The 72,089-nt window shown below is 41.1% G+C and overlaps 2 protein-coding genes across 2 annotated transcripts; both read right to left on the bottom strand.

The window, feature by feature from the left end:
* Window positions 1-7,683: 7,683 nt before the first annotated feature.
* LOC135702456 (xanthine dehydrogenase/oxidase-like) lies at window positions 7,684-11,977 on the bottom strand. Its single transcript, XM_065223530.1, has 7 exons — window positions 11,810-11,977; window positions 11,582-11,754; window positions 10,984-11,515; window positions 10,598-10,924; window positions 10,288-10,538; window positions 8,417-10,231; window positions 7,684-8,346 (listed from the first exon to the last, which is right to left on the bottom strand). Exons 1-7 carry the CDS (start codon window positions 11,847-11,849, stop codon window positions 7,684-7,686), a joined length of 3,801 nt encoding a protein of 1,266 aa, XP_065079602.1. The 5' UTR covers window positions 11,850-11,977.
* A 12,650-nt stretch (window positions 11,978-24,627) lies between these two features.
* On the bottom strand, window positions 24,628-53,725 carry LOC135702267 (uncharacterized). Its single transcript, XM_065223330.1, has 9 exons — window positions 53,456-53,725; window positions 29,820-29,866; window positions 29,445-29,617; window positions 28,851-29,385; window positions 28,470-28,796; window positions 28,155-28,405; window positions 27,633-28,094; window positions 26,214-27,578; window positions 24,628-26,156 (listed from the first exon to the last, which is right to left on the bottom strand). Exons 1-9 carry the CDS (start codon window positions 53,503-53,505, stop codon window positions 25,497-25,499), a joined length of 3,870 nt encoding a protein of 1,289 aa, XP_065079402.1. The 5' UTR covers window positions 53,506-53,725; the 3' UTR covers window positions 24,628-25,496.
* Between the last annotated feature and the right edge of the window lie 18,364 nt (window positions 53,726-72,089).

Genomic DNA, 72,089 nt, shown 5'->3' with positions numbered 1-72,089 from the left:
TATATTTTTATAGAGTATATTTTTTTTCTTGAAAGGCACAATACTTGTCCGCCACTTCGCCGAAGACAAGTGTTAAGGGGTAACGCCTACCTGCAAACTTTCAAAAAATCAATTTTTTTATTGTCCTAATCGAAAGTATATAAAGTCAAGAATATTTCCTCAAAAGATCAAGTTGATGCGATGAAAATTGTGAAAGTTATGCGACGTACAAAAATATTCACTTATAGTGGACTAAACCCAACTTGAAACTTTAAACGCGATTATCTCGGAATCATATTTTCAAAACCAGTGCCTTTTGGTTTGTTTTTCCGTCGATCTTGTTTTCCGTGCTGAGCACCAATGCTACCGACGTGCCAGAAAGGCAGCTCCCACACCTGGACCCTACCTATCGACCCATCAACTCATGAACCGGGGACCAACAGCTTTACTTCCCATCCGAAGGAAGGCGTGATCAGAGATGTTATGCCTCAGAACATCCCGGCGGCGCCGACTGGGATTGAACCCAGGCCTGCTGGGGTGAGAGGTAATCACGCTTACCACTACACCACCGGCGCCGTTCAAAACCAGTGCCGTCCGATTCGTTTTGATTTCTGTTCAGTACTATTTTGTGCAGTCCACGATCGTTCGGATTTCGTCTATCATTTAATTTCGATTTTTTACAGCCGGTCCAAGACGAATTTTAAGGATCAAAAATCGGCACTTCAACTTTGCAAGGCCGCCATTTTGTCAAAAAAATTAAAAAAAAACGAACGATCAAAGACTAGTTTAACACATGCTTAACGATTTGGCATGGTTTTTTTTTATTTCAGGTGATTACATCACAAACCGCAGTTGGCACCGCAAAAAGCGTTTTTTAGAACATCGTCCACGGGGAGTAGCCGTGCGGGGCACCAGGACCTCGTTTTTACAGCATCGACTGATAAATGTACCATTTAATGTGTGTTCAATATACGGCGGAAAACCGATTTTCAATATGTTGCGTCGTTTTCGAGAAAAAAAAAATCCAAACTTTCGCTTTTTTTCGGTCTTGCAGGTAGGCGAACCAAATATGTAAAATGGCATGTTGAACAATAACAAACAACAAAGTTTCAACATAATCGGAGAAGGTCGATCGAAATATTAAAAAAAAAAAAAAAAATCGTCATTTGAAATGGAACTGCTGATATGATGATACCAAATATATTATATTAACAATATGATCCACTCTTCCGCTTAGCTGGCGAACCAAATTTTTAGTGATGAAAGCACCTCTGTGGCCAAAAAGGCTACCAATGTATTTGTTTATCGTCACGAGGGAAAAACCAAATGAAAATTTGTTTAATATTTCAAATGAATGTATTTCAGCATATTATTTTATTTGATGACAAAAGTAACATGTTGGACAAATTTTAAAGTAATATACACAATGTAATTATTAAAAATAATTTGACTCTTACTTTTGTAATAAGTGCTATATTCGCACCCCTCGATTGTAATTGCTGGCCTTTTTCAACGCTAGATGGTGCGTGAAGCATTATTTTGCGGGTCGCCATTGCAATATTTGGAAAATGCATGAATAGATCATATTGTTAATATGATAAAGGGTGATACGGTCAAAATTTGGTCAAGGGAAAACGCGTGTAAATCGGTGAAATCGTTTATTTAAAAAATCAAATTAAATTTCTTTTTCAAGTTCAATTAGTATAAAATTCAGGAAAAATATTCAGTTAGGCTTTCGCTTTTCCAAATCCGAATTGCCGGGCCTTACGCTTGACCCCTGCCATCAGATTTTGTACAGCCACCTTGTCCACCTTCTTCGCCGCAGAAAGCCAGTTTGCCTTGAACTGCTGCTCGCCCTTAGCAGTTTTTTTGGTCTTCTTTAGGTTCCGCTTTAGGGCGGAGCTCTGGCGTGTTGGGAGGGTTCTTGTCCTTGGGAACCACCTGCACGTTGTTGGCGGCGTACCACTCCATGGCCTTTTTACCGTAATGGCAAGATGCCAAATCCGGCCAAAACAGTACGGAACAACCGTGTTTCTTCAGAAAAGGCAGCAGACGTTTATTCAAACACTCTTTCACGTAAATTTCTTGGTTGACAGTCCCGGAAGCTATGAAAATGCTGCTTTTCAAGCCACAGGTACAGATGGCTTGCCAAACCAGATATTTCTTTGCGAACTTTGACAGTTTCATGTGCTTGAAAACATCTGCTACCTTTCCCCTTCCTTTTGCCGTATAAAACTCCTGTCCCGGAAGCTGCTTGTAGTCGGCTTTGACGTAGGTTTCGTCGTCCATTACCACGCAGTCAAACTTCGTCAGCATCGTCGTGTACAGCCTCCGGGATCGCGCTTTGGCCGTCGTATTTTGTTTATCATCGCGATTTGGAGTCACTACCTTCTTGTAAGTCGATAGTCCGGCTCGTTTTTTGGCTCGATGCACGGTTGTAGACGATACACCCAGCTTATTTGCGGCATCTCGGAGAGAGAGGTTAGGGTTTCGCTTGAAACTACCGGTAACTCTCTTTGTCGTCTCAGCGGCTTCCGGTTTTCGATTTCCCCCCGATCCAGACTTCCTGGCTGTCGACAAACGTTCCCCAAACACTTTAATTACATTTGTAACGGTTGATTTGGCAACTTTTAGCGATTTTGCCAACTTTGCGTGCGAGTAGCTCGGATTTTCGCGATGCGCGAGCAAAATTTTGATACGCTGCTCTTCTTGCTTGGACGGCATTTTGACAACTGAAGAGTGAATTCCAAAATCAAAATAGGAGCAACATTCTACACACACACACCTTCAAAATGAGGGGTGTTCAGGTTTTTTAAATGCAAAATTGAAAGAAATACGCAAGTTGATATTGACCAAATTTTGACCGTATAACCCTTTATATTTGATGACACTCTATTGTGCATTCTTAAACAATTTATTTTTTTTTCTTTGGTTTGTTTTCCGTCGATCTTGTTTTCCGTGCTGAGCACCAATGCTACCGACGCCAGGAAGGCAGCTCCCACACCTGGACCCTACCTATCGACCCATCAACTCATGAACCGGGGACCAACGGCTTTACTTCCCTTCCGAAGGAAGACGTGATCAGAGATGTTATGCCTCAGAACATCCCGGCGGCGCCGACTGGGATTGAACCCAGGCCTGCTGGGGTGAGAGGTAATCACGCTTACCACTACACCACCGGCACCGCTAAACAATTTATTGGATAGGCTTCCTTAAAAAAATGTTGCTTTATTCACCTAATGATTTACATTTTAACAACCTTAACCCGATCCAATATTTTTTGCAAAATCCCCACTCATCTTGAGGTAGCCGTCCTCCGCTTGGAGTTCCAACGCTGCCTCGCAGTTGTTATCGCTGTCGTGCTGTCACCCCAGCAGGCCTGGGTTCAATACGCCGCCAGGATGTTCTGAGGCATAACATCTCTGATCACCTTCGGGATTTAATCCTAAGGGAAGTAAAGCCGTTGGTCCCCGATTCAAGAGTTGGTGGGTCGATAGGTTGGGTCCAGGTGTGGGAGCTGCCTCCCTGGCATCGGTAGCATTGATGCTCAGCACGGAAAACAAGATCGACGGAAAACAAATCAAGGAAAAAAAAATCTCGCAAGCTATTCGCGGAAAAAACTTGCACACGTTGCATACAAGTTTAACAGAATGTATATAAACGTTATATACAATGTCAGGGTATTCGTGAAACTAATAATACTTAAATTGAACGTTAAATGCGTGTACGACGATTGAGGAGAAAGAGTTACGTCTCTTTGTCTGTTGTCTAATTATCAACGCCTCGAAAATAGAACCACTCGTGGTTGATGCGCGTTTTCAGAATTCTTGAGATCCAACGGAGTTGAGCGTTGGAACCGTCTTCTACCAGGACTACATTCAGTGTTTTGTTGGTGTTATCAGTTTGTTTATTCTGTTGGATTTTCCGTGCTGCAGCAGTGAATTTAGGCTGGATACATCAATTCATCACGCTTCGTTTTCTTACACATTCACAAAAAATCAATCTCAAAAGTCACTAAAAATGCAGGGTTGCCAAACTCATGGGATACTTGATTGGCACGCTTTGGCACAGCTTTTGACACAGCTTTTATTTGGCTCCAGTTTCCTCGGCAAGGTCGTGTCACATGTTCTCATTTACGTTTCTGTCAGCTGGTTCGAGTTCAGATCCGCGGGGATCCTGTCCACAGGGAGTGCTTCATCGAAAAGATCCTTGTCGAAAGCATTCGTCTTCCACTTCCGGTCGCAAGTTCTCATCCTCTGTACTGCCACTGTTTTCCGTTGGCCGATGCCATATCGGATCACCTGCTGGTCGCTATGCGTATACCCTTCGCACACTCTTAAATTCATGTTTGCCACCAGTGACGGACTGCAGAAAGTGACATCGATAATGGATTCCCGGCCATCTCTGCGAATAGTGCTGCTGGTGCCTTCGGTGGACAGCCGTACTTGCCAGCTTTGCCAGAGCTTCCAGCAGACTGTGTTTTCTTGCATTGGAACATCTGCTTCCCCACTCCACTGCCCACTGAAGCCTCCCGTCATATGATCTTTCTGTTCTCTTTGTTGCAGAGCATGACCTCGGTTGCTTCGTGCAGCCTCTTGCAATGTGACGCTTCTCTCCGAATTCCCTGCACAGATCAGATCTGTCAGGGCTATTGCAGTTTCTCGCCTAGTGACTGAAACCCATGCACTTTAAGCATCGCTCCAGTTGTTTGGTAACCAGAGGAGTGACTTTCAGCGAGCACACTGTCCACCAAACCTTTACCTTGCCCGTCTCCAATAGCATGTTCGCTGCAACTATCGAAAGCTGTATCACCGCTGTATGCATGCCACCGTACGACTTCCTCGTCCGGAATAACATCGGGACATCTCCCAGATCACAGTGCACCTTCAACGCACTTCGCAGCCTCTCTTCTGTAGTGATCTCGTCCAAATCCCTGCACTCGACCACTGTCTCCTAGGATAGAGCTCTTACCCTTCGCTTTAGCCCCTTCGCCAAGAGACATTTCGACGAGCTCCATGAAGGCTGAGTTCTTCATCTAAGGATCTTTCTTCAGCTCAAAGAGCATGTTGCCTTTCTGGGTGCGCCTGGCTTTCACCACGTTATCTCCCAGTGCCTGCAACTCCGGATCCTTTCGTCGTTTTGTTTTTTGCTTCGACGATCAGGGCATCGCTCCCGACAAGGCCTGGGTTTCTCCTCCTTCTTTTCTTCTTTCCTCTTCACTTATTTTTCGTTCCGGTTTCCCGCTTTTCCTTCGGCTTCTTTATGGTACGCCATCCTTCCTTGTAATTCTTGAGTTTTAACAACTCCTCTTCCTCTTCTGGCGTTTTCCTTTTCCTCTTCTCCGAGCGTGGATTTTGGGGTCCTTTCGGCGTCTCCTGCGCACTTAGATTTTTTCGCCGAGATGGGCACCACCGAGCAGCTCGGCATTTAATTTTGCTGGATCTCAGTGAAAAACTTGCTGAGATTCAGCTAACAAACGGGAATTTTGCCGAGATCTCAGCTAACAAACATATTTTTTGCTGAATTTCCAGCAAAATAAAATGCCGAGCTGATAACTTGGCTCTGTAAAGTTTATTCGATTGAGCCTGTACAAATAAAGTAATTAAAAAAAATGCTGGGCTGCTCGGTGGTGCCCATCTCGGCAAAAAAATCTAAGTGTGTGTGCTTCAGTTGTTGCTTTCTCCTTGTCCTCGATCAGTGCCCTTTCGCCAGTCTCGGCTCTCGTCCTCAACGCATCCTGTTCACGTTCGGCAACAATCATGGCGGATTTGAAACCATTTCCTTTATTGCCTTGTGGACGTTGCTTTTATGCTTGACGAAGTCATGGAGTTCATTAATCCTCCTCCTGACCTACTTCATTTATGTAGGTCTTTCGAAGCTGCAGTCCTTCTTGAGGTGTGCTGCTGCTGGTGATCACTGTCTGGCGTCTTGCTGTCGTCCTTCATATTTATTTTTATTTTTTTTCTTTTTCATTATTTTTATCATTGAGTGGAAGTGCAGAGGTGTTCTCGGCTTCCATCAAAGCGAGTGTCATGTCAACACAATCCTTCCCATTCCTTTCTTGACCTGTGTTCGGGCGCGGCCAGCGCTGGTATTGCCTAATTTAAGATCACCAGTTTTTACACATTGAGGATGATTGCTAGTCCCAAGCATCGTCTATTGGTTCTCTGTGTAATTACAGCTGATCTGGCAGTAACAGAGTAGCAACCGTGGGCGGTCAATCAAGCTCAAGCTCAAGCTCAAGCACTCGTTGTATGTAGTCACCTATCGTGATCCCATGGTTATCTCTGCAAGCCATGCTAGGGTTGACACGGTCCTTCATGGGGCCGTGTTCAGAGCCAGATCGGCGTAAGTCAGGAATGTTACATCTGAGCCTGCTACCACAAACGAAGTGACAGACGACTAACTGGCGAAGAAATCCATTAAAATAATGTGGTTCACTGTAATAGAACTTTCTTGGAAGCTTGTGCCATCATCCACTAGATGGGTTAGTTTTTTTGTTTTGATTTGAACAAAGTTTATTTTGTGTACAATGATTCTTTGACAGTGTGCAAAGAGTGTATCATTTTGTCATTTTTTTATGCATTTCAGTTTTTAGTAGAGTGAAAGAGATAGAACCAAAGAATTCTAGTACGTTTGGTGAAAATGCTAGTTCAATCCAGTAGTAGTGTTACCATGTGGTACAAGCCAGTAGTAGTGGTGTTGCCATGTGGTACACTGAAAAATTGAAATAGTAGGTTAGTCACCAAAGTTTTCGAGCCGCTCCGTCTGTCACTTCGTTAGTGCTACTACTCACCAACCACCAATTGGTGAAGAGTTTTGAACGTATCCGGACGCCTGCCAAGGTTTTACCGGGATGGGGCAGCCGCATCATTAGCCCACTCGCCATTTCAAGAAGGTGTCACCCTTCTTTACTCAGGGAGCAGAATAGCAACTGTCAGGCCTGTAGCGTGGTATACAATCCATTGTGCCGTGTTGTGTCTATTATTTCATGCCATGTCCAGTATACCGTAATCAGGATCTTACTGGCTTTGATCCATATGTGCTGGTTGGCACTCCTGTGAGTTGACGAAGCATTTCCTATCTCGCCGTGCTATGGTTAACGCGCCAGTTTTCGCGTTGTACCCCCTCAATTTGTTATTGTCTGTAGGACAATGTAGCCCAGGCTACACTTCAGGATACAGGTGTTTGTATGAGTGTGTAGATTTGACAAGAACACACAAATCAATCTATATATTTGATATTTTACTAACACTTTTAATATTGACCTGATCCTACCTTTATTCAGTATTTTTTTTTCAATAGGGGGTCCGTAGACCGTTTTTGAGAGGTTTTACACCCCCTCCTGTCCCTTAATTTTTTAGATATTTTAATGGACCATAGACACTCGGCAACCCACGGCATTCCACCTCAACCCCAAAAGTATCTACGTGGTTAATTAACAGCCCCTAGATACAATTTATGACTTTCAAATGTATCGAAGCACACTCATCAAGTTAATTGTTATAAACAGATTTTATGACTATATATATTTTTTAATATTTCTAGGTGTGTATTCTATAAACAAATGTGACAGTTGATTTTAATTTAAATGCTGTTAAACATTTCTTAGACTACATCAAAGTGCTTCAGAAAAAATCCTGTGTTTATTATGTATGTGAAATAATTCGGGCGTTTTTATTTTTAAATCTAAAAACAATTGTCTTAACTGAGTTTGTACTGTTCAATAGAATTCCCAGTCAATAAATGTATCAATTCAGGCGTTGTGGGTGCTCCCAATGAAACCCATTTGTCGCCAGCAGGATCGGCATCGGTCCTTGCCGATATCAGCGCATGCCGGATTGCGAACAGAACCACAACGCTCATAACGGAAGCTGGCTCTCCGGTGATTTTCGATCTTAGGACACCCACCGGATTCGGGCTGTTCTGTAGGAAGCGAATCCTAAAATCGATTGGAATGTCCTTCGCTCCCGGTGGTTTGTAGTTCCATGAACGGTTGGTTAGCAGTTCGCCGTTGGTTGGATCGAAAATAATCTTTTCAGTTAGAAAGTATCCCAATCCCATGACGAAGGCACCCTCGATTTGACCAACATCTATTCCAGGGCTCAAGCTTTCTCCAGTGTCCTCCAAGATGTCCACTCTGGTAATCTGTAGGTTTCCGGTGAGAACGTCGATTTCAACTTCAGCGCAACTTAGTCCCCAAACTATGTACGGTTGAAGTTCTGACTCTTTGTACATGTAGGTAGCGCTGAGATCTATATTCTCACGATGAGCTTGCTCAATTATGAACTTCCATGAAGCATCCTCGCTCTTCTCTCGGATGGGATGAATTCGTGTGAGCAGAATTTCACATGCCTTTTTAATTGCCTATGGTAATAATCATATGTAGGTATTTAAAAGATTTAATCAACCTGCGCACATACTAGTATATACTTACATAGCCGACTGCTTCACTGGTGTAACTAGCCTGGGTACAAACTGCATTTGGCGATATCAGATTATTGGTTGGTTTTATGACGATCATCTCCAGCGGAATTCCTAGCACGTGAGCTGCCACTTGGGCGGCTTTCGTGTTCAACCCCTGGCCCATTTCGATTCCTCCGTGAGCAATGGAAACCGTCCCGTCACCGTGATAGATGGAAACCAATGCGTGCAGTGCTCCCAAATAGCACATTTTATATCGCATAGGAACGATGGCAATTCCTCGCTTTCGCCAACGGTTTTGCTGATTGAAGCGATTCACTTCTGCCTTTCGATCGTCATACTGAACGTCTTGGCGAAATTGTGGTAGCAACTCTATCATCTTTGAGCCATCGGCTATGTTTGACATGCGGACGTCCAATGGATCCAACCCTGTTGCATGAGCCACGTGCTCCATGATTGTTTCGATCATGGCAGTTGCTTCGACTGATGCCGGTGCCCTAAGCCAAGTGTTGCTCGCTATATCCGTACGAGCGTTCAATGGCTCTATTTTGAAGCCTTCATTAGCGTAGCAATTGTGGTAGTAATCGTTTATGTAGAAAGGTGTCTCGTTGTACGACGACCCGGAATCGTGAATGAATTTGTTATAGAGCTTCTGTATTCGGCCTTCCTTTGAGAAGCTTACTTCGTATTTGGAATGGCATCCGTAGCGTTTTCCTATGGCCGCCATATTTGATTCAAGAGTCATAATTAACCGAACGGGTCGTTTCGTTAGATGTGCTGCTAGGGCACAAGCACATGCTACGAATATCGATCGGCTGGCTTTGCCTCCGTACGATCCTCCCAAGCGACGAACGTGGATGTTTAGACGATTTTCCGGGATGTTGAGCATTTGGGATATAGCGATCTGGACTAGATCGACCCACTGAGTTGATGGGTAAATGTCCATTTCGTATTCGACAGGAATACATATGCAAGTTTGAGTTTCCATATAGTAATGGTACTGAAGACCTAGGTCGATTTGACCCGAAACTCTCATTGGACCATGCGAAGAATGCTCGAAATTTTGACCGATGAATCCATGATCAGTTCCAATGATGCGGTCATTTCGATTATGATCAATGATTTTGCTGACGGTAGAAAGAACGGGGTCATTAGATAACTCATAGGTTATCTTGACTAGTTTACTAGCGCGATTGGCCAGTTCAAAGGATTCGGCAACAATAACTCCAACCGGATGTCCATGGTATAAGACCTTACCGCTGCAGAATATCTCTTCCTTTTCTGGACAAATGTTCTTAAACGGCATTACTTCGTTTTTACCGGGAATGTCCTTAGCAGAGTAAAAGGCTAGAACTCCAGGGATCTTCAAAACCTCACTAGTATCGATCTGCAATATTTTGGCATTGACTTCAGTTGCCAGTACAAGCGCAGCATACAGTTCGTTTGGCATGGCAGGGATATCGTTAATGAATTGGGACTTTCCAGAAGTCTGTGCAAGTCCTTCGATCTTTGGAATGTTCTTGGTCAAAGGCCAATTCTGAGGAATAGTATCGAACTGTTGAGATCCGGTAGACACTGGCCGATCTAAAACTGTGCCTCCCGATACAAATTCTGGTTTTATTGTGATGCATTTTTCAGCAGCTATGTTCAGGATGAATTTGTAGAATAGTGAAAGTGCCAAGCTTTTGCGAAACTCCGGGGATGCGTCCGGTAGAATCCAATCAGGGGTGAGTTCGTCCGACAGAATTCGCAGAGCGTTTTGAATGGTGTCGTTGTGGAAGATATTTTTACCAGTCAGATAGGTTTCCGTTGCTTTAGCATGAGTGAGCTGGGTGAAAAAATGCTTTAAGTAGCGTAACTTCGGTTTGGTCTTCAAATACTTACATTTGGGTGTATTCCCCCGAAGCAAATTTTTGCGAATTGCAAAGTGGGTTGACTAATGTTAAACTTGAACAGGAAGGCACTATTGACGTAGGCATGAGCATTCTGGGCCCTCGGCATAATCTTGAAGGAACGGAATACGTGGGTCTTTGGATCGAAAGGAGGTATGGTGATGCTCAGAATCAACTTTTTATTCATATCCATGTTGATAAACTTTGAAGGAGTAACAATTTTGGTCTCTTCAATGGATTCTGCTGTAATAAACTGGATCGGTTAAGGTTTAACACTTGTAAATTGAAGTACATTTACATACCGATTATCAATGTTGCTCCAACAGCCTCCAGAATCAGGTATAAATCGGATGGAAACTCCTTGTGCTGGTTCTTGATGCTTAGATTTCCGGCAATCGTTCCGGTATTCCGCACGGGAACGTTGGCAATCAGGTCGATGTGCTTGACAAGTTCCGTACAATGCGCAAAGTTAGGGTTCTTGCTGGCAGCGATGGACAGAATACTCATCAATTCAGTTAACGATACGTTAGCTCCGACGATCAAATTGCTTCCAAGTGAGTGCGAACGAAGTTCCTCGATGGAGCTGACGTCGATGAATACCTGTAGTTTGTCGCATCTACGGTAGACTCCTGCGAATGATCGTTAAGATTGATGATAAGCAAATTTAAGTTATTTTCGTTCTACGTACCATGAGCAGTGTTGCCAGCAACCAACATGTAAGGCTTCGTTCCGATCTTTTCAAAAATGGCGAACACATCGCTAATGTAGTATACCTTGTGCCATTCCTTGTCTTCAGCGAAACTCATATGAACGCCCTTCTTTTCGTTAACATTTCCAGCGGCAGAGCATTTCCCGGCGCAAGCACCTCCGGTTTTGGGACAAATCTTGGTCAGATCTTCAATGTCCATGCAAACCTGTTTCAACCTAGGTTCCGCATCATATGCCAGTGACTTGAAGGCGTCCAGAATTGGTCTATAGCCGGTGCATCGGCAAATGTTGCCTCCGAAGGCATTCTCGACCTCGGCCATCGATACCTGACCTTTTTTCGACTCCAACAGGCTGTACATGTTCATGACCATTCCCGGCGAGCAGTATCCGCATTGCGTACCATTGAAGTGCGCCAGAACTTTCTGCGTTGCATGATAGCCCATTTGCTCATCTCCGATTCCTTCAACGGTAACGATATCCAGCCCATGACATGCGAACACGGGAAACAAACACTGCAAAATCAAAAATATCTCGAATCAATTTGAACCAATTTTATCAAGTCTCTTCCTCTCTTTTACTGAATTCACTGCATACGAAACGGTGTCACCACTCACTGGATGAAAGCTTGACACATTCACCATACATGCTCCGCATCCTCCCTCCAGGCACATGAATTTGGTACCACGGAGATGGGCATGGTTGCGAATGAACGTGTTGAGTGAAGTATCGATGGGAACGGTGGATGGAGTCACTGAAATGATAGCGTTTATATATTTTGTTTTGAGTCACTCCTTTCACCTGCTTACAGAAAAACTTCTTTCCATTGATTCGGAACGTGATTGTCATGTTTACTTTCCGATGAGTTAAGATTTATCAAACAGTAGACTGCTTAACTTATGTAACCAGTTAATAACACTCCACGATGTGATGCTCTGGCCAGATTCGGCCTACTGTAACAAACTCTTGCTGCTAACTGGTTGGTTCATGCGGTGTACGCTTACAAGTAGTTGTTTTTCAATCACTGCATTTAAGAGAGAAAAAATACAGAGCAACGGAGAGCTATTCAACATGTGGCCGGTATCCGTCTAGAGAAAAACAAAAAAAAAAAACGTAGCGAGGAGAATAATGTGATTTTCAGAATCTGCTCGTGGATATTCTGTCTTTCTGTGTGCAGGAGGGGAGGGGGGAATTAAGTCCCCCCAGGAAAATGTAAGATTCTCTACCTTAAAGATATACGAGATCTGTAATCTGATTTCCGATTAATATGTAATCCTATTTTGTCAGCCCCTTCACGCATCATACTTTTCAGTAGTAATGATTTATCGTAAATAAAAGCTATCCATCCAAATTAATAACGCTAGCTGTTAGATGAAACATTCCTCTCTCATCTAACGGGGAATTCTAATCCACAAATCAACACAAGTACCTATAATTCAAAAACTTTTATTACGGAAACTAACGGAATGAGATTTTTATTCGACGAATATTTTATTGTGGTACCCTTATTATCTGCTTTCCTCTTTCTACTTTCCTACCTAAATGTGCGGATGTTGTAGTAGTTTCTGGCTAATTTTAGAATGCGCTTCACCCATAAATCCTAACGCATGCATGCGGACATTTCAAGAGCCACATGTGAAAAGGGCATACAAGCTTTTTGTAAACAAACCTTTGTAAGCCCTTGTTGCGGCCCAGAACTTATAGTACTAACATTAAAGCACTAAATTACGAGCAAATTATACACACAAAATACATTATAAATTTACTTAAAAATACCCACCACCCAGAACACCACTTTTACACTTCTACATATACATCCCAAATGGATTACCCTCCACCTCACACTGAACACGACAAATAAATCAGCTACCTAAAGGGCCACCCACATTAGATCCGTTTGCGTTGCGTTGACGTAAATTTGACAGTTAGACAATAGATTTAGCTGTCACTTTGCCGCAACGCGTCCGATCCGGATCTAATGTGCGTGGGCCTTAAGAACTACAAAGCAACACAGACCAGTTTCTGCACTCTCGTCCGAAAACTATCTCGGTTCGCGCCAGTCCGCCCAGTGATTGAAACCACAATTCAGGGGAAACATGTCGGAAGGGTCTAACGAATGACAACACACCCACTCAAACTAACTAAATCATCTGACAGAGCAATGTTTGTTCTATGAGCTGGTGTAGTCAAATTCCGTGGGTGTGTGGTCATTCAAGAGAAATCGACGTTCAAAGTCATTGTTTACGTTTCGAGTTATACCCTTCTGACATGTTTCCCCTGAATTTTGCCGTTGTTCACAAGTTCGCCTTTGTCGTCGTGCCGGCCAGATCCCGGCATTCAAGCAAGAACATTTGGTGCCGAAAGCCGGGATCACATCCCGGACAGTGATTGCGTTCCGACGGAACAATCAATTCATCGCGAAAATTTATAACCATTCGAACCGTCCCTTCTTCTTCTTCTTCTTCTTCTTTCCTTTATTTAAGATGATACGGCACGTCATCCAACAATGGCCGTCCCTACAATCATTAAATAAACGTGTTTTGGTGTGCGTACGAAATACATCTTCCTACAAAACAGTAAATTACTAATTACATACCTTAAAAAATGGGTCTGAATTGTATGAATAAGATCTGGATACATATTTTGATACTTTTCCACCAAAATATTGCCAATTCCTTCACGCATTGGTAATATTTGCATTAAAATGTACGATCAGTCGATTTTGTTCTGCTCAGGGCATCAAATTTCAATAACTGTTTTCACTAGCTTTCACTTCTCAGAACCACACTAAAAACAATTACGACACGTGCTTCTACAAGCACTTTCAAGTTAATTCACTTTTAAAGACGATATTTACTTAAATAATATCATTTGCATCGTTAAAAACGCGAGCCGCGAATAATTTTGCAAGCTGAAACTGTTTTGTTTACCTTTTTTCTACACCGCATTGCGAAGTGTTGTCGATTTAATTGAATCAAATTGTGTAAAAACAATGCTTTTATTGCTTTTTAAGGTGCTTAAAATGTGTTCAATTTAGAAACCATCACTAATAAATGTTTAAAACAATTTCTTATTTTGTTTCTCAAGACAAAAAATGAAAGTAAATAAATCTAGAAATCTTTTATAGAAAACATATGTGTTGTTCTGGGTGCACTGCTCGAAGCAATCAGCTGATATGCAAAAGGCGGCAAAAGGATGATTCTAAAACAAAAACATACACGATAAGAAAAAATATCCAACGGCCAGTTCATTTTTGCCTACTTTTGACTTTGAGTATAATCATATACACCTACTTTTGGGTACAACTAACTATGTTTGGGTAGAAGAGAATTGTCAATTCCATACTAATTGAACACAAGTAAATAAAAACTCGACGACCCACATTACTTACTTTTGGCTTCCTGCAATATAGTGCCGAGATTTGTGAAAATGAGTCACTTTGGGATCTTTTTTCTTACCGTGTACCCGCAGGTTTGAGCTCTGGAATCACTTTTGGACAGGTCGTATGTAACAAAAGTGTACAAAGTGTGATGTTGAATCAATTAACTACTATGATGACTTGACTGTTGGTCTTGGTGACTAGGCGCATAGTTATTTTTTTTATAGGAAGGGGTGTCCTGGGAAGTGGTAATATTGGCAAATTGAATAGAAATGTAGTGATAGTCTCAATATTAGATGATAAAGAGATATCTTCATCGCTTTAAAAATCACGAAGGTTGAAATTAACAGAAATATGGACATAACTTATTATTTACCTTTCTAATTATTTTAATTAACATTTACACATTCGACCTGATAAGAACGAACTCTTGTAGCTATGTTTACTGTAGTTGCGGTAGTGCATGATATACACTCACACCACTACAGCATCAATGATAATCAATTCACTGACACATAGAAAGGAGAGAAAAAAAAAAGCAAAAAAAGCGTGACGTATCGTATCACCTTAACGTCGGTCTCTATTCCGCAATCTAGTGCCAAGTACCGACGGACATCGATTGCCATCCATTGACGGCAATCGAATGTGCAGGAAGGCAGCTTCCACACCTGCGTAGGATATCGCACCCATTCAACACACCTGGGCCGGGACCAACGGCTTTACTTCCCTTCCGAAGGAAGACGTGACCAGAGATTTTTATGCCTCAGAAAAATCCCACCGACCTCGGCTGGGATTGAACCCAGACCCATTGGGGTGTTAGAAAGCAGTCACGCTTACCACTATACCACCGGCGCCGGCTTCGAACCGTCCCGCGTGGGCTTTCACTGCGTGTATCTGCCCAGTACAATAGAAGCTACCGTTTTGTGATTGTTTCTCCTCACGCTGAGGTTCTTCATTGTTAGTGCGACTATTGTGAGGAAGATTGCCACGCCGCTCCCGGAAAGAGTGTTGTGCTGTTGGAGATAATTCATTACCAGTTGCTGCTGTAGCTGTTTTGGACTGCATAGGATTTGGACCACCTCAGAGTGCCGTCGTCAAAGTACCCGTTCGGCCAACCATCGTAGCAGTATCGCCGAGAAGATTTCCTCCAACAAGTCCACGTCGTAATGATCGAAAGGTTAAGTACGGTCGAAGCAGGTGAGTGACCTCTTTTTCTTTGTTGCGGCAGATTTATTGATCAAGACCTAATTACAAAGACGATTAATGAATCAATTGAAAAATATTTTAAGAAATTACCGAAACAATCGTCATCAGAAGGTGAAAGTTCATCCCTGGATTCGTTGAGCAGTCTGCTCTCTTCAGAGTCTAGCTCCAATTCCAACTCCAGTATTCTCACGGAAAGATCCCAGGATTACAGAAGACGAGATGATCGTTTCCAGCATTACCGCCTAGATAAATGGGGTATCCAGTTCACCGGAGATTCTCATGGGATGGACATCCTTTTCGCGGGTGAAGCTCGTCGCTGGTACTTTACCTACAAAAAGAAGTACAAAACGTGGGATAAATTTTCTAAACAATTGAAAATTCGTTTTGGTGACCCCAACAAGGATCGTAAGATCTTACAAGACATTAAAGAAAGGAAGCAAAGGAAAGGAGAATCGTTTGTTGCATTCTGTTTGGAAATAGAAGGGATGTTCGAACGAATGACGAAACAGTATTCGGATCGAAAACGATTGAAAGTTCTTAGGAACAATATGCAAAGATGGTACAAAACCAAACTGTCTTTCTATAAAATCAAGAATATTGCACATCTCAACATGCTTTGCCAGCAGCTAGATAAAAATAGTGGAAGGATTTATTCGAAATCGACTCACCCTACAAAAAAAACACATTAGGAATGTGGAGGCAACTTCAAACTCCTCATCATCGTCTTCTGATGAACAAGAAGTATGCGCTTTCAACAGAAAGGAAGGCCAACTTCGAAAATCCATTGAACCTCAAGCGAATAACTCGGGACTTCAGGAGAAAGAAACTCTATCACAGCCTCTCTCACTCTGTTGGAACTGCAGGAAATACGGTCACCGCTGGAGGGACTGTAAACAGCCAAAGGTGATTTTTTGTCACGCATGTGGCACACCTGGAGTCACATTTTTTACGTGCCCAAAAAGCCATATGCTCCCTCAGCAAACTCCAAAAAACGGGAATTCGGAGGAGAACTAAGGGGTGATTCTTTTCCGACAAACCCTTCAAACCCCACTGAAGGAAATGAGGAAAGAAATCCTACCAATCAGAAAATCTACGAGTTAAGTGTTAAGCCAAACAAATGTCCACATATAAAAGTCAAAATTATTGATTCAGAACTAGAAGCACTGTTAGACTCAGGAGCGGAAATATCGGTTCTAAATTCAACGGAAATAGCACAGAAATATAATTTCAGAATTCATAAAACGAATATTAAAGTAGATACAGCAGGGACGTCAAACCATAAATGTATAGGATTTATAAACCTCCCAGTAACATTCAATAAGATGACAAAAGTTATCCGTATGTATATTGTTTTAGAATTTTCTAAACCTTTGATCCTTGGAGTCAATTTTTGGCAAGCTTTCGAGATAGTTCCAGCAATGAAAGTAAATCACAAGGAAATCATATCCTTAGACCAGATCGGAAACAGTTCTCAAAGTTTCTCAATTAATTTAGTTGAAAACTATTTTTCAAAGGACGACTTAGAAGTTTCCATTAAATTCTCCAATTTCGTAGGTGCAATAGAGGAAAATCAGAGCGAGGAAGAAGATTTGTCCTTAGACGTCCCTACTTTAGATTTTCCACCAATGTTGATCGAAGAGATTGAAACTGGACATATGTTAGGAGATCAGGACCGCACGCAGTTGCTAGAAGTAATTAGTTATTTTGAATTTTCAGAAGACGATAAAATTGGTAGAACCGCGATTTTGGAACACGAAATTCAAATAATTTCCGGAGCAGAGATTAAACCCTCTCCAATGTATCGTTGCTCACCATACGTCCAAAAGTTTGTGGATGAAGAGCTTGAACGGATGAAAAAGATGGATATCATTGAACCGTGCGACTCAGATTACGCGAGCCCGTTACTCCCGGTAAAAAAGCCAACGGTAAATTTCGCGTTTGTTTAGATTCCCGGCGCGTAAATGAAGTGACCAAAAATAACGCTTATCCAATCCCAAATTTACACGAAATTTTGAATAGGATTAACAAGGCAACCTATTTTAGTGTCATAGACCTAAAAGAAGCTTACTGGCAAATTCCATTAGCTGAAAACTCGAAGAAATATACCGCGTTCAGAACAAAATCAGGGCTTTATAGATTTAAGGTCATGCCGTTCGGCCTAAAAGGAGCACCTTTTACTATGTCCAAACTCATGGACAATAACCCTCGGAAACGATCTTCAACCGTATGTATGGGTTTATTTGGACGATATTATCTTAGCAACTGAGACATTAAGCCAACATTTCGAGCTAATTAAAGAAGTTGCCAATCGTTTAAAACAGGCAAATTTGACAATAAGTTTAAATAAATCCAAGTTTTGTAGAAAAAGCGTAAGGTATTTAGGATACGTGATTTCAGATCAGGGAATTTCGATCGACATGGAGAAAATTAAACCTATTCTAGATTACCAAACACCAAAAACAGTGAAAGATATTAGGCTCTTGCTCGGGTTGGATGGATTTTTAGAACCTTTCGTTTTTTTCGTTAAATCGAATTTGACTTTACTGAACTTGATTTTAATAAACCTGTTTCACATGCACCGTATTTTAAAATTTACTCAATCAATTAAAAACAATTGGAAGATAAAATTAGAATAAAAAAATTGGGGGGAAAAAGAACGATTGGACTATTGGACTTGGGACGTTGATGGTTTTTGGTCGTTGGGTTACTCTAGTGGGTGGAATCTGCTGGGTTGAGAAAACTGCTAGCTGGGCACACATATCTGCAATTCTCGGCAGACGACTTCTTCGTCTAGCGCATAAGCCGCAATTTTTTGAGAACCCTAGCAGGATCCTCCTTACATTGGCAAGAAAGCCAAGCAGTTGAAACAACTGACTGCAAAGCGGGGCATTCTACTGCAATCAGTGCAATTGATTCGCGAATTTGACCAAAATTATGATGTTTCGCAAGCAGCCGAGATTCCATTTCGGATTGATCGTTTGGACAAGTTATGGGATGAGCTGGAACACGTTGATATGGAGCTTGAAGCACTTTGCGGTGAAGACCCTGGCGCCGCTGAATTTCGTGCCGAGTTTCAGAACGAGCTTCAGCTTCAGAACTCAGAAAACAGAACTTCAGAAGAATCTCTGGTGTGCGCCTCCCAGAGCTAAAAATCCCAGAATTTGATGGGACCCCGAAGATTGGTATCCATGATCACTCACGCACACTGCAGTCCCTCAAGCTCTCGCAATTAGTTTGTACGCCGTCGATGGAGGCCAAGCCTACGAAGGCACGACAAGTGTTGGCCCATTCAACCACAGAACAAACTCCTAAATGCACTGCGTGCAAACAAGCGCATTTTCTGTTCCAATGCGAGGTCTTTCGTGATCTCCGTTTAACTCCGCATCAACGTTTCGATTTAGTTAAATGGAACAACCTATGCATCAATTGCATCAAAGCATCCCACCAAGCAAGAAACTGTACCAGTGGGTGCTGCAAGTATTGCCAAAAGAAGCACCACACTTTGCTTCATCTCCCGTCGTCCGCCTCCTTGATGACGGGTGGAGCACACTGAATTCCCAATGCATGAAACAAATCCCAATCTGTCGCATTCTCCTCCGGTTCCGTTCAATAGTGGCCCGGATGTCACTTCGGTCAATCGTGCGTACCCGCTCTCGTCGCCGTCGTTTTTTGCGCCTCGCCTGCTCCCGTCGGAAATAGTCACACCTCCTTTCACCACCTGTCAAACCGTCGCACCAGCAAATGTTGGTGAAAATACAGTGATTTTGTATACCGCACTAGTGAATATCCACGATAACCTCGGACACAGTCAAATCGCTCGTGCAGTCCTAGACAGCGGCTCGCAGTCAAGTTTCGTTTCCGAGTCGTTGTGCCAACCGAGTGAAGATCAACATGCCTGTAAGCGGCATTGGGTAAGCAATTGTCAACGTACGTTACTTAGTCTCGGTGAGTATCTCATCCCGATTTGGGTCACAACAATTCCCATTCCATTGCCTGGTGTTGCCGAAACTAACGGTAAGCCTTCCTACGAAGACGGTGGATATTAAAACGTGGAAAATTCCCAAGCATCTACCGTTAGCAGACCTACGCTTCTATCAAAGTCACGGTATCGATTTAATTATCGTTGCCGAGCTTATCCCGTTCATTCTGCAATCCGAGCAGATTCCGTTCGATAACCAGCTGCCACCACTCCAGAAGACAAGCTTCGGATACGTATTCTCGGGAAAGGTTCCCGCTTCGATGATCACTCCACTTACCTGCTTGGTCTCCGCTTTCGACAACCTGGACGCACAGGTGAAAAGGTTCTGGGAAGTGGAAAACTTTGATGTCGGGAAATGCCTGACTGCCGAAGAACAACAGTGCCCACTTCGCATCTACACACAGTCGCAATGCCGATGGTCGTTATGTAGTGCGTCTACCAGTTAGGCAAGAACTTCTACCGTCTATTGGAGACACGTGGAACATAGCAGCTCGTCAATTTTCTGCCCTTGAAAGACGGTTCCGCTCCGATGAAACACCATACAAGAGCTACACCGATTTCATGGAGGAGTACGAACGTTTAGGCCACATGGAGGAGGTGAAGACTCGCGTCGCGTTACCCCAGTATTTCCTGCCCCATCACGCAGTCCATCGTCCCGACTCTTCAACAACCAAAATAAGAGTCGTGTTCGACGGCTCGGCTAAAAGCAACAACCAGCTCTCCTTGAACGACTTTCTTCTCACAGGACCAACAGTTCAGCCTTCCATGTTGTGCATCGTTGTCAACTCTCGTTTCCACCGATTCGTCATGAAAGCAGACGTGGAGAAAATGTTTCGACAGGCTTTGGTTCATCCGGACGATCGCCTACTACAGCAAGTTGCATGGCGCCGAAACGAATCAGAGTTACTGAAAACCTATTCCTTGAACACTGTCACCTACGGCACATCTTGTGCTCCGTATCTAGCAACCAGAGTCCTAAACCAGCTGGCGGACGATGATTCCACTTGCTGCTCCCATTGTCAAGAAAGATTTTTATGCAGACGATGTTTATACTGGAGCCGAGAGCATCGGAGCTCTAGTTGAAACCAGCACACAGCTGACCGAATTACTAAAGCGAGGTGGTTTCAATCTGCGGAAGTGGAGCGTGAATCACCCCAGTTTTCTGGAACATTTTCCAGAGGAACGAAAGGAGCATCAGTTGCCGCTAGAACTCGACCGATCTGCATCGATCAAGGCACTGGGCCTACTATGGTTTCCAAAGGAGGACGCATTTGGATTCAAGGTCCCTGATTTTCCAGCCCTGCCACACGTTACGAAGCGCCTCGTACTATCGGAGATGTCGCAGTTATTTGACCCCTTGGGTCTGGTCGGTCCAGTTCTGGCCAGTGCGAAGATGTTTGTGCAGCGATTGTGGCAGGAGAAACTTAGCTGGGACAAAAAGCTGCCGGACGTTCTGCAATCATGGTGGCTGTCCTCCCGAGCAGCAATTGGTTTCGTTCGGAATCTTCGACTCCCTCGGTGGGTGTTCGAAGAGGGTGCAAAGAGCTACGAGTTGCACTGTTTTGTCGACGCTTCTTCCAAAGGGTATGGGGCGTGCACCTACACAGTATCAACAGGACCTTCCACTAAACGAACAAACCATTTACTCATAGCAAAATCACGTGTTGCTCCAGCATGTGGTTATTCCATCCCACGGTTGGAACTCTGTGCAGCCGTACTGGGAAGCCAGTTGGCTGATACCATTCGTAGAACAACCAAGTTTGACTCTACGGTCACGTTCTGGTCAGATTCATCGATCGTTTTGCACTGGATTAATTCTGCACCGTCGTCCTGGAAGACATTCGTGTCCAACCGAGTATCAAAGGTCCAGAAATTCGCCCAAGGATCCCAGTGGTGGCACGTTCCAACCCTAGAAAATCCCGCCGATCGTATATCTCGCGAGGTACAACCGGATGATATCAAGAACGATGCACTGTGGTGGCATGGGCCGTCCTACTTGCTGAATGAAGTGGAATCGTGGCCAGCTCCGATAATTCCATTGACGTCTACCGACATTCAGCAGCAGACACCTGAGCAGCGGCAAACGGTTGTACTCCTAAGTGTCACATTTCACCATTCGATAATCCACGATTACTCACAACTGTCGCATCTTATGAAAGTTGCTTCATACTGTCAACGTTTCGTAAAAAAAACTGCCAATTGCCGAGGATGCCTCGTATAGTTGGACCAATCACTCCGGTCGAATACGACAGTACTTTGAAGTCACTCATCCGCGTTACGCAAACTGCATGTTTCCAGCAGGAACTGCGCCACCTGCGGCACAATAATCAAGAACGGATGGCCCTGCGAAAGGCTGACTTCAAATCACCATTAAAAGACCTTGATGTGTGGATCGATGACACCGGTCTTCTCCGATTGAATGGACGGCTATCAAACTCACCTGGATCCTTCGACAGCCGCCTCCCAATCATACTACCGGCCGACCACCACCTTTCAAGATTGATCGCCAACTCCGTTCACCATCAAACACTGCATGCAGGACCCACACAGCTCCTGGCAACAATCCGTCAGCGCTTCTGGCCAATACGCAGAAGAGATCTAGCTCGAAGGACAGTCCACGATTGCGTGACTTGTTTTCGTTTTCATCCCCCCGCAAGCAACCAGTTCATGGCTCCACTACCATCAAGCCGTGTCACTGCAGCGAAAGTATTCGAGCATACGGGGCTGGATTACTGTGGGCCGTTTTTCGTTCGACCATTGGCAGGTAGAGGCGCGTCGGTAAAAATCTGGGTCGCAGTGTACGTCAGTTTCGCCGTAAAAGCCGTAGTCCTCGACATCATCGCCGGGTTGTCGACGGAGTCGTGCGTCAATTCGTTGAGGCGCTTCGCGAGTCGTGTCGGGCGTGTTCGTACAATACACTGCGACAACAGCACTACGTTCGTCGGAGCGCGTCGAGAAGTTATGGAGATGCGACAAGCTTTGGTTGATCAACTCAACAGCACTGCATGGACCACCGATGGTTGGAGAAGGGCATCGAGTTCCAGTTTATTCCACCACGTGCGCCGCATTTCGGTGGCCTATGGGAGACTGCAGTAAAGGCCTTCAAGCGGGATTTCTGGAAGATCATCGGAGCAGTTCCACACCACTACGACGATATGCGCACAGTTGTTTCCCAAGCTGAATGTATACTGAACTCCTGACCATTGATGCCTCTTTCCAACGACCCGCAGGATCTCTGTGACACCTGGTCATTTCTTGCTAGGAGAGTCCCCCTTTCATTTGCCAGAGGCAGACCTTTCTCAGGTGCCAACCAATCGTCTCAACCATTTCCAGGCCACACAACGCTCCGTCCAAAATTTCTGGAAGCGTTGGTCCACGGAATACATCGGGCTTCTCCACCAACGGCCAACTAAGTGGAGGAAGTCCCCAACCGAGTTTCACGTCGGGACCATGGTCTTGGTGAAGAAAGATAACGTCCCTTCGATGCAATGGCCCCTTGGCAGAGTTGTGGCCATCTATCTCGGAAGTGACAACATCGTGCGCGTAGTGGATGTGCGCACGCAACTAGGTATTCGACGCCGTGCAACATCTGAACTATGCGTCCTTCCCATCGAAGATCAGGATCCAACGAAGGCACACGATTGTGAAACCGTCACCACCAACTCTTCTTGAATGCTACGCTTCAACGGGGCCCGGTGATGTTGCGGCCCAGAACTTATAGTACTAACATTAAAGCACTAAATTACGAGCAAATTATACATACAAAATGAATTATAAATTAACTTAAAAATACCCACCACCCAGAACACCGCTTCTACACTTCTACATCTATATACATCCCAAATGGATTACCCTCCACCTCACACTGAACACGACAAATAAATCAGGTACCTAAGAACTACAAAGCAACACAGACCAGTTTCTGCACTCTCGTCCGAAAACTATCTCGGTTCGCGCCAGTCCGCCCAGTGATTGAAACCACAATTTCGCCGTAGTTCACAAGTTCGCCTTTGTCGTCGTGCCGGCCAGATTCCGGCATTCAAGCAAGAATAGCCCTTTTCTCGCCATTTGGTGAAATTTTCTTCTATGAATTCACCAAAAGGAGTTAGTGCGACGGTTTTCCGTTGGGTGGGAAAGTCGCTCTTCTGGACCGCGATATAAACGGTGCAGCTCCCTTCCAACTCCAGCCGAAAGTTGGGACCTTCAATGCTGAAGCGTGTGGTCAGGATAGTGGCAATACCAGGAGGCGCGGTGTGCCGAGCGGGGGAGGAGGCGGGATAAGGCTAATGAATAAAAGCCTTGGGTGAGCGCATTGTTGCAAGGCATCTAGCTTCAATATTTACCTCTTGTTACACTGCTATCACGCACAGTACCGTACTAGCCTAGCGAAATATTTAACGGTCACTACACCTAATCGGAAAGGATATCGATATGAGTTCACCAGATGAAAACTAGTGAACTGGTGTCACTTCGAATGAAATCTTTGATTCAGTAGTGCTTCATGCTTCATGCTACATTAATCCAATCTCTAACCAGAGTACCGCTACAATCCTAAGGAATTGTTCCTATTTTCCTACCAGCGTATTGTCCATTCTATAATCCCATCGAGATTGTGTTGGAGCTCGTTAATTAGCATCTGAAAAGACATTACTTAGAATGTTCGCATCGTGACATGAAGATTGTTGTAGTAGAAGTTATGGAGCAATTCTCTAGATATCCATTGCATAGCTTGTTCAAGACATGTAGCTACATTCAAGCTGGACGTTTCGACCCAACCGTTGATCCTGAAAATGATTTAACACTTGGTTTCGATGACAACTCTGAGAAGCGACGTGATTTTGCGGCAAAATTTGATATTGAAAATGTTATAAAAAAGTAAACCAAACTTTTTGTTTTTATTACTCTGATAATAAAACCAGAGGATTACAAATCACACGATAAAAAGCGATCTTAAACTAACAATGGTCCATGTCATCGTGCACACGAACTTGTGCTGCAAATCGTTCAGAGAAATCAGTCTCATCAGCTCGAACAGTTTCATCTGCAGCAGAAATGAAAGATTCTCCAATAGCATCTCGCCTTTCCAGCGCTTGCTCCATTTTGATAGTAAATCTAGCGTAACTATTCAAATCGACGCATCTGCTTTTGTAAACAATCACTTCAATCGACGGTTTGTCTTAACTGCTAACTCACCCACGCAAACAAACACCATCATCAGGTAGGGGAATCTTCCTCCTTCTAGCTGGGTTTGTTAGTTTCTGTGAGTGAGCTACCAGTTGCCACGAATCGTCGATTGAAGTGATTGTTTACAAAATCAGATACGTCGATTTGAATAGTTACGATTGAAATGCTTGAAAAATTTCTTCTAAAGCACCAACAATATTACGAAGGGAAGCGACTTCGTCGTGATAGCTTGCATTCACTCTATGTGTCATCGCAAAACTTCGTTGAATTGATCGAATTTGCGGTTGCTCTGTGGTAGAAAACAATTTTACAAGATGTACATGATGATTTAACTGGTGGTGCCTGGTGCGTAAATATCAGAGGATTCTTTCAGGAGTTCAAAAATGCAACGGCATATCACACCTTGATCTTATATTTATTCAGTATGATCAATTCTCGATTACTTTTTCGAAGGGACGTATCAGTTTTTGTACACAATGCAGTTGATCGCCGATTTGGCGTAACTGGTAGCTCACCCCCGCATACTAACTCTATCATCAGATAGGGGAAATTTTCCCCTACCTGATAGTGGTGTTAGTTTGCGTGGGCGAGCTACCAGTTACGCTAAATCAACGATTAAATGCCTTGTTTTCAAAAGCTATACGGTCCCGTCGAAAAAGTAATCGAGAATAACTACACTTAACGGTCTAAAATACCAGCACCAATCGAATATCCTAACTCTAGAAAAAACCAAAACCCCAGTTGGCGCTCAGTTCAACATGTACTGTCCCATATTGTTTCCAGCGAGCAAATACACCTGATCAGGAGTAGTTGGCGTTCCCAGCGCAATCCAACTGCCCGGTAGACCGGCATCCGCCCTGGCAGATCGGAGAGCATATCGCAATGCAAAGAGCACCACAATGGTCATATTCAGGGCCGGTTCCCCGGTGGCCTTCGATCGCAAAACTCCAGCCGGGTTGGCACTGTTGTGCAGGAAGTTGACACGAAAATCAATCGGAATATCCTTGGCACCGGGTGGTTTGTAAGTCCATGTGCGGTTCGTTAAGAGCGCACCGGATTCGCTATCGTAGACCAAGGCCTCGGTCAGATAGTAACCAATACCCATCACGAATGCACCTTCAATTTGTCCCACGTCGATTCCAGGGCTCATGCTTTCACCCGTGTCTTCTAAAATGTCCACTCGTGACACTTGTAAGTTTCCGGTAAGAATGTCCACTTCTACCTCGGCACAGCTCAGACCCCAGATGTAGTAGCCTTTGAGATCTTCCGCCTTGTACTGAGCTTCCGCACATAGGTCGATATTTTTCACATAGGACAGCTTGGCGATCATCTCCCATGGAGCACCTGGGTTTTCATCCCGGACGGGTTTCATTCGCTGCAGTAACATGTCACATGCTTTCTTGACGGCCTAGACATACAGAAGATCTACAATTATTTGCTCTAAATTAACTATTCAAGAACTTACGTAGCAAACAGCTTCGCTCGTCATGCTACCGCCCGTAACGATAGCATTCGGTGACGTCAAACTAGTGGACGGTTTAACGCTGACCTTCTCCAATGGAATTCCCAAGGTGTACGCTGTCACTTGGGCTACTTTTGTGTTCATACCCTGCCCCATCTCGATGCCACCATGAGTAACCGACACCGTGCCATCACCGGCATAGATCGACACAATCGCGTTCAGCTGTCCGAAGTAGTCCAACCAATACTGCATCGGTACGATGGCAATTCCTCGCTTCTTCCAGCGATTACTAGCGTTGAACTCGTCGATAGCTCGCTTACGATCGTCATACTTTACATCACTTCGGAACTGTGGCATCAGCGTTTTCATCTTATTGTCAGCCGTCATGTTTGCCAAACGAACTTCCAGGGGATCTTTCCCGGTCTCGTAAGCAATATGTTCCATGATGTTCTCGATCATGGCAACGCCTTCAGTTGTTCCTGGGGCTCGACACCAGGTGTTGCTTGGTGCATCGGTCTTCACTGCTTTTCCAACGATCTTCCACGTCTTCGCATCGTAGCAATTTTTGAAGAACTCAGTAGTTGCGCTCTGTGCCGATTCGTTCAACGAAGCACCGTAATCCTGCACGTAGGTGTTGTTCATTTTCGTTATCTTACCGTTCGTCTCGACGTCTACGTCGTAATCGCTGATGCAACCGTACCGTTTACCAATCGCCGACATATTGGTTTCAATGGTCAGGACAAACCGTACAGTTCTTTGCAGAAGGTGAGCGGCCAGAGCGCAGGCGCAGGCTATTTGTGTCCCACGGGAAATCTTGGCACCGTACGCTCCACCCAAACGGCGAACGTACATGTTGAGGCTATTTAGGGGGACTTTTATGGATTCTGCGATCGCGACTTGTGTCAGGTCCATCCACTGGGTGGAAGAATACACATCCATACCGTCCTCTATGGGGACGCAAACGCAGGTTTGCGTTTCCATTGTGAAGTGGTACTGACCGGCAATCTCGAAACGTCCCTTTACTGTCTTCGTAGCCGTGGCTGCTTGAGCTACTCTGTATCCTTTGCCTTTATTGTCAAACGACATGTCGTAGAAGCGATCTCGAGCATCGACATCCATCACCGATTTCAAAGTAGGATAGAGTGGACGGTTGCTGGTCTTTTCATAGGTTATGATCACGGCTTTGGCCGCCTTTTGGGCTTGGTTGAACGTTTCAGCAACTACGATACCAGCCGGTTGACTATGGAATTGAACTTCTCCGCTGCAGAAGATCTCCTCGACGTCTTCGTTTCCCAGTCCAGCCGGCATGAAATTGTTGGTACCGGGGATGTCTTTTGCCGAATAGAAAGCTACTACACCGGGCATTTTCTGCAAAGGAAAGATGATTAAATTTTGCGTTAAAAACTTCAGTGCAGAACTTACCAACGCATCGGAAGCATCCATCTTGGCGATCCGGGAGTGAGCTTGCGTAGCCAGTACAAACGCAGCGTACAGCTCTCCCGGTTGCGGCGCTAGATCATTGGCGTACTTTGCTTCTCCAGCCGTCTGATTCAGAGCTTCAATCTTGGGGACGTTCTTCGTGAGCGGCCAATTTTTCTCGATGGTATCGAAAGTTTGTTTGCCGGATGAAAGAGGTCGCTCCATAACGGTTCCACCGGATTTGTACTGCGGCTTCATGCTATATTGGCCTTCTGGGACTACGGCAAGGATGAACTTGTAAAACAGGGAAATGGCGAGATTCTTCCGGTATTCCATAGAGGCATCCGGAAGGACCCAGTCCGGATCCAGCTCGGCTGCCAGGGAACCGATCGCAGACTGTACGGTGTCGTTGTTGAACAGATTCTTTCCTACCAACATTTTTTCGGTGTTCGTAGCATGGGTGAACTGAAATCGAATGAACGACATTAGATGTGCTTAAGGGTTTTGAAGAAAAAGCAGGATTACATTGGGATTGATTCCACCGAAACAGATCCGAGCCAACTCCAAGCTGTCGTTGCCAGCCTTTGTCTTTACCAGGAATGCCCCGTTGACGTATGCGTGAGCATTTTGGGCCCGTGGCATGATCTTGAACGATCGGAAGAAGTGAACCGCTGGATCCAGTGCCGGAAGAATCACATTTTTGATCACTTTCTTCTTCATGTCCATCTGGACGAAATTCAATGGGCTGACAGTGGTCGTTTTGCCGCCGGATTCGACTGGAATTTATTAACTTATTTCAATAAACGAATATTTGTAGAAATTCAATGCCCAATTTCCTACCAATTGTCAGCATAGCGCAAACTGCTTCCAAAATTAGATAGGTATCGGAAGGAAACTCGTGGTGCTGGTTTTTTATACTGAGATTTCCGGCAATCGTTCCTGAATTACGCACCGGGACGTTTGCAATCAGATCAATGTGCTTCACCAGCTCCTTGCAGTACCCAAACTTGTCATTCTTATTAGCTGCATCCGTTAAAATATCCATGAATTCCGTAAGCGACACATTTCCCCCGACGACCAACTCGTTTCCCAGCGAATGAGCATGCAGTTCATCAACCGAGTTGACGTCAATGAAAACCTGAAGATGTTCACTGCGACGGTAAACTCCTGAAATTGAGTTTGATTAAATCGTCAATCGCAATCCAGTTCAGAATTACATACCATGAGCAGTGTTTCCAGCGACAAGCATGTACGGCTTTTCACCAATTTGTTCGAAAATGGCAAAAACTTCATTCATATTGTTCACCTTGTGCCACTCGCTTCCATTTTCGAATACCATACGAACCGGCTGTCTCGGCAGCAGTTTCTGTCCACCCGAGGAACACTTGCCGGCACATTCCGTCCCCGTCTTCGGACAAACCTTCGGCAGGTCTTCAATGTCCTGGCAAGCCTTGACCAGCTTCTCGTCCGCATCAACCGCCAGTGACTTGAAGGCGTCCAGAATCGGTCGATAGCCGGTACAACGACAGATGTTTCCACCGAAGGAATTCTCAATTTCCTGCATTGAAACTTGACCTTTCTTGGACTCGAGCAAGCTGTACATGTTCATCACCATTCCCGGCGAGCAGTACCCACACTGGGTTCCGTTGAAATGTGCCAAACGCTGCTGCGCAGGATGGTAGCCATCCTTTTTCCCACCGATACCCTCGATAGTCAGGATGTCCAACCCATGGCAGGCGAAGACCGGGAAGAGGCACTATAATGCATTGCTGTATTACAAATCTAGTTGGAATTGACGTAGTGATGTTAGCTCACCGAGTTGACAGCCCACGAAGCCTTCTCCTTGGTGACCGGATGGACACCGTTCACGTTGACGACACATGCTCCGCAGCCACCCTCCAGGCACATGAACTTGGTGCCACTGAGGTGCGCATGGTTGCGAATGAAGGTATTGAGGGAGGTGTCAATCGGTACCGTTTTTGCGTCGGCTAGTGAGAAGACGTTCATGTATAATGTTACAAAGCAAATTGTAACGCTAAGGGTGCTAAGGGTACTTCATCTATTCACTTGCAATGACTCACTGATTAGAGTACTAATTAACTAGCAGACACGCAATCGATGCGGTATTATGAAAGTTTAGACCTCGTTTACTCGGAGAGGTTAGTTGATATTTCGACTTGTAATGCTTACCAGAATATGACTTTCCGTTGATGGTGAACGTGGCTTCTTCCAGGGGACTGTAAATAGTAAATATTGAGTTTATTTGTTATTCAAAGTCGGTACGGAATTTTCTGCTGTTTGCATTTCAACGTGAGTATTCAGTATTGTAGTCAGGGGGCGAGCGCGTTTTTGTTTGAATAGCAGCGATGAGGTCAGGGCATCAAATCGGTCTTTGTACGTACATCCCTGTATACTTCGTTTTACGCCAGTCGTAATTTAACTCGTGAGAAAATAATTTGGTGTGTACATGTTGGGTGTAGCTGTTTGACTGTATTGTTTTCAACGAGTATGTTGGAAAAGGGCTGCATATGACGAAGTAGTGCAACCCCCTTATGAAACCGAAAGACGCTCTTAGTCCTTCTGTAAAAACTTACAGCATGCAACGAACGTGATGCGAATTTTTAATTTGCTTCTGTGAGCTTCACACCACACTCAGTATGATTCAGCCATCTCCGAGTTAGTTATAGCGAATTCGTTTATTATTCAGTTCCAACCTGGATCGGGTATCAAGATTGGGTCTGCTTGTTTTCAGACAAACGTCAGTTTGATCGTTTGTTTTTAAAACCCAGCTCAGGTTGAGGTTCGCACTGACAAAAAGTTCGGTTTCGCACTGGGTTGGAACTGGTTCCAACCCCGATAATAAACGAATTCGCACACATACATTTTCAAATCTCGTTGAGGGGAGTCGATTGGTATATGACACTTAACCATCCACGCCTTAGATCTAACATTTAGTTTTCAATTTCAATTCATTTATAGCCTTTCGATATTGGGAATGTCATCGAATTTCGATTTTTATTACCGTTGGCAGAGTGCAATACAATCGTTATTAAAGCATTTGCGAAGTTTTAAATTGAAAAGATAAATGGTAGATGACAAAACAACAGTAACGGAAATAGTAGAACTAGAAAGAACACACAATTGCAAAAGAAACAATATTATATAATAAAAATATTAAATGAAAATGAAAATCCCCAGCATTTATCAAAGAAGTTAAAAAATCTTGGTAAATGAGCGGAACATTTTTTATTTTTTTTTTAATATTCACGTAATAAAATTTAAGAAAATATCGAACGAGTTTTTGAAAAATGGAAAAATTATCAAATAAATCATTTGATTTCCTGTTCCCGAAAGCTACTTATAGCTCGGAGTGAACATGTTAAATCTCAATATACATTCGACCTAATGACCACTTTGTCTATTAGCCATCCGACGACTGACTTGTGATCAGTGTTGGGAAAATATAAAAAAAAAAAATTGAATCTAGAAGTTTGGGGCAGTATCCAACTCCCCCGCACTAGTGAAATCGGTAGCAGAACTTCAACGAACCGTATACAACGGTCATACAATCCGATATTCCGACGGTTCCGCAGCTCGTGGGCGTGTCGGTTTAGGAATTACAGACTCTCAAATGTCTGTATGCCACCGGCTACCGGACCAGTCTTTTCGGCAGAGGCTGTCGCTGCTTTCATCGCTGCCACTACACCATCCAGCAGACCAATCGCGGTTTTCACGGATTCAGCCAGTGTAGTGGAGGCCCTCGCATCGGACATTTCCAAGCATCCCTGGATCCAGGGTAATCAGAAATACGCACCCAACAACACCGCTTTTATTTGGATCCCTGGAAACAGTGGTACACATCTGTGGGAATGGCTGATCACCTGGCGGCTTCCGGAAGAGTACATCCAGGAAGTCTCAGCCAAGGATTTGAAACACTGGGTTTCAAAGGTGATCTAGGAATCCTGGTCAGCCGATTGGCTTCGCTCAAGGGATTCCGAATGATCAAGCACCGTATCCAGATCGTGATGTTCGCCTAAGAACGGGGCACACCAACATTTCCCATAACTTTACTGCGAACGGCCCTTTCCGCAGCATGTGCGACATCTGCCATGTCCTGCACACGGTAGAGCACATCATATGACTCTGCCAACTGGAAAGCATCTAACACTTGTATATTGAACCCGATCAGATTCTGCACAACCCCACAAAGACCAACCTTAGCTTCTCACCTGACAACGAACATGAACGACCGACAAAACTTGACCCACATTCTCTTTCTCTTAAGCTGTGTTTAGACTAGGCAAGTCAAATGACACTAGTTTACAGCATTTTTGAACTCGGTAAGGTGATGATCATTTCCAATGCAAAATCCTATGCTGAATTCAATGCCGTGGTCAGAAAAAATTAAAGTAGAGCCATTTTTGAGATATACAAAAATTTTGATTTTTTTAATTTTGGACAAAAGTACGATTACTAAAATGTCAATATCTTTGGAACTAGTGCACCAATTTTAAATATTTTTTTATGAAAATGAAGCTAAATAAATTTGCTATCGTTTACTAGAATATTATGTCTTAATTAAAAATTTAATTTTGAAGTCATTTTAAAATTTACAGCATTTTTTTTAATTTTTCCTGCGAATTTTCCATAAAACTCTTGTTTTAATCAACATTTTTAATGGGATAAAAAGATTCAAAAAATCATTCCATAATTTATTCTTAAGGTCCATTCTTTTCTCTACATATCAATTTGATTAAGGCATATCAGGATTTAAAACCGAGTTGATACAAAAGAAATTTATTTAGGTTTTATTAAAAATGATTGAGAATCGAATGACTTTGTCTTCGATGTTTTGAACTTGTTTCTCGAATCAGAAACCAACAATAGTCACCCATCATTGCTTCATCCCAAAACCCTTGGTAACGACGTTCCATCATCTTCATTTGTTGGTGAAAACGTTCGCCGTGCTCATCACTCTCGTCACCAAGATTTTCCGGGAAAAAATCCATGTGAGAATGTAGGAAATGTATCTTCAAAGACATATTCACACCTGTGTTCAGTGAAATAAAAGGATTTGAAATTAATTATATGTAACAAACACAATATTTTTGATTTATACCTATTTTCTCATAATTTTTGAGCAATTCATCGACGGCTTCCTCATAATCTGGGCTTCTGAAATTTCCTAAAAAGGTTGTGACAACACGCTGGAACGATTTCCACGCTTCTTCCTCATCTGGTGTCAAAACTGTATTGAATGCGGAATCATTGAGCAGTTTTTTGATCTGTGGGCCAACAAATACACCTTCCTTTATCTTTGCGTCAGATAAATTTGGAAATACGGATTTCAAGTACTGGAATGACGGCCCTTCTTTTTGCAACGCTTTGACGAAATTTTTGAATAGCCCAAGTTTTATATGTAGTGGTGGAAGTATTATGCGTTCTTTTACCACAAGAGGATCATTTTTAACGTTGTCTTTACCAATTGTGAAATTATTCCGTTTTGGCCAATCTTTTCGGACGTAGTGTTCCTTACGAGCTCGACTGTCCCATTTACACAAAAAAAAACACATATATTTTGTGTATCCCTGTTGCAATCCAGTCAACATGGCAACCACTTTAAGATCGGAACAAATTTTCCAATTGTGTTGATTGTAATTTATCAAATTGAGCAATAGAGCCATTGATTCATACGTTTCCTTCATATTAACGGCATGAGCTAATGGAATAGAAGGTTTCTCATTCCCTTGATGCAGTAAAACGGCTTTCAAGCTCAACTTGCTGCTATCGATGAATAAACGCCATTCAGCTGGATCATATGGCTCACCAAACTCTTCAAACAAGCCGTTTACGTCATGGCAAAAACATGCCTTGTCCTTTATAGAATAATATTTGTCAAATTTCTTGTGACGATTCCTGTGACAAGAAATTTTGACCTCCTTGCTCAGCATGTTGTGTTCTTTCAAGCGTGATGCCAGCAATTCGGGTTTCTCCTTCGATAAGTCGAAATCTCGCACCAAATCATTAAATTCGGATTGTGTAAACAGTTTTGGGTTTCTTTCCAATTCCACCTCGAAGTCTTCCTCGCATTCCTCCTTGAATTCCTCCTCACTTTTTGTAACGGTCGATTCAACAGAGGGCGCTCGTTTCCGCTTTGGATAAACAGGATACGGGACCGAACTTGAATGTGGAACAGGTTTTGTCATAGAAGCCTTGTGGATACTCAACTGTTTTGTGACGTCCTTGTTGCTTAACTTTTGTCAATCAGAAATAACAATCCGTTGCATGACAAAACGGTCGACGCCATATGGTGGGCATGTCAAAGGACAAATAGCGACTGACAGATAACAAATAAGTGAGTTAGTAAGTAAGGCATTAACACTTATCAAAAATAGATGAAGTAAGATAATGTCGATCAGGAAAGAACAAAGCACTACCATGCTGTACATAAATTGTTTATATGAAAGTTATTCAAAAAATCAATTTACCTTGCGCCTGACATCCACCTAGCCAAGCACGTTTTGCACGAACTACATAATACTTTTGGAATCCACGGTTCGTCAAAGTCTCCAGGATCAATTTTAAAATAAAGCCTGTATGCAGTTTGCAACGAAGCAGTGAAATTGACCGATTTTGTAAATATTTAGTTGCCACACGCGTAACAAAACTTTTGAGGATCATTTTTACACTTGAATTCACGTTTTGTCGTATACATCGTTAAGATGTATGTTAAAGAAAGAAAGCTGTCAAATTGAGTTGGTTGCGTTAGGTTCTCGCCGAGCGGTCTCACAAACACTAGCGTAAATTATATTGTTGAAAATATCCCATTTAATTTTGCGTGACAGCTGGTAGTGTTAGTGAAATTCACCGTATGCGTACACGTCCGCAGAAAGGCTTACTGGAAGTGGTGCATGAACCTAGGAGCGGGACAACGGCCAATCTTGGAACATTCAATTTCCATGATTTTACAAAAATTTCATAACTTCGACAATTTTCAACCGATTTCATCCATTAAAGGCTCATTTTCTCCAGTTTTTAATGGACTTTAAGAATAAATTATGGAATGATTTTTTGAATCTTTTTATCCCATTAAAAATGTTGATTAAAACAAGATTTTTATGGAAAATTCGGAGGAAAAAAAAAAAATGCTGTAAATTTTTAAATGACTTCAAAATTAAATTTTTAATTAAGACATAATATTCTAGTGAACGAGCTTCACTTTCATAAAAAAAGATTTAAAATTGGTGCACTAGTTCCAAAGATATTGACATTTTAGTAATCGTACTTTTGTCCAAAATTAAAAAAATCAAAATTTTTGTATATCTCAAAAATGGCTCTACTTTAATTTTTTTCTGACCACGGCATTGAATTCAGCGTAGGATTTTGCATTAGAAACGTTCGTCAACCACTAAAGTTCACACTTTTTATCTTGTTTTGTAAACTAGTGTGATCAACTCAGTTGAATTCAATTTGCTTGAAAAGTTGAGCCTGGTTCAACTTTTTTCATTTCAAGTGAGTTGATCAAGTCATTAGAGTTGCATGGTTTACACGTGCAATTCGCGTTCAAGTCATTTGAATTCAACTGACTTGCCCTGTCTAAACCTAGCTTTATGGATAACGCCAACGACAACAACAACCGGGCGACAGTCATGACAGCAACTACGACAGAAACTACTCTGATAAAACTAAAACTATGATTTTAGGGAGGGTTCCCTTTTAGGGCTCCCACCTTCTAAACTCTGTTATTAGGTGAACAGTAAACAGAGATAGCAAACTATACTTTCTCTTCCTAAGAAAACAATGTGCAACGGAATCATTTTTGTGTCGAGTCAACTCTTAGCTTGATTTTTGCACGTTGTGAATAATCTCGCAATATCAAAGGAGCTGGTAAAATCAATGTCTATCATGATATTTTGTTCCAATATCAGGCGTGATATTGAGAGCGTATAAGAACGAAAAAATATAAATTGCCAATCGTTGCTAAGATGGACTACTTTGTTCACTCCACTGTAAAACCCGTGGCTCGTGCCATGCTACATTTAAAAAAAATACTGTAAGTATTTTCAGCACCATGACCTATTGAAAACTAACAACAGTCAGTGCATCTCATCTGATTCGCCGGGACGGGACTCTTCTTAATGTTTTTGATGAATGCCCGTCGAAAATTGGCGGTGACGGCGACTCTGTATCTCTTTACTCCTATGATAAAATCCATAAGCAAACGTCAGACTGTGCGTGAAACATGGCGGACTTTGTACTATCCTTTCACTCCACCGAAAAGTCCCATAAGAAAATGTCTATATTTGCTGAAAGAGCTAATTTTTCGACGGTGCCGTCAACGCCAATTAGTACATGGCGGAGTTGACCAATGATGCCAGAATTGCAGAATGATTTTTCTATTAATTTTAATTTGATTCGGAGTTTCTATCGCAGTTTAGCACCTTGTACATATGTTTTGCTTAACCCAATAAACGCAACCATAAACAAACAAAAATATCCATCGCTTTAAACCGCAACCATAAACAAACAAGAATATCCATAACTTAAAGCACGCCTTCGACCCTATCTTCCAACCTTCCTTTCGCAAATATAAACAATTAACAACGCCATTGACGTCAACATTGATTTCGGCATCACTGCCAGTCGGATTGATGCAGACCAGTGACAAGGTCTATACCAACAGCAGCGTTTGACAATAGGCAGCATGTCCCGGGCTCAAATAATTTATTTTGCTGTGCTGGGCCGGCTGTCACGGTATAACATATCGCCTATGCGCCTGCCACTGGGCTGGATTGATGTGATCCCTCTGTTTTTTTTTTTTTTTTTTTTTTTTTAACTCTTTATTTGTTTCAAATTCAAAATAAATTACATTTCATTTTTAACCTAGGTGCTCCAGTTACTACAGTAACTTACCAGCCTTAATTGTTATGATATATATCTAAGTGTTTTTACATTGTTCCTGTCTTGGCAATTCAGTATTTTAAACAGGTTTTTTAAACCTGCATGTCAGTATAACAATTGATAGCTTAAAACTAAATAACTAAAACTAAATCTTATCTAAGTATAAAGGGAATTAATCGTTGCAATTGAGGATTGTAACGATTTTTGCCGGAAATTATTAATTATTTTGTTGGACATTTGTGCTAAAGTCTCAACATTCGAAATTCTATGTACTTCGGTAGTACTGTACCAGGGAGGCAACTTCAAAATCATCTTCAGAATTTTGTTCTGAATCCTTTGAAGTGCTTTTTTCCTGGTAGTGCAACAACTAGACCATATTGGCACAGCGTAAAGCATGGCCGGTCTAAAAACTTGTTTAAATATTAGAAGTTTATTCGTCAGGCAAAGTTTGGATTTCCTGTTAATAAGAGGATACAAACATTTTATATATTTGTTACATTTGGCTTGAATGCCCTCAATGTGATCTTTAAAAGTTAATTTATGGTCAAGTATTAATCCAAGATATTTCACTTGGTTTGACCAGGAAATTGGAACTCCGTTCATAGTGACTATGTGACTACTACTAGGTTTCAAAAAGGAAGCCCTGGGCTTATGTGGAAATATTATAAGTTGAGTTTTGGAAGCGTTGGGAGAAATCTTCCATTTTTGTAAATAAGAAGAGAAAATATCTAAACTTTTCTGAAGTCTGCTGCAAATAACACGAAGACTTCTTCCTTTAGCGGAAATGCCTGTGTCATCAGCGAACAAAGATTTGTGGCAACCCTGCGGCAAATCAGGGAGGTCCGAAGTGAAAATGTTATACAATATAGGCCCAAGAATGCTACCCTGAGGAACTCCTGCTCTAACAGGTAGTCGATTAGATTTGGAATTTTGATAATTTACCTGCAGAGTTCTGTCAGTTAAATAATTTTGAACTAATTTCATAATGTAAAGTGGAAAATTAAACTTTTTCAATTTAGCAATCAAACCTTCATGCCAAACACTGTCGAATGCTTTTTCTATGTCTAGAAGAGCAACTCCAGTTGAGTGGCCTTCAGATTTGTTTGAACGAATTAAATTGGTAACTCTCAAGAGTTGATGAGTAGTTGAATGCCCATGGCGAAATCCAAACTGCTCATCTGCAAAAATTGAGTTCGTATTGATTTTTTTTTTTTTTTTTTCCTTTGGTTTGTTTTTTCCGTCGATCTTGTTTTCCGTGCTGAGCACCAATGCTACCGACGTGCCAGGAAGGCAGCTCCCACACCTGGACCCTACCTATCGACCCATCAACTCATGAACCGGGGACCAACGGCTTTACTCCCCTTCCGAAGGGAGGCGTGATCAGAGATGTTATGCCTCAGAACATCCCGGCGGCGCCGACTGGGATTGAACCCAGGCCTGCTGGGGTGAGAGGTAATCACGCTTACCACTACACCACCGGCGCCGTTTAGTTCGTATTGATGTGAAGCATCATTCTATTCAAAATTATTTTTTCAAAAAGTTTACTTATTGAAGAAAGCAAACTTATTGGACGGTAGCTAGAAGCTTCAGCTGGATTTTTATCCGGCTTTAAAATTGGAACAACTTTTGCATTTTTCCATTTATCAGGAAAGTATGCCAAATGGAAACATCTGTTAAATAATTTTACCAGGAAAGACAAGGTACTCTCTGGGAGTTTTTTGATGAGGATATAGAAAATTCCATCATCACCTGGAGCTTTCATATTTTGATTTTTTTTAGTTATAGACCTTACTTCGTCCAAATCAGTCCCCCAGGAATCATCAAAAATATTTTCCCGAGAGAAAATATTCCGAAAATCCCGAGCAACCTGATTCTCAATAGGACTAGTAAGACCCAAACTGAAATTATGGGAACTCTCGAATTGCTTAGCAAGTTTCTGAGCTTTTTCCAAATTTGTGATCAAAATTTTACCACCTTCTTTAAGCGCTGGAATTGGCTTTTGAGGTTTTTTCAAAATTTTTGTGAGTTTCCAAAAGGGTTTGGAACTCGGGTCTAATTTAGAAACATTACTTTCAAAAGTTTTGTTCCTCAGGGCAGAGAATCGCTTTTTAATTTGTTTTTGCAAATCCCGCCAGATAACTTTCATGGCAGGATCGCGTGTTCTTTGAAATTGTCTCCTACGGACATTTTTAAGACGGATCAAGAGCTGAAGATCATCGTCTATTATAATTGAATCGAATTTAACCTCGCATTTTGGTACTGAGGCAGCTCTTGCTTCAACTATAGAAGTAGTCAGAGATTCAAGAGCATAATTAATTTCATCTTTGGTTTGCAAAGGAATGTTTGGATCGAAGTTATATTCCATAAATGTTCGATATTGCTCCCAATCAGCCCTATGGTAATTGAAAGTAAAGCTGTTGGGATTGGAAATTATTTCTTGGGATATTTCAAAAGTTACTGGAAGGTGATCAGAACCGAAGTCAGCATGGGTAACCAATTGGCTACAAAGATGACATGAATCAGTTAAGACCAAATCAATAGTTGAGGGATTTCTTGCAGAAGAAAAGCATGTTGGGCTGTTTGGATATTGAATAGTGTAATAACCTGTAGAACAATCATCAAACAGAATATTACCATTGGAATTGCTTTGAGCATTATTCCATGAGCGGTGTTTTGCATTAAAATCACCAATAATGAAGAATTTAGACCTATGACGGGTAAGTTTCTGGAGGTCACCCTTGAGAAAATTCTTTTGCTGGCCTACGCATTGGAATGGCAAATAGGCAGCAATAAACGTAAGTTGTCCAAATTTTGTTTCAACAGAAACTCCCAAAGTTTCAAAAACTTTGGTTTCAAATGAAGAAAGAATTTTATGTTTGATTCGTCTATGAATAATGATGGCAACGCCACCACAAGGTCCATCAAGACGATCATTTCTATAAATCAAGTAATTTGCGTCCTTCTTAACCTTATGGTCAGGTTTAAGGAACGTTTCAGTTATAACGGCAATATGCACATTATGAACTCTCAAAAAATTAAATAGCTCGTCTTCATTATCTTTAAGAGATCGAGCATTCCAATTTAAAATGTTTAATGCTTTAAAATCCATTACTGAATTTTAAAGTCATGACAATATTATTAGCAAATTTTACTCCAGTTTGAATAGCATCAAACATGGAGTTAGATTTAAGCATATCAGAAATCATGTCAATTAATGAATTCTGTAAAAATTCCATTTTAGGGGCAGTAATGCTTCCTAAGTCAAAATTGTCAAAATTTCCGTTAGAACGTTGGTTAGTATTTTGATTTCTACCCGCTGCAATAGCAGCATAGGTAGCTCCATTAACTCGCTGAACATTGTTAGCAGCGAGGGGAGTAGGTACAGATGAAACATTTGAAGCAGGGGTGATATTTGTACCTACGGGTACGAATGTAGAATTTGTTCCTCGCTGACCGTTGTTAACAGCAGAGGAATTTGTACCTGGTCGGAAACGTGGAGCGTTTCCTACCTGTCGGTTAGAACGAGATTGTAGGATCGCTTTGCGAGTCTTACATTCCCAAAAATTGGATTTGTGGTTTTCACCACAATTTGAACATTTAAATTTCTTAGGATCTTCCTTCACAGGACAGTCGTCCTTTGCGTGAGAGGAATCACCACAATTCATGCATTTAGCTGGCATGTAGCAATTTTTAGTTCCGTGACCCCATCCCTGGCACTTACGGCACTGGGTGAGGTTTTGGAAATTTCCTCCAGTCTTCCTGAAGTGTTCCCACTTCACTCGGACATGGAGCATAAGGCTAGCTTTTTCTAAGGCCTTAAGGTTGTTTAGTTCACTAGACTTGAAGTGAACTAAATAAAAATCATTAGAAATCCCGTTGCGCGAATCGCCAGGACGGGATTTCATTTTCATTTTGATTACTTGGAGTGGCACAACTCCAAGTAATTTTGCCAGTTCATCTTTGATCTGATCCAGGGATTCACCACTGGGCAGTCCTTTCATGACAACCTTGAACACACGTTCAGTTTTGGTGTCGTAAGTAAAAAATTTGTGCTTCTTCTCAGTAAGATACTTGAGAAGACATTTAAATCCGTCCAAGGTTTCAGCCAATACACGGCATTCACCCCGACGTCCAATTTGTAGTGAAAACTTAACTTTCACGAAATTCAAAAGTTCCATGCGAAGAGCATGGAAATCGGTAGTGGTTATCACAATAGGGGGAATCTTTTCCTTCTTGGCATTAAGCCGGGAAAGTTTACTAGAATTTTTCTTGGATGATGGATCATTCTCATCATCCGTGAGCAAATCAAATTGATTACTCAAATTAATTTCTTCAGAAGGGGGGTCAAGAGTTTGCCCCTTTCTTTTGCGTTTAGGTGCCATGGCGGCAGTAAATTTTTTATCCAAATCGACTTCCAAGCAGATTACTATAAGAATCTGAAGGATCGAAGAGGAATTTTCCAAATCGATATCCAAGAAGGATTACCTCGGGTAGGGTCCAAACAAGGATCGAAGAGGAATAAGAGTTGAACAAGGTAGAAATTTTACAGGTTGAGCACTGAAAAGTGCTGTTTAAATTTGTTGTAGCTTTAGGTAGTAGTAACACTTCCATAAGCAAAAAGCAAATAGATCCGCACGGCAAGAGAGCACGATGCGGACTGATGTGATCCCTCTGTCCTTTTTATTCCACGATTACTACTGTCAAATCGACCAATCAGCAACCGGCTCGGATTTGACACAAAATTGGCTCGAAATCGCTACCCGCTTGTCAAGTCCCGTCTCAGCTGATTCGGAGCGAAAACACCAGCGACTTGTGGTTTCGTCCAGAATAATTTATATTCGGGCCTCACGCCACCAAAGTTATACCAACAATCAATACGAATCTAACGATTTTAAATTGGCTCACAACATAACTAGCCTATTGGTCCCAAGCAAATCGACTAACGTACCCCATTATAGTATAAATTCCAGTACTACATTATGTTTTTTTATTCGCTATGAAATGAAGGGTTTGAGTGGGTTGGTTTATTTCCTTTAAATTCCGTTATAATCAAAGAAAAAAAATACATGTAGTTTTTCTCAAGAATCTATAGAAAAAACTGATTTTCTTGAATAATTGTTGCCAATATTTTTAGAAAAATAAAAACGTGCTAATTTTTTTTTAGCGCTAAACTTCCCCTTAAATAGGGTTAATGGCTCTAATATTGAACTATGGATCTAAGATTGGGCCCATCGTTAAAAATCTGCTATTTATCAATTTTATCTAGATGAACGCGTCATTGGGACGGTTCTAATGGATATTTTTGGTCGCTATAGAATTTATGAATGGGCCCGAAATTAAGGGCATTTAGGCCGACATTACATCCATTCCCCTATATTAAAATATTAAACCTAAACCACTATCAAAATCAACATCCGGATTCCAATCCAGCATATCCAGAAATTACGAGCAATCTTCTTGCAGGGAGAGCTCTAAGTTCACACTGGGTACTCAACGCATCAATTACATGACCGTAGATCTTCTTTCAAAATTTATTATGTATACAGAGGTGCCAAACTCATTGGATATTGACGCCTTGATTGGCATACTTTGACCTACTTCGGCACGTTCGAAATAGCGCTTGACACAGCTAAATCACTGGGCACAAATTAAGATGTGCGGAGTTGAAAAGACCTAATCAAATGGGCAAATTCATTCGTAAAATATTCCTTGATATCCTGGAATACTTCCTGATCCGTCACGATCAACATATCCAACTGAAATTTAATTTCTGGTAGAACTTACTACCAAATTAAAAAAAAAATATTCCATTTCTTTGAATATTTCAATTAAATCGAATGATTAGAGAAAACCCGATCAAATGATTAGATATCTTTCAGAAAATATTCCTTGATATCCCTTGAAAACTTCCTGACCGGTCACTAGTAAGTTCTACCAGAAAGTGAATTTCAGATAGGTGCGTTGTTCTTGACGCACCAGGAAGTGTTCCAGGGGCTTCATGGAATATTTTCTGGTGAACATCTAATCATTTGATCAGGTTTTCTCCAATGTTCGTTCTATTTAAGTGAAATAACTTAAAAAAATAATATTGTTTTTTAATTTAACTTCTAGTCATTTCGTGATAGTGTTTTTGATGTATAAAAACACTGCATTAGTAAAAGCGTCATACCGTAGACCACCAATAATATGAACGACACTTCATTCATATTAACGGGGTTTATTTTTAATATGATCTTCTAGTAATCCTATGAGCATCAGAAAGGCGTGATTCTTGTAGCCTTATCTGCTGTTTTGTTTTGATTCTGCGTTCCGTTTCACAATTTTCTATTTTGCTTTACTCCATTCTCCGTTTAAGACAGTTTTAGATTCCAAGGCGCGCAGATTAGCGGGTTTAAACTAAAAAGTGTTCAGATTAAAAACGGTCCGATAATTACCGGGGGTCCACGGTCCTGTAAAACTGCCATGTCTCCCCCGATTGACTCCTGTCAGTACTACTCGGTGCTATTGAGATTTTCACGTCCGGTTGTATTGGTGCTATATATGAGAGCGTGTTAGTGAAAATCCGAGGAAAATACATAAAAATCTCAGTCAAACTCATTTTGACAGCTCTAATTTCATACATTTTTTTATGTTAGCTAGAGGAAAATAATAAACAACTTTACACGGTGATGCACCCGCTAGTGTGCGTGCGTTAAACGTCACTAATCTCTATACGAGAGTAACTACCGCGCAGCAGACTGGCAACCCCATATCAATCCTATACGTAGTAGGCAAGATCATGGGCCTTATTTAAATACGGCCCGCCAGACGTATACATGAAGGAAAGGAACGCAAAATCGTGTTGTAAGCAGAATGACAAGAGCAGATGAAAGCATCAAAAATGTGGCCGCCAGCCAGATCCCTGCTACCGCGTGTAGTCCAACTACTTTCACAATTCGGTCCAGTTTCTTTAACTTTAAATATAAGACAGTAATAATGTATAACAAAAATGATAACTCGGCTCTGTAAAGTTTATTCGATTGAGCCTGTACAAATAAAGTAATTATTAAAAAAAACTACTCTCATCAATAGGTATGAAATCACTCTCTCCTTTGTCTCTTTATCTTTCCAAATATGATGATGACGATGATGGTCCCACCTCTTACCCCTACAAAGGTTTGAGCTGGACGATTTATCTTTAAGATAATTAAATATGACATTTTAACCAGGTTAGCAAACAAAATCGAAATGGTTATAGTTACGGATATAAATTCCCTCTAGAGTTTACAATTGCTTCATAGCGATATAAATGTGGAAAAGCTCAGGCATCCACCTCATGGTTCGCCTTTTTGTTCACCTAAAATATTCATAAGTATTACAAGCAATCAAGAGTTAATGAACAGTCAACAAAGCATCCTATTACACTAGCAACCCTGCAATCTGATGCTATTATAATTTTCAGTAATGTCAGGAATGCTCACGAACCCCCGACATTTGCCAAAAACTTACTACTAACTCAAGGTATCTTCCAAATAAGCTTCAATATTGCATTTTTTTTTATCAAATGTTAAATTCAATGCTCTATATCCGTAAGACACGCGCGAGGCTTAAACCTTTGTCGACTTTTTTTTTAAATCTATTACTATTAAATCAAATATTAAAAATCCATCATCACCATCGTGGCGAACGAAAATAGTTTTAGCAGTGCTACAATAATTATAAAAAAGTCATTATGACAGCTATCCATATAAAATAATTCGTAAGTGATAACTTCGTCAAGATTCATAATTTGTCAACTCATAAACGTTTGAAATGCAATGTCTCTTAAATTCTGCTAATGTTGTTGCACGTTTAATGTGTCTAGACATCGAATTGAAAACATTTATTCCTTTAAAAAATAATGAATTCTGTGAAGCACAAGTCAAGAAATATGGTGTTCTTATTTCATCCGCGTTTCTAGTATCTATGATAGTCACTTCCTCTTTCAATTCGATCACACAAATATCGAGGCAGCAAACCGTTAACTACTTTAAAAATGAACACCATTGTCAAATATACAATCCTTTGCTTCACCGACAACCATTGTAAGGCGTCTAGCATCAAAGTTGAGGAAGTGAATCTATTACATCTCAAAATCAAACGCATTATTTTATTCTGCAAACGCTGTAATCTCGATATTTGTGTTGCATTGGCCTGAAATTAAATGGAAGGGCAAAAGTCAAGATGAGGAGAGATGATTGATTTGTATAGCTGTATTTTACTAGCAATAGTTAAATCGTTTTTCAGTCGGCATAGAATTCCATAATTCTTGGCAATTTTCTTGATGACATTGTCAATGTGATAGTTGAACTTAAGTGTGTCATCAATAATCACGCCAAGATATTTAATCTCCCGAACGCTAATAGTCTCATCATCAATTACAACAGAGACGTTCTCATTTACTCGATTCCGCGAAATTACCATAAATGTAGTTTTACTTGTATTCAATTTCAACTGCTTAGAGAACACAAATTTTCATTCAAGTGTAAAACGGCATCATCTAGTTCCTTAGCTGCTATGAATAACATAGTATCTGCAAAAAGGTGAATGTCGCAAAATCGTAAAACACGTCGCAAGTCATTAATATACATAATAAATAACAGGGGCCCTAATTCATTTCGTTGGGGCACGTCAAGGTTATTCCCCACGGGACTGGAAACAGAATCAATAAAAACAGTCCTTTGAGTTCTGTCAGACAAATAGCCTTCAAACCATTTATATGCAGTACTCGTAATTCCAAAGCGCTTGATTGATCTTAAGAATAAGGGCCTAGAAATTGTTTCAAAAGCGCGTTTAAGATCCAAAAAAACAGCAACAATCGTATCTTTACACTCCAAGTTATTTTTCCACTTCGCTAATTCCAAATTCAACGCGGTTCCACAAAAATGACCTTCCCGATATCCCGATTGTTCTGGTATCAACAAACTATTAATATTTAAATACTCCAGTAGCTAACCTTTAACAACAAGTTCTAAAAATTTCTCTAATGTGTGCGATGGGACGAAACTCTTCGGCTTTAATCGTTCCAGTAACTTTTTGAATAGGAACCACTAGAAATTCCTTCCAAATTTGTGGCACATGTCCAGTTTGCAATGATTCATTAATAAGGTCCAGCAAGATGTGGCCAATGACACGAAATCAATCTTGAAGAACTCTAGCATTAACATTGTCAACTCCAGCCAATTTTCCTAATGAAACAAATAACCCTAAGTTCATCTAATGTAATTGGGTGAAAACCTTCAAATCTAAATACAACTACTATTAACTGGCTGTTTTATTTCGTCAGGTTCATAGACCAATTCAATTGATTGATTAATCAATGCAAGTCCTCCCCTACTCTATGGTGATGTCGATTTGCCAGGGAGTGCCATGACTTTCGAGGAGTCATCGAGAGAAGTCACTGTTTACAAAAGCTGTTACGCCCTAATTCCAGCTCTATCTAGAATTAATTCTGCACACAGATATGAACACCCGACGGGTACGAGGATCGCAAAAGAGTTGAAAATGGCGAAAACCACCGTCTGTGCAGTGCTGAAACGTTTCAAGGAACGTTTATCTGTTTCCCGGAAGGTGCAATTAAGACGTCGAAGCGGTGGATCGGAAACTGCGTCAGAGCGTAATGAAGGCTTTCAAAGTGAATCCAGGACTTTCGGACGTGGGTGTGGCCAACAAACTGTTCGCAGTATCGGGCTATTAAGCAACCGAACCGGATCGTAAAGCAAAACATTACGACCAAAACGCGGGCCCGAAAGCTCTATGACCAGGTGTTGACCAAATTAAACGGATGCCGTATGACGTTTGTCAAATTGGACTTCAAACAGCTTCCGGGACAGAAGTTTTATGTTGCCAGGGGTCACGGAGATGTTCGCAAGAAATATATAGATTTGTTTTTGTGGACAAGTTTGCCGGTAAGCTGATGATCTGGCAGGGAATCTGAAGCTGTGGCCAGAAGACTCCGATTTTCATCACATTCAACAATATGAATGGACAGTTATGCATTAACGAATGCCTGAAAAAAATTGTATTACCGTTCATAAGGTCCAGGTCCCGGCAGATTCTGCGAGTTACCACTACAGTAAGTATGCGCAACAGTGGTATCGCAATAATGGAGTAGACGTCATTAAGAAAGGGATGAACCCAGCAAACTGTCCGGATTTCCGCTCAATCAAAATGTATTGGGGTATCTCAAAGCTAAACTGAAGAAGAATGGAAAATTTACTAAGGATGCTATTTCGATGGCCAGATAAAAGAAGTCGGTGAGATTGACCAGCAGCTTGTACAGAAGTTGATGGCACGTATTAAGCCCAAAGTTGGACTTTTCATTCTAGAGGAATAAAAATCGCCAAATCCACATTGTATCTTTAAGCTACAAAAAAAAAACATAACATTTTCTAAGCCAAGCCGATTCTGAGATACATCCGATTGAAAGCGTACCGATTCCTTATTGGCACGGCTTTGCAAATTTAAAAGGTATTCCAAAAAGCAACGATGTATTTCTGTTTATTCGGTTTATTCAAAAGAAAATATGGTAAATATCGGCTTCAGCACCCATTGACTGTTTTTGGCAACCAAAATTTATACGGTAATTAACTGCATTTTCTAGCGGCATCGGTGGTGTAGTGGTAAGTGTGATTACCTCTAACCCCAGCGGGCCTGGGTTAAATCCCAGTTGGCACCGCCGGGATGTTCTGAGGCATAACATCTCTGATCACGCCTTCCTTCGGAAGAGAAGTAAAGCCATTGGTCCCCGGTTCATGAGTTGATGGGTCGATAGGTAGGATTCAGGTGTTGGGTGCCTCCTTGGCGTCGCAAAGTGGGAAAAAATCGACATAAAAGTAGCAAGATTCATTATCTCTCATCAGCGCTGATTTAACCTTTGCAAATATAATCATTCTTATGGGATTTAGGAAAGTGACAAGTTATCGAAGAAATGTTTTAATGATTTCTTCTTTGAGGTTTATGAATTTAACGCTAAACCAATCGTAGTTTCATTAAACGGCATTGAGTTGATGGTTTCAGCCTAGTAGAGCCTGTTGGATGGGAAAGTAACCAACGCGATCGTTGGCAATTGTGACATTCACGCATGCCCACTTTGAGCACTGGGTGCGGACGAACGATTAGGACCATCGTATTTTTATTCCCGCTTAAATTGTGTGGAGGGGATGATTTGGACAGCGGTAAAAAAATCGGTCCCAGGACACCCGGTCCCCGGGTGTGAAATCTAAAGCCAGACAGATGGCGAACGAACTCGAAGGGCATTTCAAGATGCACGCAAACCGCCCGATAATTGGAGGCAGCGGAAGTTCCAATAATGGAAACATGGCCAGAAAAGTTTGCGGAAGTTCTTAAGTTCTGATATGATAAGAAACCTGCGTTTGATAAGCTGTTTGGCCTTGTCAAAACAATTTTAGAACAAGGACAAATTAGCAGAGTTGTACAACATCTTAGAAGAGCAGGTAAACATAGAGTTTCTGTTTATAAGAAATATACCTCCATGTATTCATAAATACAAACATTTAGCAGAATACGTGGATAAGTTGGTAAGATCATTGGTTACTAATCTATGCATTATAAATAAAATAATTTCGTTTATATTAGAGCCATTTCCCTTGAGCTTTGTAGGTGAACAAGCTGGAGAATCTTGCCACAATTATTATAAATATATTCGTCTCCATCTTGCTCGCAAAACTTCTCCAGAGGCCAATTTGTCAGATTTGATGAAGTCTGCATTGGCTCGTTCAGACCCCAAGATCGGAACATTGGTTATGACACACAGTTCTAAACGAAGAAGATCTTCTGATGAAACATTCCGTCCAAAAATGAGAGAATATTTCATGAATCCTCAATGCGAAGCTTGTAACAATGATAACGATTCTGATGAATATGATAATTATAGTGACAGCCACGATGAAGAATAAGTATTAGAGATGTTACTAATTATAATTTTGGTGTGGAAATTCCTAAACAAGTACTTTGATCTTATGAGTTAGGAAAATTTACTTTTGCATTGAAGCGAAGCTGTTTGATCCAAATGCGCGCAGTTTTATCATAGAGGTAACTCTAAGACCAGAAGGTCCCGAAGAAACGAGCTCAACTTTTTGGCTCAGCTCTGGTACTATCTTCGGTCCCAAGCTAATCGATGCACCCCTCGAAACATAGGAAAATCCACGAACCCCTCATTTTATCTGTCAATCTTTCATAGCGAATCAAAACAAACATAGTGTAGTACCTAGTGTAGTACTGGAATGTATACTAGAATGGGGTCCGTTAATCGATTTGCTTGGGACCAATAGGCTAATCAAGTAGTGAGCCAATTTAAAATCATTAGTTTCGAATTGTTTGTTGGTTTTATGACTTATGTTAATTGTTCACTCGGTTCATTTAAGCGTGTGGGCATAGATCTGTGCACGTGGTTGTAAAATTTATCATTGTTGGGTGGTTTGTTTACCCATCAATATGGGTACTTTTTGAATCGGAGTGACGTCTAGAGAAATTGATATGCGACGCCATTTTTCAATCCAAGATGGCGGCTTCCAGTTTAAGAAAAAGTGGGAAATGCTGTCAAATACTTATCAATAAAGGAATTTTAGGAATCGGGATAATGTCTAGAGGATGAAAATCGATATCCGACGCCATTTTGAAATCGAAGATGGCGGCTTCAGATTTACGAAAAAGTGGAAATACAGTCAAATATTAATCAATATTGGTATTTTTGTAGACGGTATGAAGTCTACAGATCGAAAATTGATATGCGATGCCAATTCGAAATCCAAGATGGCGGCTTCCGTTTCCAGAACAAGTGGGAAATATTGTCAAATATCCATCAATATAGGTATTTTCGGAATCGCGATGATGTCTAGAGGTCAGAAATCGATATCCGACGCCATTTTGAAATCCAATATGACGGCTTCCTATTTCAGAAAAAAAAATGGGAAATGCTGATGCCGTCCCGGTATTTTTGGAATCGGGGTGACGTCTGGAGATTGGAAATCAATATCCGACGCCATTCTGTAATCCATCAAACCCGGAGTGATTTGAGATTTGGGCATAATTGATTTTGTAAACAAAGACGTCAATTGCCGATTTCTCTTGAAATAAAGCTCAATTTAATAAACAAACTATACCAAATAATAGAGGAATCATTCCTGTACTTCATAGCGTTTGTAGTTTTCGAGATTGAGCTTTTATTCACGAGAAATCGGTGATTGACGTGTTTGTTTACAAATGCAATTATGCCCAAATCTCAAATCACTGCGGAAATACCCATACAAACGGTTTTTTTTAAAGAAACCGGGTAACGTCTAGAAGCCGGGATTCGATATCCGACGCCATTTTGTAATCCAAACGGCGGCTTCCGATTTGCGGAAAAGTGTCAAATACCCTAAAATATGGGTATTTTCAGGATGGGGATGAGACATAGATCCCGAAAATTGATGTCACGCCGTCTTTTTTGGAATCGGGCTGACTTCTAAAAGCCAGAAATCGATGTGCGACGCCATCTTGAAATTCAATTTAAGAAGAAGTGTCAAATATCCTACAAATGGCATCGAATATCGATATTCAGCATCTACGTGTGGTCCCCGTTCCGAAAATATCCAGATATCAGAGTATTTGACACTTTTATGAAACACGATGGCCGCCATATTGGATTCCAAAATGGCATCGAATATCGATTTTTGGCATGTACACGTTGTCCTAATTCCGAAAATACCCATATTGTAGGGTATTTGACACTTTTTGAACTCTGATGGCCGCCATATTGGATTCCAAAGTGGTATCTGATATCGATTTTCGGCATCTACGTGTTGTCCCTGATCTGAAACTAACCGTATTGTAGTTTATTCGACATCTTTTCTGAAACCCTATGGACGCCATATTGGAGTCCAACATGAAGATATCGATTTTCGGCAGCCAAGCGTTGTCTCCGTTCGGAAAATACCCATATCTTAGGGTATTTGACACGTTTTAGGAAACTTGATGGCCGCCATTTTGGATTCCCAAATAACGCAGAATAGCGATTTTTCGCACCTTCATGTCGTCCTCGTTCCGAAAATACCCATATTGTGGGGTATTTGAGACTTTCCCTGACCCCGATGACCACCATCTTGAAGTCCAGAATAGCCTCGTTAATTTAATTTTCGTTCAGTATAAAATAATATACTATTACTACACCTAATCTGGATGCCTTCCCTATCGGCAAACTATATTGTGCGGATACTATCAGGATACTATATTTTGATGCCTGCGTCGTCAGGTCATGACAAGTCGAATGAGCCCCGAATTGAAGTGAAAGTGGAAAACACGAAGGAAGCAGTTTTCGAGGCATTCATTGCGTCAATTGAAACAAGTCTTTGTTTCACATGAAATGAACTGAAGCACTCAACGAATGAAACAAGTGATAGTCCTGTCATGTGTGAAAAGAGGAATGTTCATCGTGACTCGATAACAAGATACACGATGACTTACCGAAAATGATATTGCTCGAAATGAAGCGATTTTGCGGAGAGTTCATTTTCTTTTCTTTGTTTCGAAAATGCAGAACCTTGAATCTAACCCTGTCACTGTTAAAAAGATAAACTGTCACGTCTTTTCCTTGAGTAAGCCATGAATATATGATTTCACATTACACACATCGTAAACATAATCGATTTGTTCAGCAGGGTATATATTTTTCATTAGTTTTCATCAAATCCAATATCTTTGTATTTTCTATTTACTGGTTCATAGAAATGATCATTTGGAGGGATAAAGATAAAAATAATAGCGGTAAGGAACATACTCTGTAAGGGATTACCTAGTAGCATCAGTTGAAACGGAACTGAATTGGAAAGAAGCTGATATTTAGAAAATTGATTGATTGTTTCCTTACACACGAAACACGAATTGTGCAACTTATGAAATAATTAATAATATGTGATATATAAAGTTATTGAATGCTATTTCTACGGTATGTGAGGTTCACTTAAGATGGGATTATCACCATTAGATGTTTTGAGTAGGACAGTGCTTGAGGGTTTAATATAAATGTGGCGTATAATCATATGATTTTACTTTTTTTCTTCAATAAAAGTGAGATTCGGGTAAAATGTTTAATTATTCAAAGTCTGAACAAGATGAGACAAGTTTTTTTTATGCTTTACAATGATATAATAAACAAATATTCAATACAACATGCGTGAATTCGAATAACATTTGCTTTATTAAATTAAAGGGGATAATCGGGAAAAATTGGTAATATGTTGATGTGATCAAAATAACATGCCTTAATTCATAAAAAAGTATATCATGACTTGTTTTCTTCAGTAAAAGGGGGTAATTGGGCAAAATGAGTAATTTACTGAAATTTTCTCACGATGAAACCATCTCCATTCGATTCCTCAGTCATTTTACAGTAATACAGTATACGAGGGTATAGTGTGACAGGCACTAACGCGTATAACCGTGTAACACTACTGATACATAAATAGGGGAGAATTAGGAAAAAAATGGCTCCATACATCAGCTTACACTTCGATATAATCTAAAACGTAATTTTTTTGATCCCTGAAGCATTTCCCACTGTGCGTCAGTAGCATTGGTGCACATTGGTGCTCAGCACGGAAAACAAGATTAACGGAAAACAAATCAAGAAGAAAAAAAACTGCATTTTCATACAAAAACACTTTGCTGAATGTATTCAATCGAATCCTAAGTCTTTCAATTTCAATCTGATTAGGCTTTTACGACCGGAAAGCTCAATTTGTAAGGTTTTTCTTGAAATTAAACACATATGCACTAGAAAATGCTACTGATTTCAAATTCTCGACAGTAAAGAAGCAGATTAACACGCAGTTCAAATGGAAAAAGAGGTTGCCAACATTAGTCACACTAACCTACTAACCTGAGAAGTTTGGAGCGCTGTAAAAGTGTTCTATAACATTTTGAATAATTCTATTGACTGGAATGGATGAAACAGCAGGCAGCAGATGCATGTAAACAAACAAACACTGCATATGTGTGCGTTGCGACAAGAAAAAGCCCATAAATCGACGAGAATTCGTAAATTACCCTATACAAACTTTTTATTCTCTCATTAAGGCGTGTTTTCTACAAACTTTGTAGAAATAGTTACATGTACTTGCGTGACCACATTTTCTGCTTGAAATGCACACTCAAGATTGTTTGACGAATATAAGTTTGCTAACAAAGAATTAACTAAAGATCGTTATCTAATCGAAACATTGCTTGCATGTGCTTTTTTAATATTGCTTTTTTAAAGGATTTATAGTGTCCAATGAGGTAAGACAAAATTCTGGTTTACAGTTCTGTTGTAATCTGTAACTACCCTAATATGCATAAAATACTAATTAGTTTGCTTTAATCAATTCAGTGCAGTGGTTAGCAATCATACCTCTCACGTCAAAGTCACGAGTTCAAATGTCATTCTCGGACATGCCACGAGTGACCCGGACTGTTAATGATCAATAGAAAGATGCAACACAAATATTTACTCCAAGAAAATAGTCAACGTTTGAAACATAGACATCAATATTTTCGTGGTTGATTAACACTTTTATTTCAAATGCGGTGGAAGTGGTTTATTTATAGAATATCATATTTACCATTTATATCATCACATTTAATATCATTTATGTGTTTAACCTTGTTAAATAATCTTCTTTCTTTTGCCTAAATAATCGCAAATACAAATAACAAACCGGATTGAGCGGCTACGCCATGACAATTATTTATCTTCCATTTTTGCATGTTTGCCGTACCCCCTTCATGACACGCAGCTGATTCAAACACAAAACTAGTTTCCTCTTCTTACTTCAAGCCAACCAGCAGCACTCATCTCACAGTTTCGCTCCACAATTGTAGACTGGTATTGAAGGTTAACTTTATTTCGGTTTTCAACAACTTCTTACCTGCCACTCTCCGCCTCACCCCAAATGTAGGAACTCAGCGATGAAAGCATTGCTTGCGCCACACTTTTAGCAGATCTTATGCTTAGATTTTTTTTCTAGTCTGCGATAGGTTCCCGAGGTCAACTGAAACGCACTGCAATGCACTTTTTACAGTTTCTAAACAAGAGACAGAACGACACAACAAACCGATTGAAAAATAAAGAAAAACGATAATGATCACACGCGATTAGCGATTTCCTACAGCAGTTTAAAATTTGCGTCCTCTCACTACGACTTGTCGCGAGCGATTGGCAAAACCTCCGATCGCTGGAAGCCGGCACTGGCTTCACAGCGCATCTTGAAGGACCGGCAATTAAAGGGGAGGTGTGTGTAGGGTTAAGGAAGGCAGGTGGCAAACTCCAAAACAGGGGAATTGTTTGCATTGAACGGTGTGCGATATTAATTCAACTATAATAACGAGATAATTTTCAGCTTTGTTGTGTTGTGAGGACATTGCAACATGCACTCTAGGGTAAAATGCCCGATGTGGTTTTTCAAAGGTTTTCCGTTCTCAATTCGTGAATTTGACAAGCAGGCTTTTTCAGTACTTCAACTAGATATTCTGCACATTCCTACGACAAAGTCTAAAGTTCTAGGAAATCTACGAAAATCTCCGGAATTTTGGACTTTGTCACCGATGGTAAGAGAGATTACATCCTCACCCCCAACCTCACTGGATTCAATCCCAGCCGGTATTTTTTTTTGATGGCGTGATGTTTGTTTAGGGTAGATATCCGGTGATGCGCAACTCTATAACGAGGTTTCTAATGTAATGATATATTTCGAATGCAAATGATACGACTACCACCAAAGCTGTTGTTAAACTTGTCGTTTCTAATCAATGATATATACTGCAGTAAGAGGCGTGGGTGGTTAAATGTTTTCCTCTTTGATTACATGCATTGGCCGACTTGTAATGGTTAGTTCGGTGATGACGGATGTGTTGTCAACGGGGTTTTCTATAGCAGTGGAAATAGTATACAAATAGTTACTTTAAAAGAACACTTTGTAGGTCGTGTTTGTTCCAGGAGGGGAAGAAAGTCTTTGAAGTTCATTTTGTTGTTTTACAAATATTCATTTGGAACTAGTAGAATGGGCCCGGCGATGCACAGTGGTGCCACGAATATCATACGAATATAGCGTACGTTGTATTATTTGCGCTGAAATGGTTGCTTGTAGAAGTTTGATGTTTTCAGGAATGATTTTTGGTTTGCCAAACTCCACCTTATGGTATAAACAATTCAGTGATTAATCCTCCTACAAATGTGAGCTAGATGCTTGTTGTGAAAAAAAAACTTAGCTGATAATGGCAACTTGCTATTTTATCAATAATTGATAAATTATTCACACTTTTTGTTTAAAAATAACTCAACTTTTAATAAGCGTATTGCAGTGAATCTTTCGTGATGTTTCGCCACCTACATTTTGAAGTGGGAACTGCTAGAGGAATAGTTGTCAAATTTTCTCAGTAAGACAGATGATTTTCGGGGGAAATCGCTCCATAAAGAACAACTAATGGAACTTTTGCTTCAATCGCGTAAGTCACTCTGCCACATTGTATTATAGGGTGTCCCAGAAAGTATAAGCATAGTTTATTATTGGAATAACACAACGTTATGTTGATGAACTCAAATTTTTATTTATCTATACACGCAAAAAAAAAACATTCCTATTTTCGTGAACAAAAAATCACGATTACGTGAACTTACATCTGCTTCGCATTCATGATTTGATTCCCATAAACGTTATTTAATAAATCCAACATTCGTGAAAACAGTCACAATTTCATGAGCTAAATGAATGAGTGCTCAACACCACAAACCATTTCGTAACGCATACAAAAATTATGATATAGTGACTTCATAAACCTATAAACGTGATTTTATTCCTGCCCTCTTGAACGTTGTCCATAAATGGATGATAAGACTGTCATTACACTAAAGTAAAGCATGCGCAAAAAATCACAAATATGAATGAAGAAATAGCAAGTCTACAAGATACGTCCTCATTTGCATTCAGGTAAGATAGTTGTTAAGCCAAGCGTTTATTTCCGGGGCTATCATGCACCTACGGTTTATCCAAAGGCCATTATTTATGAAAAAACGGCCCGTACTTTATAATATAACACTGAGAGATTACAAAGAGATTACCACACGAATCCAGACATGAGCCGAGATGATGAATATCTCCGAGCCTGGCGATGAACTTATCCGATACGGGAAGCATTATAGGAACTGAGGATCCTGAAGAGGAAGATGACGGTAAATATTCACCACTACTGTTCTCGAACATACAACATTAACAATAATTTACAGCAATTAACAATCTGTACTCTCAGGACAACAATATTGAGCTTAATTTTATCTACGAAGAACGATTAGTCTCCACGATGTTCGAGTTGCAGGAAATATTTGAAGCTGTACAACAATGTAATTTTCAGGAATCATCCAGCTTGCTGGTTATATCCATGCAGATAGTTACTACTCCATCTCTTTGCCGACCGCAGCTAGAAATTCCAGTGGATTTAATTCTGGAATCGGTCCCCCAAACCGTCATTCTCCTGGATAATCCTGTGTGCCATTCAACGAAAACAAAAACTAGCTCGGTACGTAGATAAATATAGCAGCTAGCTTATTAAGTCAACACATAAATAAACATCAGCTGTCAAAAACAGTCCATGAACTATGTTCCTGTTTTCGTGATCCGAATCATCCCAAATTCGTGAACTTCAATCATGGGTTCCTGAACTAAATCACGGTTATCAGGAAAAGAGTTCACGTTTTCATGACATGCGTTCTCTGGTGCATGGTGCACCGTTACGATGCAGGCGTTATTTTTATTTTCCTGAACAATGTTCAGGATTTCATGATTTTTATTCATGGTGTATATTCGTAAATGAAAAATCAGCTTGTTCCGAAATTCGTGACTGGAGGTTGACGAATTTCGGAATGTATTTTTTCCCGTGTAGTATGCTCTTGCAATTGGATGAAAATAATCCGCAGTTCCTTTAATCGTATGTCAAGGGGCAAACTTTTGATCTGACGCTGCACATGAGCTTAATTAGTTGTAGAAAAGATGAAATCTAAATATGTCTACACTTAAAAATCTGGAAAGAAATTATTTTTTCTAAATTATATGTCCATTAAGTAGTCCTTAAGTTTTCTACTAGCTTAGCATTAACCAGATTTTAATAAAATGCTCCATTTGCAAATAGCATTTTAAGATTGCACTCGTATACCTTAACGTAGAAAATTTTGAAACCATCATCACTCTCATAGTTCTTCTATTCTCCACGATTGCCAGCTTTGAGCAGAGTTGTCGTGGGCTATGGTCTTTTATTTTTATTTTCGTACAGTCTCTTTACATACCATTACCTCTCTTCGCACAGCACGAGAACATTAGCGTAAAAGGAATTCTGTCAAATAACCAGGGTTACTTCCACTCACTTGCTATAAAAAAATGTTTTTCCGAATTATGAAAACATTAGATGTTATAATGGTAATTAGTACTTGTAAGTTACAAGAAGAGGTTGTGGAGTATGTAGTTGACACATAAAACCTGTGAATATTGCTTTCAGTGCGTCACAATCAACGATTTAACGATTCGTGAGCGCTCACTCTGATTGAACGCTCGCGAATCATAAGATCGCTGATTGTGACGCTTTGAAAGCGAAATTGACAAGTTTTATGAGTCAAACACATACTTTACACACTCTTCTTGATACTTACAAGTACAACATATCATTACATCATCTAATGATTTCATAATTCCGAAAAACATTGTTTTATAGCAAGTGAGTGGAAGCAACTCTGCAAATTACTATCATATTAAAAGCGTCATTTCGTTCTAATTCTTCTATTTTGTATGTATTTCAACTATTTCTGATCAGCAATGTTTCCTTACGTTTATCTTTACATATTAAAATATTGATGATTGCAACAAGCACGACATGAGCAGCTCTCATAATAAGAAAAAAATAACACGAAAACGATCATTCTTCGGCGACATTGTCATATGACATTTTAGTTTGGTACTATATTTTTATAGCTTGTGTTGTGAGAGTCAGAAGGAAAGGCAACAGATTATTACAGATAATAAGACGACTACTGTGACCGCTTACAGAACTGCTTCGGAGCACTTTCTTGTAGTTTGTATATTATACTATGATAACTAATTGCAAGCATCATAAGGATTAAGTGCACTGGAGACGCCACTTTTTAATAAATGAGTTCGCGTGAATTTAACTAGTCTACAAATGAGATTCGGGTTTCAAACGTGTGCAGCTTGTTCTAGGTCAGCATTATATTTCTTCACCTATCAATTCACTTTTTTTCTTGCTTTTACTGCTCACACTAGGTTTGCTTTTAACAACCCGTTTGTAACCGGCTTTAATCACTGTGATTGGAAGCTCAAGCAATATTGCAACAACTGTCAGAATGGAAAGATAATCATCGAGATTGTGATACTGTACGAAGCTTAGGTCCCGGTGATTTGAGATGTTCTGCACCGTCATGGTGGAGGACGTAATGAACCCAGTACTTTACCATATCCATCGGTGGCAGTGGCTGATCACGCAAGCGTTTTGATTGCATGTATCTGGAGAATGAAGGAAAAGGACTGTGTTCATGGCGGTTCTGGAAGAATCAACATCTAAGGTATATACGCACTTGTTATTTTCGAGTACTTCATTCAAAGCATCGCTGATGGGTTTCTCATTGAGATCTATGAATACGACGGCAACGCCCCACCCGAAATTGCCAAAAATGGGAATCCCTAAGTTAAATATGTAGCTTCTTAATGCTTTCTAGAGCTTTAATTCAACAGTGTAGCTTGCTAGTAATGTTCTAAAGCTGTTACTGCTTTCAAATAAGTCGTTTTTCAAATTTTCTGGTATGTGCGAAAATATTACTGTGCAATTATGTTTTGCCCAGGAGTCTAATTTGGTGCAAAATTCGCAATACATCCAAGAGGATGCACATCAATCATGTCGAAAATCTCATGTAATTTTTTTATTTTCTGGGAAAAATCAAAAGGCCTTGCAATGTGTTTCATATCCACTGAATGCTACAATGCAGCATAAGGTGCGGCGCCATTTCGTCATAGCTCACTTCACTTCGGCACACCCTCCTTAAATCAGTCTTCCGACAGCCCCGCACAAATTTTTGTACATCCTTCGTAATTTAACTCACAGCTAAATTAGCAAGACATTTAATACATGAATAGTGGATTCAGCTTTTTGCCTTCATAGTTTTTGAGCTTCATGACGGAAATGGGTCCCCGATGCCGAATTTGTGATCCACCCTACATGATATAGGAATTTCAGATAAAATGCGGCTCTAGTTTCCGAAAATAGTGCAAGGAACCACCTGAAACATTCCTGCACTCTGTTATATAATGTTTTATTAGGTTACGTTAGCTATCACCCACTTGATAGTCATAACTTAAGCTCCCGTTCGCCATCTGCCAACTAATTGACCTTAGCCAACCCTATATCATTGTGGTACCAGCGGAACTATGCCATTAGTACATGACACTTCATTATTAGACCACTGATTCAGGCGCCGATTTAAACATTATACATTCATTTCCACTTCGAATTAACAATTGCACCTGTTCTCGGAACTCGGTGTTCGAGTGTATGACAAGGGGGAGTATTCAAATATCCACTTTTTTGCGTTACCTAATATTTATGACTAACATAATCAACATGGTTTAATGTTGATGTCTACCATTTTGGCATATGGAGCATTAGCAATCGTTAGAGTGGAACTCTTTCCCCACCCGACCGTTGGTCTAACAATGAGCATTTTTGGATAATTCAAACTAACGGCGCCGGTAGTGTAGTGGTAAGCGTGATTACCTCTCACCCCAGCAGGCCTAGGTTCAATCCCAGTCGGCGCCGCCGGGATGTTCTGAGGCATAACATCTCTGATCACGCCTTCCTTCGGATGGGAAGTAAAGCCGTTGGTCCCCGGTTCATGAGTTGATGGGTCGATAGGGGTAGGGTCCAGGTGTGGGAGCTGCCTGCCTTCGGTAGCATTGATGCTCAGCATGGAAAACAAGATCGACGGAAAAAACAAACCAAAGGAAAAAAAAATAAAATAATTCAAACTATTGGGCTGGATTGATCGTTAGGCCGACTTAACATTAAGGTGCACGGAGATGAAAAACTACCCAAAATTAAGTACTTTTCCCTCAATTCCGAGGTTCAGCCCAATAACCCAATTTTGAGTAAATCGCATATAGTAGTTTCCATTTAACATCAGCAAAAAAAATTACCTACTTTTAAGTTTATTCTACTCAAAATTAAGTTTAATTCACGTAAATTTGAGAATATGCAATTTACTGAAAAGTAACTTATTAAGCTGAACTATATCGTTGGGTTCAATCTCTCGTTCATTTTTTGACAACAATAAAGAGTGCAAGTGAGAGGCTGAGCTCAATATTAAGTAAAAAGAACTCAAATATTGGGTAGTATTTTTTCTCTGTGTGGCATTCAACGATCGAGCGGATAGGATAGAGCGCTACTTCGTCGTTATCGTCCATTTAGGACAAATTTTCGATGAATCCGGTATGGGGATCGCCACAAGCCGACGATGGAAATTGCTTGTTATTAACTGCCGGAGAAGCAGCAGGTGTATAATGTGTTCAAGGTGCTGGTGCCCAGATTTGAAGAGTAAAAGGTTTCTACCATGCGGATGTACAATTGATGTCTTGTTCATCCGGGGCATACTGGAAGCGGGCGGTGCTGCAGCTGCGGAGGAATCTGTATCTTGGTGTAGAATGTTTGTCAGATTATTGTAAAAAGTACGCGTATATTTTAAAAGCGAAGAGTGAAAGTGAAAAAAAAAATATGTATGTTTAGATTTATTTAATAAAAAACAAAAAGAAAAATCATAAGCAATCCGAAAGATGATTTTATTTTCTGATGAAATGTTCGTGTCTCTTTGTATTGTTTTTGTAAAATGTATGAATATTATTTTTGTGGGTATACGAATGTTTCATACTACTTGTAGTCCTTGAATTTTACCACACGAATAATTCGTATTTATACTACGAAGTATTCGTTCTCAACACGAAATAAAATCAGTACCAAATGTGACAATTTAAACGAAACTAGCTTCATACGGAATTATTTCGTTGCAGATAACAACGAATATATTCGTAGAATAAACGATTGATTTCGAGCTTGAGCTTGAGCTTGATTGACCGCCCACGGTTGCTACTCTGTTATTGCCAGATCAGCTGTAATTACACAGAGAACCAAAAGACGATGCTTGGGACTATTGGGACATATTGGGACTAAACCCACGGTCTTCTGCTCAGTAAGCAAAAACGTTTGCCACTAGGCAGACGAGCACCTTTTTAATCACCGAGTTGCTGTTATTACCATGTAGTCATATTAACAAATAAAACGATTGACGAATCTTGAATGTGGATGGGCCTGAGATTAGACTCATGATGTTCTGCTCAATAAGCAAAAACGGTTGCTCTAAGGCCACCGAGCCCCTCATATCACATAATACCGTTGCTCAAATGTTTGTATCCATTCAAACCCGGAACCAACGACAACAACGAGTTTCGCAAAATACACGATACACAAGCGATTTTACCATAAATCCCTTTGATATGTAAGGACCTGGGACCGCGTTTTCTGCTCAGTAAGTAGGCCACTGTAACCGACGATCTTTCAAATCCGAAAACTAAAAACTACGAAAAAGTACTTAGGCCTTCATTAAGTTCCACTTTCACGCGACGTACAATGTTTCAATTAGCTCTTTACGTATGGTTCAGGCTAGGCCCTTTTCAAAAGTTACGCGAGAAATACGCACAATCGTCACCTACCTCGCAAAACTGGCTCCAAACGACAACAAAGGCATAAGCAACGATGGATTGTTGAACTTTGCTGGCTCCGGTGGTGTAGTGCACAGCAAAAAAAAAAAATGTAATATCGATCAACGTAATTCAAGCTGATGTATAAAATAATGATGTAATTGTAATTTTGTAATTTATCAGCACACACCCTGGTTGCCTCTGTAGTATACTTACTTGCGGCATACTATTTTGGGAGTGTATATGAGCGTGTACCATGTACGGTAGCTCATATCTCATCGTGATGGTGGGACATAGTAGACAAATTAGAAAGAAAACAAGGAGGTATTAGTATTAGTTATATGTAAACAAACAAAACAAAAGAAGAGAAGAGGAAAGAAGAGCAGAAAAATAAAAAGGGGATAAAGTAGATAACAAAGAAAAGAAACGTAGGCAGATTATTAGAAAAGGCATTATCCGAGACTCAGCAATCAAATGTCACTCCCGCCGAGATCTCAGCGAAACCCTCCCCGCCGAGCTCGGTAGAAAAACTAAGTGTGTAGATAGATTAGTAGGAAAATAAATAAAACTACTTTATGACTCAAAGTGCAATGAATGAGCGTTAGTTTCGGGATCATTTCAGTGTTAGAGTTATGTTAGTTTTGATCCGTAATCAGCCCTGCCGACCCCTCCAACATTAGTTGCAGGCAGTGGTTGTTAGATAATGCGGCACTGTAATACCCTGGACAGACTATGGCTTATATCATGTAATATAAGCTGTCTTGCAATGAGCACTCATACATCTAGTTTCCACTGGAAATCCTATGTATGAGTGCTCATTGCAAGACAGCCTATATTACATGATATAAGCCATAGTCTGTCCAGGGTATAACTACTACTATTTTAGAGGTATGATTCGTCAAGTTTATACAACTCAATGTTTCAATTGAGGCAAACTATCTATCTTTCAGTTACAAAAGCAAACCTAAACTTACAATTATATGCAAATGCAAAATGAAACTTGACAAATCATCGTCAATCCCCTTATTCCAGGGCAGGGCCTGACGATTTGAATCTAATTTTGATCAGTGAACGGGCACCATATGGTAAATTTTCTCACCATGAACCTATCATTTCCAGCCTATCTGAACTATTTAATAAATGGAAGCCATAACATGGGTTACGCTTCCCCTAAGCGGGCCCTCCGGATCCTATCTCTGTCTTATCTCAAATGCCAATGGTTTGAATGTATCTATATATAACTTGGAAATGACGTACAATCAAATAAACCCGTAACCCACTCACTTGGTCAGGCTTCAGAATCGTCCAGTGGGCAGTGCGCTCTACACTCCAAGTTCCCTTTTTTTCAAATTTACCGCAAATTTGATATTTTACCCATTGAGTGTTGATTAGTCACAATGAAACATTGTGACAGAAGTTGAGGTTACTAGTGTATTAAATAATCTAGGTCCTATTTAGGATTATATCTGAAAAATCCAAATCTGGCCAACGCCCACCCTAAACCTAAACCTGTTCTAATCCACCTGAAATGACTAACGAATGGAAGACTTTGACTACCCAGCAATAGTCTCATTCCGTGCCTTATGGCAACTTGATGATTCTATTGCGCTCATCTTCTGGCACCACCCAGGGGAGACTTTGTCCTGTACCCAATGCTTAACTTATCTCCATTCCACTCAGCTACTCGCAATTTCTTGTGATATAGTGGGCGGAATATTATAATATGGGACAATTCAATGCAGACGTCTTTCCAAATTTGGCAGATCGACAGGTAATCGGTGAGTTACCACGATAGTTGCTATTCAACAACTCGACAACGTCCCATCGTCAACGCCTGCTATCGATCAACTACCCTGGTTATCGCCTGGTACCTTATAGCACGATGCTAGGAGGCGAACCGGAAGAATCGATGAGCTACCTCCCCCACGTAGAATAAACGATTGATTTCGTTGTATAAACTAAATTATATTTTCAGAGTAGCTGATCGGTTATCTCCTATGGTAACCATTAGTTGGTGAACAGTAGTCTGGTCCAGCGTTGCCAGATATACCGATTTATCGGTATTTATACCGATTTCCGAACTAGATACCGATATACAGATAAGGTTCATCAGAATACCGATTTTTGAGATATTATACCGATTTATACCGATTTTTTTTTAAATAATCAAAATTATTATTGCCTGCCCGCGCTCGAATTTCGGAGAAAATTTTTGTGAGAGACTTGTACATTTTTTGAACATTATTTAACTTCCGGAAGTTTTTATTCACTTTTCAACTTTTTGAAGTTTCATCCAACTTTTCCTGGAATTTTCTTCCACCTACCTTGGAAGCTTCTTCAGCCTTCGCTCGAATGATTCTTTCATCTTCTCCCGCCAGTTTTTTCAACTTTCCCGGCACTTCAAAGATGCTATCAGATTTTTATTGCGGATCCATACTAGCTGCAGGAACATTTACGAAGTTCTGAAACTTCAGAAAAGTCCACACTTTTGTGTAAGTTTCGATAAATTAAAAACAGTTTCATTAACTTCTGTTAACATTCGAAAAACCGGAAATTCCAGAAAAGTCCAGCGAACTGAGTTCTGAGAAACTCAAGAAATTTCCGAAAACTTCAACAATGTCCTGAGGGGCTCATGCAAGTTTAGGAAACGTAAGGAAAGTTACATGAACATTAGATTATTATGAGAACATTTTATGGGAAGTTCTATGCTTTTTAATGGCACTGTCGATAACTTTAAAAAATAAAAAAAAATAAAATTGGAAGATCAGAGAACTTTAATTCTGATGTTACAATAAATTCAAGAAAATTGTGAAAGCACTTAAGAGATTTCGTTATCTTCAAAAAAATCTAGAGACCTTCAAAGATGATTAGAGATATTCCGGTAGGCTTATTGTAATCAGGGAAGTTTCGAGCGCTTCGAGGATGACCAGAGAACTCCAAAACAGCCCCTAATTTCAGGAAAATTACAAGAACTATTAAGGAGTTTCGAGGAATTATGGAATATTTCTAAGTACATTTCAGGAATGTTCCGAAAACTTTGGAGAAATTTGGGAGTCTTCAGGGATGTTTTATGACTATCAGGAAAATTTTCTAGATCATTAGAACATCCCCCAGGAATCTATTTCTTCCGGAATTATGCCGTTGTTTCTTTCGACTGTTTCGTAAGCGCTCTGGCTTCCGACTTTCTTCCAATCTACCGTAGGAAGTTTCTGTCAGCGTCTCCAGGAAGTTTCTTTCGTCTTCTCCAGGAAGTTCAATAAATTTTCCCAGAAATTTCTTTCGTCTTCTTCTGGAAGTTTGACCATAAGCCAAAGGTTTTTTTTTGTTCGACTTCTATTGGAAGCTTTTTCCGAGCTTCTTCTGGCTTTCCCTGGAAATGTCTACTTCTGGAAATTTACTTCCGATTTCCGAAACTTCATCCAGGACTGCTTTTTTCGTCTTTCTCTGGATGTTCAAACATTCCACGGAGTTTTCCTCCGGAATTTTCCGATCAAAGTTCAAAAGCAAAATTTTTGCTTTGATTAACGGCTTTCTCAGTCTTAAAACCCTGCAACGACTACGATGTAATCTCCTCGACATTTCGATCATGGGTTGTGACCTTTTTCAAGGGAAAATATTGTTTGTCGTTATTTTCAATAGTTTAGTCGTTGTTGTGGCTGATTTACCATATTTTGGTTTCATTTAATGATAGTTAATTGAAAAAAAAAACTACTTGGTCACAATTTCGATCACCATTTGAGGACAACGATAATTAAAAAAATTAAATTAAAAAATTAAAGAGTGTTTTAAGAATGAGAAAGCCATTTAAGCAATTCCCCTCAATTCTCAGTCGTCACCATTGTTAAAAAAATTGCTTTCAAAAACGGCAAAAATATAACATTAATTAAATAGTAAATACCGATAAATACCGATTTTTAATACCTTCGCTACCGATAAACTTTAAAATAATCTGGTAACGCTGATATGGATTTCAAATGGTTCTCACTGCTTTCGTCGTATAACCTTTTTGCAACAAATCAATCTTAAAGTGCCTCGAAAAAATATGCCCTTTAAAACCTTCTTCGGGGTGGGCCAACTAGACAGATTCTAGTCTTAATGAGGTTTTGGTGGATTCAATAAATGCAAAGCTACCTTGACCAGGGTTTTATGAATGTTGTTTTATAGTAGCCTTGTAGTATTTCATAAAACGTTAAATGTTACTTGGACTATATAACCTTGTAGGTATGCGCGGAACACTAGGCCGAAACCAAAAAAAAAAAAAAAAAAATCGTATCCATTTACGGTATTTAATAAAGTTGTTCTTCACTATCATTAGTCCCAGATTTGTTAAAAATCGAGCAATTTTTGAAATTTTAAAAACCATCTGAAAAGTTTTGTTCCATTTCCCAACCGAACTTTAAATTTCTCCCGCAAAACCATTCGTTCAAAATTGGCACGGTTGGAGTAACCGGTACCGGGGTTGCTGGCTACGTGTTTTATTAGCATCTCCGAAATCTACACACTTAAAACAGATTCACGAGCTCGGCAAAAAAAAAATACTGGTCCACGGTAATTAATAATTTTGCTGATATTTTGGCAACCAACATATTTTTTCCGAGATTAATCAAAAACATTTACCGAAATGCCGGCAATCAATTTATTTTAACCAAAATTCGGAAAGTTATTCACTGAGCCCATCAGTAAATAGAGATAATATCGAAATCAGCAATTACGTTTACTGAGATTTCGGTATTGACCTCATCCATTGCCGAATTTTGATAATATAGCTGTCACTTTTTCCCAACCGGGGGAGAGGTAGCTCATCGATTCTTCCGGTTCGCCTCCTAGCATCGTGCTATAAGGTACCAGGCGATAACCAGGGTAGTTGATCGATAGCTCGATGACGTCATTTCGTTGGCGTCTGCAATGGGAAATTCTCATAGCAGGCGTTGACGATGGGACGTTGTCGAGTTGTTGAATAGCAACTATCGTGGTAACTCACCGATTACCTGTCGATCTGCCAAATTTGGAAAGACGTCTGCATTGAATTGTCTCATATAATAATATTCCGCCCACTATATCACAAGAAATTGCGAGTAACTGAGTGGAATGGAGATAAGTTAAGCATTGGGTACAGGACCAAGTCTCCCCTGGGTGGTGCCAAAAGATGAGCGCAATAGAATCATCAAGTTGCCATAAGGCACGGAATGAGACTATTGCATGGCTGGGTAGTCAAAGTCTTCCATTCGTCAGGTGGATTAGAACAGGTTTAGGTGGGCGTTGGCCAGATTTGGATTTTTCAGATGTAATCCTGGATAGGACCCTGTCATTGAACGTCGCGTGAAAGTGGAACTTAATGAAAGCCTAAGTACTTTTTCGTAGTTATTAGTTTTCGGATTTGAAAGATCGTCGGTTACAGTGGCCTGCTTACTGAGCAGAAAAACGCGGTCCCAGGTCCTTACATATTAAAGAGATTTATGGTAAAATCGCTTGTGTATCGTGTATTTTGCGAAACTCGTTGTTGTCATTGGTTCCGGGTTTGAATGGATACACAAATTTGAGCAACGGTATTATGTGATATGAGGGGCTCAGTGGCCTTAGAGCAACCGTTTTTGCTTACTGAGCAGAACATCATGAGTCTAATCTCAGGCCCATCCACATTCAAGATTCGTCAATCGTTTTATTTGTTAATATGACTACATGGTAATAACAGCAACTCGGTGATTAAAAAGGAGCTCGTCTGCCTAGTGGCAAACGTTTTTGCTTACTGAGCAGAAATCAGTAATTTGGTTTACTGAGATTTTCGGCAAAAATTGACAACCATGAATTTTATGATTGCCTAGATCCCCGGAAAATTTTCTGTTTGCCGATATGGTTGCCGAGCACTCAGTGGTGCCCATCTCGGCAATTGTTTTGCCGAGATTCGGTGAAAAAAAAACTTAGTCTGTACACTTAGATTTTTTTGCAGAGATGGGCACCACCGAGCAGCTCAGCATTTTATTTTGCTGGAAATTCAGCAAAAAATATGTTTGTTAGCTGAGATCTCGGCAAAATTCTCGTTTGTTAGCTGAATCTCGGCAAGTTTTACACTGAGATCCAGCAAAATAAAATGCCGAGCTGCTCGGTGGCGCCCATCTCGGCGAAAAAAATCCAAGTGTGTAGGTTACTGTCTATGCTTTTTCGTGGCAGGCTGAAGTTCTTGTAGGATTGAGGTCCGGGATGATGCTGGTTCTGTTGATGCTGCTGCTGTTGCTGCGGTAGCTGAGTCTGGTCTTGCATTGAGTGAATGCTCTTACTGCTACGACTAGTGCCGGAATTGTGGTAGAAACTGCGGTTACTTTGGGTCTCAAACTGTTCGGATTCCTCCATTTTGCTATTGGATCGATCCAGTGAGTTGTGATGCTGATGGTGGGATCGGGAATGATGATGATGATGATGAGGCGGCTGCTGATGAGGTTGTTGTTGGCTTGTGCGAAGAATCTTCTCCCGTTCTAATGAATGATGGTCCTTACGGTGTTAGTGGGATTGATTAGGTTGTTGCTGATCACGAAGTTATCGGGTGTTATCGCATTCAGGTTTCAGTGTGCTCGTTTTGCTTACTTGTTAATATAATGTTTAAATATGTTATTGGAGCATCTTCAAAAATACATTGAGACTTCTAAATCCTTGAAATAGTCATAAGTATACTGGAACGATGCATTAAAAAAAAAAACCCGAAAATACACTGTTCGAAATCTCATAAGAGGTCAAGATACCAGTCGTTTGAAATAAAAATTAGATTAATTTTCATTTTTAGGACGGATTTGTCAGAAAACATTTGTTTACAAATTATTTTCGATACAGTCTTTAACTGCCCATGAAAGCATATCAGCCCCATCTGGAAAAACAGCAAGCCGAGAAAACGATGTTGAAAATTTATTCATCCTTAGACTCTTATGAATGGGACAACTAAGTTTTGGTATTTTCTGTACAAATCATGGGTCTTTTAATGCAGAGTTTAAAATCCAGTTCTAATGGATACACCATTTCTGATAAAAAAAATCCATATGGGACTGTTATGCTTTTATGGACAGTTAAAATACCGTCTACAAATGACAATTCATCTCACTGCGTCCTAGCAAGAAGTACGGTCGACTTGTTTCGCGCTCCGTTAATTTGGAAGTTTTCTCGCAATTATCTGACGTAAATAATCAGTTTTTTCTCGCTTAGTGATTCCTGGCATAATTCCCGATAAATTTATCAAAAAGTGAGTTTTTTTCTGAGAAGAAAGTGTGTTTTCGGCATCATCGGAAGGAAAATTGTTTTTGCGATTGCCAATTCGCCAACCATTTTGCGCACCATCGGTGCGTGGTCACGCATACCTGTGCACACGGATCATCGTCATCGAGTGTCAGCATCTGCCTCCACATTCAAACCGCTCATCCATCTCGTGTGTTCAGCTGAGTGCCGAGCTTCATACAAGCACACACCAACGAAGACCGCCCGCACACGCGGATCGAAGATCATCAAAGCTGCGCGTCGCTCCGCTGCTGCTGTGTAAACGCTCGGTGGTAGTAGTATAGGATTATCAGATAAGTTTTTGTTCTTGTTTCTTTCTTTCTCCCATCAGTTAAATTTTAAGTTTGTGTTTCTGTGTTTGTATTTTTTTTTCTCGTGTATTGTGTCCGAGTAATTTTGATTATCGTTGCAGTGGTAGAGCGTTTTTCGCTCCCACTAGTACGGCAAAATGGACATTTTGTCGGAAGACGAAATGGATGTTTTGTCGGAAGATGACACTTCTTTGCCACGCGATAGCAAGAAGGGTCGAAAACGTCTGTCATCCCAGAAATCAGATGATGCCATCCCTGGTTCGTCATCTCAGTCTGGTAATGGACAGGGACAGATAAGCCCCCGATCGCGAGCCTACCCAGAAGACTCGACTGGCCCATGGGTTGTTTACTTTCAGCCCAAAAAGAAACCTTTGAATGTAATGCAAATTACTAATGATCTGACGAAGCGGTTCTCGGCCGTGACCGAAATCTCGAAGGTGAGGTACAATAAACTTCGCGTTGTCGTCTCTAACCTGAAACAAGCTAACGAGATTGCTGCCTCCCAGCTCTTTACACTCGAGTATAGAGTGTACATCCCAGCTCGTAATGTGGAGATCGAAGGTGTGGTCACCGAAGCGAGTCTGACCCCCGAGATCTTGGCGAAGCAAGCGGTTGGCCGTTTCAAGAACCCCTTGCTTCCCACGGTTGAGATACTGGAAGTCCAGAAGCTGAACTCAGTATCTTTCAGCGAGGGTAAAAAGAGCTTTACCCCCACAGACTCGTTTCGGGTGACCTTTTCTGGTTCAGCCCTTCCTCACTACATCGAGTTGGGAAAACTTCGGCTACCTGTGCGTTTGTTTGTTCCTCGGGTCATGAACTGCCAAAATTGCAAACAGTTGGGACATACGGCCTCTCACTGTGGCAGCAAGGCACGCTGTTCCAAATGCGGGGAGAAGCACGAGGATGGCGCCTGCACAGTCACTGCACCAAAATGCGTGTACTGTAAGGGAACTCCTCATGGTCTCTCATCGTGCCCGGCGTACAAACAACGCGGGGAGAAACTAGAACGCTCTCTTAAGGAGCGTTCCAGGCAGTCTTTTGCAGCAATGCTAAAAACAGCCACACCATCAACCAACGACAAAAATCCCTTTGCTGTTTTGTCTGATGACGAGTCTGACTCTGACTTGGCTGAGGAGGGAGTTTCTTTCAGTTTTCCGGAAGGTTCTGCACGGAAACGAAAACGCATCCGTTCGCGGAAAGTTGCAGATAAGGAACCCCAAATCAGCTTGCCCAAATCAAGGAGTGATGGAAAAAAGGAAGTTTCAACTCCTCCTGGTTTCCGCCGAACTGACTATAACCAGAACTTTCCATCTCTCCCGGGGACATCAAAAACCCCTGATGGCCCAGTTTTAAGAACAGAAGCCCCTTCTTCATCCGGGTTGTTCTCATTTGATAAAATTGTGGACGATATTCTCAAGTACCTCAATATTTCTGATCCTCTCAAAAGCATTGTTCTGGCAATGCTTCCTTCTGTGAAGACCCTCTTGAAGCAATTGACATTGAAGTGGCCCCTCATTGCAGCAATCATTTCCTTCGATGGATAATTTTCCAAACGAGGTCGGGGATTTGATCACTATTCTACAGTGGAATTGTCGAAGTCTTATTCCTAAATTAGACTCTTTTAAGTTTTTAGTTCACAATAATGATTGTGATGCATTTGCTCTTTGTGAAACTTGGCTCTCTTCAGATATAGATCTTCCTTTTTATGATTTTAACATTATTCGACTGGATCGTGAGGATTCGCGTGGAGGAGGGGTACTTTTGGGGATCAAAAAGTGCCATTCCTTCTATAGAGTGAATCTTCCACAATTTCCAGGTATTGAAGTTGTTGCATGTCAGGCTATTATTAAAGGTAAGAGCCTTTGTATTGCTTCTGTTTATATTCCTCCTAGAGCCGTTGTTAATCGCAAACAACTTTCAGATATCTGTTCGGTACTTCCTGCTCCACGGTTGATTATGGGAGATTTGAATTCCCACGGTACAGGCTGGGGGGAACTGCATGATGACAACCGTTCTACTTTGATATATGACCTCTGCGACAGCTTTAATATGACAATTCTTAACAATGGAGAAGTAACACGTTTGGCTGGCCCATCCTCGAATGGAAGTAGATTAGACCTCACACTTTGCTCTAACTCATTATCGTTGGATTGCACGTGGAATGTGATCCAAGATCCCCACGATAGTGATCACTTGCCGATCAAAGTTTCAGTTGCCAGTGGGTTCAATCCGTCGGAACCCGTTAACGTCGCGTACGATCTTACCCGTAATATCGATTGGACAACGTTCAAGAATGTGATAGAAGATGCCCTAACGTCGGTAGAAGGGCTTCCACCGTTGGAGGAATATAACTTCCTCTCCAATCTGATCTTGGACAGCGCGCTTCAAGCTCAAACTCGGCCGGTTCCAGTAACGTCTTTCCGTAGGAAACCTCCTTCCCCTTGGTGGGACCAGCAATGCACTGAGGTTTATCGTAAAAAGTCCGACGCGTTTAAGCTTTTCCGGAAACGTGGAACACCCGTACATTTCGAAGCGTACTCGGCTCTTGAACGCGAACTCAAGAGCCTCATCAAAGCCAAGAAACGCGGATACTGGCGGCAATTCGTGGACGGATTATCGCGCGAAACGTCGATGAATACGCTTTGGAATGCGGCGCGAAGGATGCGTAACCGGTCTTCAAACAACGAGAGCGAGGAGTACTCCGATAGTTGGATTCTCAAGTTCGCGCGAAAAGTATGTCCTGATTCTGTGCCGGCACAGATGATTCCTCGCAAAACGACGAATTCGGTAGACGAGATCAGCCAGCCTTTTTCAATGCTGGAGCTCTCACTCGCGCTCCTTTCGTGTGGCAATTCGGCTCCGGGGGCTGATAGAATCAAGTTCAACTTGTTGAAGAACCTCCCAGACGTCGCTAAGAGGCGCATGTTGAACTTGTTTGGTCAGTTCCTGGAGCTCAATATTGTTCCGGATGATTGGAGGCGGGTGAGAGTTATAGCCATTAAAAAGCCTGGAAAACCCGCGTCAGATCACAATTCGTATCGTCCCATAGCGATGTTATCGTGCATTCGAAAATTGATGGAGAAAATGATCCTTTTTCGTCTGGACAAATGGGTTGAGTTGAACCACCTACTCTCAGATACTCAATTTGGTTTCCGTAGGGGCAAGGGAACGAACGACTGTCTCGCGTTGCTTTC

This window comes from Ochlerotatus camptorhynchus, unplaced genomic scaffold, assembly GCF_037179485.1.
Source record: "Ochlerotatus camptorhynchus isolate MF236.1 unplaced genomic scaffold, CSIRO-AGI_Acam_v1.1 ptg000002l, whole genome shotgun sequence".
Classification (NCBI taxonomy): domain Eukaryota; kingdom Metazoa; phylum Arthropoda; class Insecta; order Diptera; family Culicidae; genus Ochlerotatus; species Ochlerotatus camptorhynchus.
Note: the sequence above shows the minus strand (reverse complement) of the source record. Positions and strands in the feature narration are given on the sequence as shown.

Bases quoted from the DNA above. Each gene is read 5' to 3' on its own strand.
- LOC135702267 (XM_065223330.1), bottom strand. From the start codon at position 53,505: ATGCTTTCATCGCTGAGTTCCTACATTTGGGGTGAGGCGGAGAGTGGC. The intron at 29,618-29,819 runs GTAAGCATTACA...TCTTCTCACTAG, and splicing joins CAACGGAAAGTCATATTCTG to CCGACGCAAAAACGGTACCG. The intron at 28,095-28,154 runs GTAATCCTGCTT...ATTCGATTTCAG, and splicing joins TCGGTGGAATCAATCCCAAT to TTCACCCATGCTACGAACAC.
- LOC135702456 (XM_065223530.1), bottom strand. From the start codon at position 11,849: ATGACAATCACGTTCCGAATCAATGGAAAGAAGTTTTTCT. The intron at 10,925-10,983 runs GTACGTAGAACG...GATCATTCGCAG, and splicing joins TGCTGGCAACACTGCTCATG to GAGTCTACCGTAGATGCGAC. The intron at 10,539-10,597 runs GTATGTAAATGT...AGTTTATTACAG, and splicing joins TGGAGCAACATTGATAATCG to CAGAATCCATTGAAGAGACC.